Consider the following 72,089-nt stretch of genomic DNA (forward strand, 5'->3'; position numbering starts at 1 on the left):
CAAACAACAACCGAATACCCCAGGATCATCTAAGTCTAAAGAGCTTGGCACCCTAGTGGCTACACAAGAAGAGGGAAATGCACCATCTATGCCACTGGATCCACCCTTCGTATCCCAAAGCAGCACTGGACACACGGATCAGACTATGAAGCTACCCTTAGATACACCACTGTCAAGTCTGCTTCCACTAGAACCATCACTGTCTAGCCCAATTCCACCACAACCACTAGCAGGTCTTAGACCTTCCTACAAGCGACATTCGTTCCTAATGGTCACCAAGGACCTCGCTGAGAATACGGGAGATGACTTGGTGACTTACATCAAGCTCTTGGACAACACTTTCACCACATTCGCTAGGAGCTATGAAAGACTTGACCTCAACTTGCTTGGTGAACCCCTTGCCTCTGATGTACGTTCTTTATCCTGCACTTGGGAAGAATATGAGTTCATAACTGTAAAATTTCCCAAGATCACAAAGGAGTTGATCAATAATGGTGAAATCTCAAAAGAGTACCCGCTCATTAGATGGCTAATAACATCATATCGCAAGTTTCAAAGGCCTATGTCACCCGTTGAGCTTGAGGAACTCACTCGCCTTGCTAACTCTGACTTATCGTTCCTTCAAAAATGGTGTAACCTATGTCTCCAATGGGAGAAATGGGATTGCCAAGTGATGACTAATGCTGAGCAATGATGTGCGATTAAAACAACCAAATATAACCCAATTTACGTAGCACCAACCTCTTTTAGGGTCTTGTCCATCACTCAAAACAAACACCTAAACGACCAGGTCTTGGCCCACCCTTACATTGATTGCATCCTTACGGAAGAGGAGCTACATGTAGCTAGCCGCATTAACTCTGGTGATTTTCTAATTGATGTCCTAACTTACATTACCCAAGTATGTGTTAGCCCTCGTAATCACAATCATCATGCCCACTTGGGTGGAATACAACCTTGATTTCTACAATTGGATTATGCCAAAGTAGATAGCACCATACGACGCTTAAATTCCCTTCCCTCTCCCATGTCTAATCTTAGGAAGGATTCTCATCATTTCCCGAGAGGGATAAGGTGATTAGGTGATTAAGAAAACAAAGGCAAGAAGGAAACAGAAAGACTTAATCAAAGTTAAAAGCAAGAAAGTGTGGGAATGAATAGGCTACTATTCAAAAATTTTGTGTCTCTAATTCAGCTTGTTAATTTTCTTCATGGAAGCAAAATCAATTTCTTGCTCACCGAAAAGCCATCTAAGGAATACTAATGCTCGACTATGGTAAATGACAGGTACCCACAATGGTAGGGAAAGATAAAGGTGGCAAACTCCCCTTCATGGAGGAAGAACAAACGAGATAGGGCCTAAGCATAGAAATAAGGGGCTTTAGTCAATTCACCTTCAAGCACATGCTGAATCTGGACAAAGCCATCCTGGAAGAGCAGGCTATAAAGCAATTGGTGGACAAATGCACCCTCCAAAAGTACGTGGAGAAAGTAGGGCAAGCAATTGACTATAACACATGCGTAGAGTTCTTGAGAAGCTTTGATGATGTAAGAAACTGTGGCACAATAACAATCAGGAGACAGGAGGAGAATAACACCAAGTGGAGGTGCCCCTAAGTGCTACAATGGTGGAGAAGGCCCTAGGTTTGGCCCCCAAGAAAGGAAAAATCCATTGAAGAGACATGTATGCAATGCTGGGTATGAATAAGAATGATGTGCACACGGTGGATGAGATAAGTCTGGCAGACATCCCAAACCCAAAAGTGAGGATGCAAGCAAAGATGGCCCATGCCCTCTTCTCGGGAGACAGAGGTACAACACATTGATGAATAGGATTGATGTGCCACTGCTGGAGAGCATAGCTGCAGGGTCCCATGAAGAGGCAGATTGGAATGGGTTTGTTGTCTTAAAAACCATTAAGTCCTCGGCTGTCGTCCTAGCCACAAGCGCAGCACCAGCAGGAGGGGAGTCCCTAGCCTCAATGGCTAGATCAGCATGTAAGAAGCCTACCTTCAAGGCCTCCATGATCAAATTCGAAGGAGTCTTAACAACTATCATCCAAGAGGCCATAAAGGAGGAAGAAGAAGTTGAGGAGGAGGTAGGAGAGACACCCCAGCAGTTGTTGCACCCTGATGTAGAGCAATCCATCAAGAGAACCATCAACAACCGGGGAGGGCAGGAAGTGCAGGCTACCCAGAAGGAGGCCAAGTCACAAGAGAAAAACAAGGCCACGAAGCCCCATCAACAAAGGAGAGAGGAGATGATGAAGGAAGAATGGGCAAAGCTGAAAAGAGCTAAAAAAGAATCCAAAAGGGTGAAAGAAGAATGAAGGAAAAAAGAGGAGGAAGAAATGAAGAAAGTGAGAGAAGAATCACAAAGAGCTGAGAAGGAGAGGAGAAGGAGAGCGGAAGAAGAGGTGGAGGAGCTAAGGAGAAAGAAGGATGAAGACATGGCGGAGGCCATGCACAGGTCTATAGAGGAGACCCACGGCCCCAGAAAAATGGCCACCTTGAGCCCATGGCACAAAGGCGAACCAAGTAGCAGCGTTGAAGCTGCCCATTTGTTGCAGGAAAGGGCAAAGCCCTGTTGCATCCCCTCCCTTTGACTCTCACACATTAGACTACCACCACCACCTCCACAACACAGAAGCCAGCACCTGCCATGGACACCACTCAACTCATGTCCATGATGTAGTTCCTGGTCATGAAAGTACAAGAGATAGTACCAGGGGCAGGAGCCAAAAGGCCCCAGCTGCAACAAATGCCAAGTTAAGGCAAGACCCAAAGTGGCAAAGGTTGGAAGTATCCACCACCACAACACCACCAACAATGCCCCCAGCTGCTAACTATGATGCATATGTAGCTGAGTGAACTCCTAGCCCAACAACTAGAGAAGGCCAAGGAAGAGAAGAAGACCGCGGTTGTAGAACTAGAGGCCGAAACAGAAGTTGACATGGCTCTAAGGCTAGAGATAACATGGAAAGCCATGAAGCATCAGAAAGAAATTCAAAACTTGAAAGAGCAACTCAATGCCAAAGAAAAGAAGGCACAAGAGAATGAGGATCGCTTGAGCCAAAGGCTAGAGGATGAAGCCCAAGACCCAGTGGCGGAGTAGTGGGGCCACAAGTTGCTCATCCAACAATATGTTTGTTGAGCTCCAACAAACTACAAGAGAGCTAGCGAGAAGGAGACCAGGCATCAAAAGAATGACACCAAGAACAGGAGGATGCCCTAGTATTTAGACTGTGGTCGACAATGGAGGAGCAAGGAAGGCTAGAGAGAGAGAGAGATAGGAGCCATGTCAAAGGATAAGAAAAAAGCCATAGAAGAAGCCACTAGGAGCCTGTATGACAACTTGCAAAATGCCTAGCAAGAGGTGGAGGAACTAATGGCCATGGCCATGACCAAAAGTAAACTATACCTAGTGGAGCTAGAAAGCCACGCACAAACTACTGAAGATCTATCAGAAAGTCTCACAAAGGCCCACCAACAATTCTTTGTGGCTGATCAAGGTAGAAGAATAGCCAAAGAGCAGTTGAACTGCTGGGATAAAGAGAAGACCCAAATGCTGGAATTGTGGGATGAGCAATAGCAAGTGGTAATGACGTTGCCTTAGGAGATGGAAAGGGGCAAGGAAGATCTAGAAGAGAAGGCACAACAGTGGAAGAGGCGCAACTTTAAAAGAGTGTGAGGGTTGACAGAGCACCTGGCAGTGGCGAAGTGTGAGAGCGTGCTTGCAAAATTCAGAGCTGAGGCTACTGAAGCGTGCTCCAACACACAGAGGCAAGTCTTTTTGAGCATTGTGCTTCATGTCACAAACGTTGAAGGCAAGGATTTGGTTGAGAGAATGAAAAGGAAGCTAGAGTTGACAACCAGAGCTTTAAGGTATGGCCTGCAAGAGCACACACTCCCAATCGGCACATGCATAACCAAGGAGCACCAACGCAGCTACTTGCGACAAGCTGGCCTCTCCACCAATGAGCTCAGGGAACTTGGATTCAAGGAATAAGAGCAGCCCCATCCACCCCCAGTCCAACTCACAATGGAACAAGACATTGAGAAAGGTGGGCATTCAAAGACGAATCACAAATCTGAGAGCCCAATTTGCCCTTGCTTGATCTACTTCCAAAAGAGCCACAGGGTGCCCAGGTTCCCTAGCACGTTATTGCTATAAGAAGAAGAAGACATAAACTTATGGAGCAAGCCCAACAAAGAGAGCATGGCCACAAAAGCTTCTTAACGAGCCCATGCCACTATGTGAGGATCACCATCCCGTCAACTGGCCGCATGAGCTGACTATCTGGCAATAGCGGGAGCTCCAATCCCTCGACCCTTCAAGTTCTCCTTCCTCTACCCACAAGCTTTGGACCGAATCTTACCCCTGGAGGTAGTGGAAATGATCATTTGTTTAGTCAATACTCTAGCGAACTGATGGGTCGAGGAGCGGAGCATCATAATCACACAGTGGAGGCGGGAACCATTGGACTACTGGCAGGATAAGGTCTATCAAGTTCCCAAAACCATTCAAGGTTACGAGGCATAGCCAAAGTGGTGGAGGAGGATTTGGGACACCAATTTTGATGCATGGATGGCCTTCTGCAACACGCTACAGGAAGAATGGAATGATCCTATCTACATGCCCTACCCTCACAAACACGGAGTGGATTATGATAGGGGGTGCATGGTAGGTACGACTTCTCGAAGATCTACAATGTCAATGCAGCAACTCCCACGGAATGCATGACCTTTAGAGTAGGGGACTTGCACCCATCCATCAACTGCTTCCTCAAGGATTTCTCTTCCTGCCGGGACCCAGCCTTCATAACTACTTGTAATTACCTTAGGACCATTAGGTTTTTGCTTAAACAAAAGCCAACAGCTGACGAAGCCCACTTTTTACCACTCTTTTTTTACATTAACCTACGAATAGATAGCTACGCTATGGCTAGGCTCATGATGAGGGCAACCCTACTTCCCTCGTTTTGTATGAGGATCCTTGAAGACAAGCGATAGCCACTTTACGAGGTGCAATCATCTTTTCTTGTCAACCACACCTCTTAATGCAAAGGCTAGCATCATCTGTGTAGAGCTGTGCCTTTTTGACTAAGTCCCTAAGACCACCTCGTGAATCATCCGAGGAAGATCAGAGTAGAGCCTAAGAGCACCCCTTGCATCAAAATTTTGGTCATAATTATCTACTCAAAAAAAAAAAAAAAAAAAAGTGGAAACACTGAACCCCCAAAAGCACCTTGAATGCCACCATCACTGCACCTAGGGCTTCCATACCTAGCCCTGTCCCCCACTACACATGCTTAGGGCACATCAAGGGCATAACATTCTCCCAAGCTTGTCTCCCTAAGCAATGCACCACGCATACAATGACACACAAACTGGGTCCTCAAGTGCGGGACACCACTGAGGGCTTGCCCAAGTTAGACCCATCTCCTGGTTCCACAAGCACACACACCACACACCACACAGCAGAGCAAACACCCCTAGGTAGTGCACCTTCTTTTCTTTCCGAGTACAAACAAAGGCCCCAACCATTGGCTTTGATGACCCCATCATCCATGCAATACGCCCCCGGCCCCCACCACCTTAACCGGGTGATCCGTTAGTCCCCCAGCCCGATTCCCCTAGGATCCCATCAACATCGGCTCACATGTCCATGTTTCCTCATCAAACCCTCGCTAGCTCAAAAGGCAAGCATCTTGGAACTAGCACCCACCTGAGAAAGGGGCCATCTTATATGACAATGTCACTAGGCATGCACAATAAAGCAGGGGCAGACTGCAATCGTCTCAGTCAAAAAGTGAATGAAGAAGCTCATTTGGAACAGTGTAAGAGAAGGCAACCGCAGAGGGCCAAGGGAGGGATCCGCCCAACACGATATTCAATTTTAAAGATGGATCCGTCCACCCGCCATCCTCTGGCCAGAAATCCATCCAACATCATATTCAGCTTTAAAGATGGATCCGCCCATCCGCCTCTCTCCACGTAGGGATATGTCCAACTTTATCTTCAATTTCAAAGGACGAATCCTCTCAACACCCGTAGCAAAAAAAGGACCCGCCCCAACTTTATCTTCAATTTCAAGGGTCGATCCGCCCAACACCATCCCCCACAAGGGCTCGTATACAGACTCAAAAACAACCATTTGGCTACACCCATTCCGCCTTCCAACTACGACACATCAGCGCCATGGGACTGACACTAAGCTAGGAGGGGGGAAATGTTAACCTCAACACAAAAATAAAGAGGAAAAAGTAGAAAAGTGCAAGTCGGGACCTAAAAGAGGTGGGCCATAAGGAAATCGAACACAATGAAAAAGGCAAGAAGGAGAATGACTAAAAGCACAAGGGTGGCCTCAAAAATCAAGTCAAAGGCAAAAGCATATTTTTAAATGCAAGACGCCCATGAAACTGTTGTAAAAGAGTGTCAGGCTCCCTGCTGTGCAAATTGTAAAGGTAGATGGGCAGTAGGAAGAAAGTTAGGAAGATAGGAGGACAACGGACAAAAGGGCCTAGGCCAGCCATGTAAAAAGGGGATGACTGGCCGAGGGAAAGAGGGTTTTGTATATAAAGTTCAAAAAGAGAATGAGAGCTCATTCTTGTGTATGGCCAAAAGTAGCTCTCCTCTTCTTCTTCTTCTTCTTCTTCTTCTTCTTCTTCTTCTTCTTCTTCTTCTTCTTCTTCTTATTCTTCTTCTTCTTCTTCTTCTTGTTGCTTGCTTGAGCTTGTGCTTGAGAGAGGGAGTGCGAGAGTGTGAGGGAGTGAGGGTGTGAGGGTGAGGGACCGTGGTGGAGAAGCTCTCCATCTTCTCCTCTCTTATTCTCTTCTCTTCTCTTCTCTTCTCTTGCTCGTGGCAATGGAGCTTGGAGTGTGGAGCTTGAGGATGGAGCTTGCTTGAAGCTTGTACTTGGATTGTGGAGCTACCGGGGTGCTCGAGAGAGGAGACAATTTGATTGAGCATAGAGGTAAGCTTGCTACAATTGTAGAGAGAGATAGCGTGTCGGTTATGTGAGAGGTAGCTATTAGTGCTCAGCTTGAAACGCTTGAAATAATAAGCAGTCCGGGGGTCTTGGCGGTCGAGTGTGAGCTCCCTTCAAGGAGAGTTGGTAAGAATGGGAATGTCATCAACATAGAGGCCTAGGATAATGATGGTGTTGCCCTGAAGAAGAATATAAATGTTATGGTCAGTATCTAGCCACCAAAAGCCATGGTGTATTAAGTGAGAATGAATGCGAGTGTACCATTGTCTTGGTGCCTGTTTCAGGCCATAAAGAGCTTTATGTAGTAAATAGACATGCATAGGAAATTTTGGATCAACAAAGTTTGGGGGTTGAGACATATAGATTTTATCTTCTAAGTGACCATGTAAGAAGGCAGATTTGACATCAACGTGATGAAGAATTAATTTGAAATGAGCAACTATGGAGAGTAATACCCATAAGGAGGTTAAAGATAGTATGGGAGAGAATGTACTTTCGTAATGGAGACCTTCAATTTCTTCGAAACCATGAGCTACAAGTTAGGCTTTATACTTGTCAATAGAGCCATATGGTTTGAGCTTTCTGCAAAGTACCCATTTGTAGAGCTGATTGCAGATTCTCCAAGAGGAAAGGGAACCAATGTCCAGGTGTTGTTGTGAAGAAGAGCCTTGTATTCTTCGAGCATTGCAGCTTGCCATTAAGAGGATTCATGTCTCTGAAGTGCTTGATTAACAGAAGGGTAGTTGGGTGGCTCAGGAATGGTGGTTGGAGGCAAATCTTGAGCTTGTCCAAGGGCAATGTTGGCTTGGAGATGAAGGTCATGTAAACCTTTGTAGCAAGGAGTTGGTCAGGAGTGTACTTCATCAATGTCAGAGTCGGAAGAGTTGAAGAGAGTAATGGGCATTGAAGGGAAAGTTAGAGATGGAGGCCTAAGAGTGGTAACAATGAGGGCAGTAGAGGAAGAATTATATGGAGTGGATGACATTGCTACTATGCGAGCAGACCTTCAAAGTTTGGAGGATGCGGGATTAGTGTGACCTTCAATGTATAATGATGGAGCTAATTTCTGAGAATAGGAATTATTGAGAGGAACTAAATTGAATGTCGGATAGTGGACTTGTGAGAGTGGAAGGACATGAGTTTTTTGTTGCTTAAGTATTTCTTAAGCAGTGGATAGTGAGTTGGAAATTGTAGGGAGAGAGAGAGAGAGTATCATTCACAAAGAGTTGCTGAGCTAGAGTAGCAATAGGGCAGCTTGCTAGAACGATGTTTTTTGCTAACATGGCAGCTAATCAATCAGAGATGGCAACGTGCGATTGCTGTAGGTGTCGTATGGCAAGAGAAGAAGGTGCATTTTTAGCTGATGTGGTCTTCAATGCTGGTGTGATTGACTTTGGAGAATAAGGTGCCAATTTGCCAACGTTTTGTTTAAATGATGAGCTAGATATTAAACCATTAAGGTTAGATTTCACAAGATTTGGAGCTTGTCCATATGTGGCACATTATGTGGGCCGTTCTAAATGGGATAAGGGAAATGACAATGGTGAAGAACATGAATGGAGAGAAACAGGAAGAGAAGATTGTGTAGAAGATATAGTGGCCTCACATTGAGAGCCATGTCAAATGTTGAATTGGATAATGTGCTAGCATATGGAACAATAGGATAAAGTGTCAGAGATTGAGGTTGTGTGGTGGTAGAGCCTGCAAGCAGGAAGAAGATCGATTTCATGAAATATGGCGCTTCTGCCATAAATAAATACCTTGTTGTGTGGATCATGAAATTGATAGGCTTTGTGACCATGGGGCTCACCATATCCCGTAAAAATTAATTGTGTGGCTCTAGGAGAGAAATTGGATTTGTGATCCTTGTTGACAAGAAAGGCAGTGCATCAAAAACCTTTAGATGTAATAGGTCAGGAGGGTGACCAAACCACAATCCTTAAGGAGTGTTATTGTGTAGAGAGTTTCAGTACAACCTATTTTGAAGATATGTTGTTGTAGCAATTGCTTCCTCCCAATATTCTTTTCCAAGACGAGCTAGTGATAGCATAGCTCTCGTGGCATTTATTAGAGTACGAGTCTTGCATTCAGCAACTCCATTTTGATGTGGATGATGTGGTATGGTAAGCTCATGTTGAATGCCAAAGTCGTTGCAATAATCTTTGAACTCATTTGATGTATATTCTCCTCCAGTCTGTACGAAGAGCTTTGAGTCATAACTTGTGCTTATTTTCAATTGCTTCCTTATATTCTTGGAACTTGGAGAAGACTTGTGACTTCCTTGTGAGAAAATATACAACATTATATCTTGAATAATCATCAATAAGTACCATAAAATATTTTGATCCAGTGAAAGATATAGGATTGATAGGGCCACAAAATGTCAGAGTTTACTAATTGAAGAGGTTGAGTCGTAATGGAGTAGGATTTGGGGTAAGGAAGATTTGTGGCTTTACTGAGAGCACAAGTTTGACAAAATGGAAGTTGAGAGAGGGAAGGTGGAATGCCACAGACAAGTTTCTTGTGAACAAGTTGTTGGAGAACATTTTGAGAAGCATGACCAAGTCTAGAGTGCCATAGGAGGGTGTTTTGTGGTGTACTTGTGAGTGAAGTGGAGTTAGCCGAAGCATTTGAAGAAGGTTGTAGAAGTGAATAGCCAAGTGTATAAAGTCAACCTAGTTTGGGGTAGGTGAGTTTGAGAGAAGGTGAGAGTAGCTATAAGATGCAGTGGCCTTTGTAGAAGTGAGTAGTGAGAGAGGATTGAGAAGTGACCTCACTGATACTTAACAGATTTTTTTAAAGATTGGGAACATAATAGACTTTATGTACCTTGATTATGTGATTGGAGGGAAGCTCCACTTGAATGGTGCCGTAGCCCTGAGCTTGTTGAATGTTGTTGTCCCCCATGGCAACACTGAGTGGAGTGGACATCTCTTTGAAGTCAACTAGCTGTTACTTATAAAAAGTCATATGATGAGTACCTCTAGAGTCTAGAAACCATGTATATTCTTCTTTGGAGTTTGAAGAAGGTGCCCAGACACTTGTGGCTAGGCTGATGATAGTTTCTGGTTGCTCTTCCATGTCATAATTGCCGATGTTAACAAAGTGAGCTTGACCTTTTGAGTGATGTTTGTTGAATCTATTTTTTTTATAGACAGTCCTTTTCAATATGACTTTGTCATTTGCAAACATTACATATGAGATGATAATGAGGGTTTCTTGTTAAGGATAGGGATTGAAATGGCTAGTAAGAGTTAGGCTTATGTTGAGGATTACCAAGATTCCTTTGAAGTTAGACCGATGAGAAAACTTAAGCTTTTGATGAAGGTGTTGAGTTCTTTTGTGAGGATGTTTTGGGTTGTGTATGTGGTGATGTGTTGCACTATGTATAGTGTTGTACATGTGCATGTATGATGCATATAGGCATGTGTGTGTGTGTGTGTGTGTGTGTGTGTGTGTGTGTGTGTGTGTGTGTGTGTGTGTGTGTGTGTGTGTGTGTGTGTGTGTGTGTGTGTGTGTGTGTGTGTGTGTGTGTGTGTGTGTGTGTGTGTGTGTGTGTGTGTGTGTGTGTGTGTTTAGGGTATTGTGCATGGACATGTGTATGTGTGTATAGTGGGTAGGGGTGTGTATGTGTATGTGTGGATACTTGTGCCTATGGGGTGGTACATTGTGCACTACACATTACATGTGCCTCTTTTTCTCCCTTCTCCCTCCCCTAAACTCTGTAAGAATAGGGTAGTGCTAGGGGTGAGTTTAAGAGGAAAAGGCCTTCACCTATTTCACGTGTAGTGTGTGCATGTGGCCTAAAATGTTATGCTAAGCATGTGGTGCGAGATGTGAGTTAAGCATACACATGTGTAAGTGTGTGTGTTTAAAGTATGTGCATGTGTTGTGAGGTGTGTGGTGCATGTAGGTTCAATGTCTCTATGTTTAGTGTGTTGTGAACATGGGGTGCATGTGTGTGAGTTGTGTGTATGTATTGTGGGGGGTGAGATTTGTGTGGGGTGCATGTGCAGTGCATGTGTGTGTTAGGTAAGAATAGTGTGATGTGTACATGTGGGTGAGTTAATGTGTGTGGTGTGTATGTGTGGTATGTGTACTTATGCGTGTGTTGGGTGTGTGTAGGTTTTGGTTGGTTGGTGCTAGTGACATTGGTGGGAATGACAGAGATAGCTATATGTGGTGGCAATAATGGTGGTGGTTTGGCAGTGAATGGAACAATATGTTGAGTGACAGTGTGGTGGAGCAAGGACGGCCTAGCAAAAAGGGGCAAAGGGGATGAAGGTAGGAGAGGGAGGAGTTGTTAGACGGCCTAGCAAAAAGGGGCAAAGGGGAAGAAGGCAAGAGAGGGAGGAGCTGTCAGGCGGCCTGGGAGAAGGCCTTAGGGGACGAGAGCTGATCACAAGAAGCAGTGGCCTACATGTGGAGGTTGGCAGGAGTAGGAGATCTAATGGTAGGGTGGGCTCTGTGTAGCGCCAAATGGTGACTAAGGCAGTAGATGCGAGAGAGTAGGGACGATGGCAACTAAGGCTCGATGGGTGAAGGGGCATGGTAGGCAATCTGATTGTGAGGCAGCAAGCATGGGAGGAGAGACACAACGGCTTGCTAGAGTGAAGAGGGAGTGGTGTGGCACCTATAAGTCACAAGCAAGATAAGCATGGAAGATGAGGAGACTGACAGGTGAATCGATTCAGCAATGGGATGTGGGATAAGGCACTGGTGGCCGAAGCATGGGTAAGAGAGGGAGGGACAGGGCAAGGTCAGTAGCCTAGCTGGGCAATGCCAAAAAGTAAGGTGCTTGCAAGAACAATCCTATACAATAGGAGCTGCAATGTGGAGGCGATGGGACAACATGGCCAACAAGAGTAGAGATGGGGAAGAGTGACATCCACATGGTGGGTTAGGAGTGGCGAGGGGAGGTGAACATGCAGTGGTCCATGGTAGCTCTGCATGTGTAAGGGGGTAAAACCCTATTTATTTCCCCATAGTGAGGGGGAGTGCCCCCCCTTTTCTTCCTCCTCTCCTCTCCTTCTCCTTCTTTTCCTTCTCTTTTGCTTATTTTTCTTCTTATTCTTATTCTTTCTTTTCCTCTCCTTCTTCTAATTTTTATTCTCCATCTTCTCTTTTTCTCCTTCTTTTTCTCTTGTTTTTTCTTCAACCACTAAGTAAATTTCAAAGAAATACTATGATTTTCACATCCACAACCATGAGCAACCCAAGATTACCCTAAATTTTTTAAATAAAATCTTTAAACTATAAATAAAAGAAAAACAAAAGGATTAAAAGATATGATCCTTATCAACAAAAAATTGTAATCTTTCTAGCAACAAACTTAATCGTGTTACGAATGCAAAACCCTAACTAAGCACTTGTGTTTTGGAGTTGGTACTTTCATACCCCTCCTATTCCATATGCGCAATAATATACGAGTGACTTCATGGTTAATGTGTCCTTGGTCCCAGCAAAATAGAACCAAAATGTTGTGCTATACAAGCTCAAAGTATTAGGATGTTGGACACACTCTTATTTCTTCAAGAGCTTTGACACATGAGAATCAACAACTACCTCTTACACATAGTTTCTTGCATACAAATGTAATCATTTGTAGTGAGTGGCATGGCCTTCCTTAGATCCCATGAAGGATGCACTTTGTACACTCCACAATCCAAGTGAGTGCTCAATTGACTTTCAACCCTCTATGATCTCCACATGTGAAAGAGAAGCATGGGCATGGCAAGAGAGAGTGCTTAGAGAGAAGATGAGAAGAGCTTCACCCTCTTGGTCCCTCACCCTCGCTCTAAAATGAAGGGAGTGAGCTCTGAAGTGGAAGCATAGAGTGAAAACAAGAGCTATGGTGGAAGGAGCAAGAGCAAGAGAGAGACACACACACAAGATATGGGAACTCCAACAGTCACAATGTGTGATCGGTCCTCTCTTTATTCAAATGTCACTGAAAGAATAAAGAATGAAGTGAAAATGATGGGCATCTACCACCTATAGTATGTAGGTGTGTGGATAACTAATATGCAAATACCCAATATGCCACCTACAATATGCAAGTGTGCAGATAACTAATGTGCAATGTGGATACAATGTAACATACAACTAGATATTGCCACCTTTACCCCCAAAAACCTCCCAATTAAAGGTGAATGTGTCCCTAATGTGGAGAGAACAATAAAAAAGTAACAAAGTACAATAGAACGAGGAAAGGCATCATCTCATTGAATGCCCATTAACTTCCTAAGGAAGGCAAAGCACTCCATTGTGAGAGGCTTATAGTGAGTAGATTTGTAGGATTTAGGTCAATTGAGATCTTGACAAGCCCAATGGACTTGTCCTCAATGACCTCTCTAAAAAAGTGATAACTCACCTCAATGTGCTCCATCTTCACATGGAAGACCAGATTCGTGGCTAATTGAATAGCACTCATAGAATCCAAATGCAATGTAGAGACCACATCAATAATGCCAAGGTCTATCTCCCACCTCAGAGAGCCTCATTGCAAGCCTCAATTGCTGCAATATACTTTGCCTATGTAGTAGATAGGGCCATGCATTTATGCACCCTAGACATCTAAGAAACATCACCTCTAGCAAAGGTGAAGATATATCTAGAGATAGACTTCCTATCGTTTGCATGTCTTGCATAATCAGAGTGAGTTTACCCCATGGCTTCTATATCTTGCCCACCATAATAAATGCACATTAGTGCTATATCCTTCAAGTAACTCATGATACCTTGATGGCATCCCAATGCCATCTACTAGCCATAGCCATATAGCATGCCACAACTCCCATTGCAAATGCTATGTCATGACGAGTAGCTATCTTGGCATATATAACTGTCCATTGTAGTTGCATAAGGGATCTTGGCCATCTCGGCCTTCTGTTGATCAAATTGTGGACAATTGTCCTGAGACTAACCTTCACATGAGAAGGTAAAGGATAGCCAATAGGCTTAACATCCTGGAGATGAAACCACTCAAGGACCTTCTGGATGTAGTACTCCTTCTTTGACAAGTAAAGGATCCCCTTAGAGTGATTACACGTAATGCGCATCTCCCAAGAATATGTGAGGCATGTCCCATGTACTTCATCTCAAAGCTTGTCTTGAGTTGACCTTTTAAGGTATCCAAAAATCATCATAAGCACTCCCAGCAATCTATGTGAGACCTGTCCCATGTACTTCATCTCAAAGCTTGTCTTGAGCTGACCTTTTAATGTATCCAACTCATCATGAGCACTCCCAACAATCTATATATTATCCACATAGAGTATCATCTCAAAGCTTGTCTTGAGCTGACCTTTTAATGTATCCAACTCGTCATGAGCACTCCCAACAATCTATATATTATCCCAACAATCTATATATCATCATAAGCACTCCCAGCAATCTATATGAGACCTGTCCCATGTACTTCATCTCAAAGATTGTCTTGAGCTGACCTTTTAATGTATCCAACTCATCATGAGCACTCCCAACGATCTATATATTATCTACATAGAGTATCAAAATCATAAGGCTTCCATCATGAGCCTTCTTCATGTATAAATATGGATCCATATCACTATGGGAATATCCCTATGAATGCATAAAAGCATCAAGCTGTTGGTACCATTCCCTAGGTGCTTGCTTAAGCCCATAAAGGCTCTCTCTCAATCTACACACTAGTTGGTTTTGCTAGGTTCTACAAAGCTCTTAGGCTGCTCCATGTAAATCTTGTCATGCAAGTCCCCATGAAGAAAAGTCGTCTTGACATCCATTTGATAAAGATCCAAGTCAAGCAGAGGAACCAAAGCCAATACCAAGTATAGAGCAGTCATCTTCACAACAAGAGAAAAGACTTCATCAAAGTCCACACCATACTCTTGCTTGAAAGCCTTAGCAACCATCTGACCTTGTATGCTAACTTGGGATATCCACCAAGGGTACTTTTTTCAACTTGTACATCCACTTGCACGACAAAGCATGCTTCCCATTAGAGGCAAAAGAACCAAATCCCATGTATGATTTTTTTGCAGTGAATCATACTCAAACTGCATGGCCCTCTCCCAAGAGTGACTATCACCTCGACGCATAGCCTCATCAAAAGTAAGAGACTCACTAGTACTCATCACCATAACATAATCCATAAAGGGTGAAAAACACTTAGGCTATCGTCTATCTCTAGTAGGCCACCTCAAAATAAGCTATCGGGCATATACATCCTGTGGAGTATCAAGGACTTAGGCCACGAGAACATCAGCTACTACTAAAGGCTATCGAGTTGATTGTATGGTAACAAAAGGCTCCTTTTGAAATATCATGGAAAATAATATCATAGTTACGAATAACCTTCCAAACAACCTGCAGATCCCATATGTGATAGCCTATATCGCATGCATCCCTATAACCAAGAAAGATGCATTCACAGACTTAGGATCTAGCTTATTGTGCTTGCCCTTGGGAACATGGTAGAAAGCCTCACAACCAAAGACACGCAAATAAGCATATGATGGAGGTTTTCCAAATCATATCTCCTATGCAACTTGATAGTCAAGAGCAATACAGGGGGTCCAATTAATCAAGTATATAGCAGTATTAACTATCATAGCCCAAAAATATTGTGGTAAGCTTTCCTAGCTAAGCATACTATGGACTCGCTCTTGAATTGTCATATTCATGCACTCATCCTGCCATACCATTCTGGGGTGGGGCATATGGGGCGGTCAACTGATGCTTAATACCCCTCTTATCACAAAACTATTCAAAGGCTTTAGAGACATGCTCACTCTCATTATCTGACCTTAGGCATGTTATTATTTATCTAGACTGGTTCTCAAACCAAAGCAATCCAACGTTGAAATGTAGCCAAGACCTCTAATTTCTGCTTAATAGGGAATGCCTAGATCTTATGTATAGTCATTAATGAAGGTAACAAAATACTTCATACCACCTAATGACTTGCAAAGCATGGGACCATGTACATTCAAATAAACAAGAGCCAAAGGCTCACCCATGCATGTCATACTAGACTTTTTATGCGTATTATGTGTTTATTTACCATATAAACAATGATCACAATACTTAAAACGCTTATAGTCAAGGGATGGAAGATACTGCAAATGGGTACGCACTTCATTCATTTCAAGGACATGTACCCAAGGTGATGCTTCCAAAGAGATACATGTGGAATTGCATCCATTGCCAAAACATGGTCGATTGACCCAGATACAAGTGAGGGGTAGAGAGCATTGGACTTAATACCACGTGCAATGACAAGATTCCCATAGGTAATCTTCCACAAGGGATCACCAAAAGAGATAACATAGCCTACATCATCCGAAGTGCCAACAACTGAGATAAGGCTCTTGGTGAGAGTTGGTACATGACATACATCATGAAGAGTGAATGTGCTATTTGAACCAAACTACAGCTAGACATCACCACCAATACCAACTATCTCTAATGCCAGGTCATTACCCAAATGGACAGATCCAGTTAGCCAGACTTTGATAGGAGTAAAACCACTCTCTTTGAGAGTGAATGTACATCATGAAGAGTGAACATGCTACATGAACCAAACTACAGTTGGACATCACTAATACCAACTATCTCTAATGCCAAGTTAGTACCCAAATGGATATATCCAGTTAGACTAACTGCTTGCATAAATAGTGTAATAAACTATAATTATAGAATGTTGAAAAATGAGGTACATCAATAAGAAATCAATGCCAAAGAGGGGCAATCACTAATACAAGACAAACTACAATTGCCAAGGAATTGCTACAACTAGCAACAATGAACGAATATGCGACGTACCGAGAATTGTCAAAGGATCAATGTGTCAAAACTAAGATACATCCCATAGGCATAATTATCATGTATATGTAGGTCTCATAGGTAATAGAAGAGACCAACCAAAGGCACAACTAACTGAGCAATGTAATGGAAGCTCAATACATAGACAACCAAGATGCATACATCACTAACAATAGCGTGATAGGTGCCAGCCCAAAAGCAATGTTAGATCAACCCAGTGTAACATGCTGAGTAGTTGGTAAGCATCAACAAGCAAGAGACATGGAGTTTCCCTAACAAAATAGCATTCAGACCTGCTTAATATAGTAGTAAAAAATCTTTATAAAACTGAGTAAATCAATACTCAAATTAGTCCAATAGCATTCTAATACATTGACATAGCATCCCCAAATGATCCGACATCAACAAATAGACATCCCGGGAAGCATAAGCGACCTCTAGATAATGAGTGAAGGGTTGTCCATAACCATAATATAGCAAACTATCATAAAATATGAGCTAACAGCTAAACCCAGGAGTTCCAAAGGTGTTGAGTACAATGCCAAGTGATTAGAGCAATGCTAGGAGCTAGAGCCCAACATCAAGAGCAATGCTAGGAGCTAGAGATGAGGTAGAATGAAGCAAATCCAAGCAAGAAGGAGAGAAGTCCAGTCAATACAATTTGCATTTGCTATCCTAGGAGCTTTGTTGGCTGGGCTAATAGCAATGGGAATCAAGGGGAGCTCAATGAAGCTCCATAACAACATGACTTGACAAGCTAGGAAGTAAGTGAATAACAATACATACCACTTCAAGCTGAGCCATGGCTACCATGAAAATTGTAAACTTAAGGTATTCTCCACAAGTTGAAGTAATGTCGGGTTGAGCTAGAGCACTAAAGTGAAATCACACAGCAAAATCAAGAGCTATGGTGGAAGGAGCAAGAGCAAGAGAGAGAGAGACGCACAAGATGTGGGAACTCCAAATGTTATAATGTGTGATAGCCTTCCCTTTATTTAAATAACACTGAAAGAATAAAGAATTAAGTGATAGTGATGGGCGCCTGCCACTTGTAGTAGACTGAACATGATCTAATTTGTGGGTTGGGTTGGAATGGGAATTCACTAGCTTCTAGCTTAGGTTTTGAAATCTCAAGTGTGTTGCAATGTTCTACTGTATTGTTGTTAGTAGAAGTTTTATGTACATCACTCTCCTTGGCAAGATGTGACGAAGACCCATTTTGTATGGTAGCAAAAGATTCAATAGCATGTGAGACGGAAGTAATAGTGGGTTGAGAGATAGAAGCTATCGAGTGCGAGGGTTGAGAGAAAGAAGAATACAAGATAGATATGTGGATACAAAATGACCGATACTCTTATTCTTTGCTATCTTCACTTATTCATGTGTGTGCAAACTTTGTGAACTTGCCTTCTTACTTTCATTGTGAAAGAGAGAGTGAGGGTGAGAGTGAGAGATTGAGAGCAAGAGCATTTAATGTTGGGGGTAAAGGCGCTTGCCTAGCCGCCTTGTATTAGTTATACTAATAGTACCCACACCGCATATTAGTTATCAATCCCAAGATGCTCTTGATGAGATTGCCTAGATTCACCTACAAATCAGTCCAACCAACCCTAATCCTCTTGTTGATCTTAAGCTTACCAACCCCAAGATGCTCTTGATGAGGTTGTCAAAACTTGCCTACAAATCAGCCCCACTAGCCACAATCCTCCTGTTGATCTTAAACCTACCCTTGTCTATCGATCTGTTAGTACTGACTTGGCTAAACATGTCAATTTTTAAACAGAGAATTTGTACAACTTGGTTCTCCCTTTTATATATTTGCCAAACTAGATTTTCTATGATATATTTTTTCTTCCTAATGATAACATGGTTCAACTTGTTTCACAATGGCCATCCACTTGGGAGGATAATGAGCATCTCTTCTATAAGACTAGCCTTATCCAAGCAGAGTTTTCAAAAACCTTTTCAAATGAGTAGTTATAGTCATCACAACCAACTCTCACTTTTGCTTCTATTACCAAGAGGAGTGAGATTGGTTAGAAATCAAGAAGCTTAAGCAAAATAGTAAATCCTCTAGCTCATTCTTGTAGAAGTCTATACACATTGACTTGATCTTGCTTGCTTTGATAGTCATCTCATGACAACAACTAAATAGTGACATGTAATTAGTAACATGCAAATAGATCCTACTTATCATGTCTTCACCTCTCTACACTCCATCTTTCTTGCTCATAATCTAGACCTACCATGCCAACTACAATATCACCCATTGATTGATGATCTTATGACTAAAGAGGAACTATATGTAGGTAGTTGCTTTGAAGAACCTTCCTTGCTTTGTGATTTGACTACTTACCTTTGTGGACTAATCAATAAACCAAGTGACTTGGATGCCTTTATTGAATTAGAATAAAAATTGAATTTCTACAATTGGTGGATTCCCAAACCTACCAAACAGTATATCCTGTAAATAGCTAGCCCTAGTTAACTTCTACATTCTTTACTGTTTTGTTCAATGTGTTTCACCGACAAGAGTCTGAATTCCCTCAAACTTTGAGCCAATTCTACATCCAATGCAGGGATAAAATATAATGTACGATCTCTATCCTTTTATTCTAGGTACATGACACCATTGAGTTATAGTCACGCATTTCAATCTTTTTCACTGCATGGTCCTCTCAAAGTTTCACCAATTGAATGTAGGATAAGGTAACAAATGGTGACAAGGAAGAACAATGACTAACTCTAGACAACATCATCAACAATAGAAGATCTCTGAAGATTCAAGGTTGCAACAACATCCAAACAACACACTCATCTTGGAGCCTAGAATGCTTAACAAATACATCAAAGTGCCATCAACCACAAGGTTCCAATTTCATATTCTTTTGAGGAGAAGTTGTTGATTGCTTCACCAATGGGCACATAAGTCTTCCTCACCATACAAGTTCTTCAACAACACCTTCATCAACAATAAGGAAATGGGCTTTCAATCTCCAACCTTTACACTTAATCTTTATTGTGCACACTCGTGTGTCCATCTCTATTCTTTGAGCTAGGTTTACTATTTGCAATTTACCTTTAGATTTATCATGCTTCAAATTTCAAATTTGTGACCAATTTTACTTGACTATTATTATTCAAGAAACGAGAGAAAAAAGGGAGACAAAGAAATAAAGAAAAAAAGCAATTGAGAGAAGAAAAATGCAATCACACGCATTGCATTGTACCTAGGGGTCTTGAAGTTGGATGCGCCCGATGACATCGGCCATCTGGCTTTATCTCTAACCCCCTAGCCCTTTTCCCCATATTCCTCACATTTACCCAATGACATTGGTTGGTTGGCTTATGTATGGTACATCAAGATCAAAACATACTTGGGGAGTCTCGGCTTGCCTTGGTTAGAGACCTGTCTCCCTGAGTTACTTGTACTTTTACCCTTTCCACTTCATTCATTGTAGTGCCAACAAATCAATCCCATAGCAAGATGAAATAGATACTTCAATAAAAGATGATCAAATACATCAACTACTATATATCCTTAATTCAATAGAGAACAATGATTTTAAAAGTTACTTGGATTTGTGAACTTTAGCTTCTGTCCATCCTATGTTTTAGGTGTTCTCCCTAATCTTCTTCAAGAACTGCCTTTTCCCTCCACAATAGCAATTCTTCTCATCCTCATTAGTTCACGCTACCATGCTTCATCAATTACTGTCATCAATAGAAGAACCCATGGAGTAGCCTTCTAACTAAGTAAGAGCCTATGTATGCAAGCACACTCACATAGTATTTGCACCATGACCTCTTTACGATTTTGGGTCCTGGAGTGTGGGATAACACTTTAGCCTTTTTTGATGTTCATCTCATCTCCCAAAACCAACAACATTCCATGTCTTGTGCACAAGGCAAAAGACTAGCCCTCTCCCCTAAGAAGTGAATGCATGTAAGGTTTTACTTTGTAGGTGCAAAAGTTTATGATAATCAAGTGCCATCGCTTCTACATCAATGCCAACTCTCTCAACTTTTGTAATCTCTTATTCATTTTTCATGACTATTCAAGCTCTATCCAACATGAAGGACTACTTTTCAAGAGTACCAATCTTGTAGCAACATCAATTTTTATTGGTTTTTACCAACAACATTGTCATCCTTGCCATCTACCACGATATTTAACAAAACATCCTTTGTATTATTCACATGATATCATCATCATCAACCACAATTATTTATTAGCTAGAATCATTATTCCTTTGTTAAGGCTATTACTCCATCAAACCTACTTCGTGAACCATCCCAACATTTGACATGAGTGCCATGGGATTGGCACTCGGCTCAAAGGGGGATAATGTTACTAGTGAACGTGGAAGGCTACAATCAAAAGTAAAGTCAAGGGAAGTCAAAGTGCAAGTGCTAGAATTAATTTTGGAGCTTCATTGTATTATTTTTTTGAATAGTTATATTATTTTTGTACTTCATGGACATCACATTATCACAATTGTACTATTTTGTGAGAGTCGGGCTCATTATTCATGTGCACATTGTATTTATCACTCACATTTGTATTTGTTACATCCGTACTTGTTGCATGGGTTATGCATATGAATTTGTACTTCCAATATCATAGGCTAGGCATAATTAGGCTAAGGTACAAGCATCCTTCAAGGAATTATTTAGCCTAGAGTCCACAAAGTTTGTAAGACGCCCAAGAGAGGGTGCAAACCCTAATTCACAGTTGTGGAAATCCTAAAATGTAAAAGGGGCACAAACCCTAAAATGTCAATGTGGTGCCAGCCTGGAGAAGTGACCTATAACCCTAACCCTAATCTTGGTCTATATAAGAGTAGGGGGTCTTAGTTATATTTATGTTGCGGAGGCTCTATGAGTGTAACTGTTGAAGCTTTCTATCACTTCTTCTATTCTATCATACATTCTTCTTTGTTGAGAGTGAGTGAGTGAGAGGTATGCTAAGTGAGGGATAGAGGAAAGGTGAAGCTCTACATGTTCTTGATTTTCTTATTCTTTTCTATTAGCTTCTTTATTTGTTGGTGTGCTTGGTGGTGGATGTGAAGGAGTGATTGTATCAGATTGCTTTGTTTGGGTTGTGGAACCATCATCGAGCCTTCAAACTTTTGGGCCACAATGCAAAAAGGTAAGATATGTGAGTTTACTATATTTTGAAGCTGGTCTTGTATTCTTACTTTCTTGGATTGGAGAAGAGGATGCATGGTTAGTTAGAGTAGAGCATCAAGAAAATAAGGCAAGAGATTGTTACAAAAGTGAGTTTTAACTTCTAAAAGAGAATAAGTTTGTCCAATGTCTCGATTGTTGTGTGTTTAGCTCAATAGTTAGCCTTTTTTTCTTTCCATCCAATCTAGCGCATTGTGATCTATTCATTCCTTCTCCTCTTTACTTGGATCAAGTTGATTCAGAGAAGTCTATTGAAGAGAGATCAAGCTATCATCATTTTTTATTTGATGACAACAAGTGGGGAAGATGTGACGATAACATTGAGAAAGCAATGGAGGATATAACAATTAATGAAAGATATTCATATAATAAGCTTTTTAAATCCCAAAAAATTTATAATTAGCATTGTCAGTCCTCCAAGGGTCTCATTAACACACCCAAATGCATGTGTACGTGCGCGCGCGTGCACACACGCACACACACACACACACACACACACACACACACACACACATTTTATATTCTCATATATACTCGCTCTGAGAATTGTCACGATCCAGAAGAAGTGTGTGCATATAATGAAGGGTCCTAACTTATGAATGAGCATCAAAAAATACATAAACTCTATACAATAGTGTTAGTTTCAATCATTAGTGTCTAACTTTTAACCTTGCGACATTATAGATGTGCTAATGATTTGCAAAGTTATTGTATGCAAGCCGAAGTAGCACACAACTCAATGCTCTCTCGAGCACAATGGGTGTTCGAATGGTATCTCCATCACCTTCTTTAGGCCAACGAGGATGTACTTGTATAGAATGTGTTGGAAGGTATTGTAAATTTGAATTTTTTGTGAAAGAGCTTGTCATGTGAATCAAGCTAATGAATCTCTACAGACTGCTAAACATTAAGTTAGAAAGTGTGTTGCTTTGGAAAAAGCCACTAGCTACAAAATAAGGAAATTGAAGAAACTATTGTTTGCACAAGCATTGGAAATAGAAAGAAAAGACATGTAGATATGCTAAGAAAAAGGGCCATGGACAACGAGCTTTTCTGGGCTTCAAATGTCTTGAACAATATGAGAATGCAAAGTGCTTGTAAGGACAATTCACATAGATATTTGGCTAATCTAGAAGGGTATGCACATTTATATTTATAAAGGCGGTGAGAGTGTGGAGAAATAGAAAAGATTTTGAGAAGTTAGGTGATAGGATAGAGGTGAAAGAGGCATTGTGTAAGGAAATATTATAAGAAGTTAGGTGATAGGTAGGGGTAAAAAAGACATTGTTTAAGAAACTGGAAAGGATTAGGGAGAGAGGCATTTTGAAAGAAATAGCTCAGCATCAAGGTGATAGGATAGGGGGATAAAAGGCACCGATGAGGCATGATTGGCAAGAAGTAGCCTAGAGAAGTAGGGGTGGAGAGGAGAACTGGAGAGAAGGTGGCAATGGTTGGAAGGGGTGGGGGGTTGATTGAGTGTTGCATGGTAGTAAAATTGGTGGGCATGTGCACAAGTTCCATTTTATAGGTGAAGCCTTTAACAGGTTCAATTGGTCTTTTGATAGGATGTAGTCGGTCATGTGCATTGTGCGTGGCCTATGGGGCATCTTTCAAAGTTCAAAGAGGGGTTTCACACAGCATATAGTGAACTAGTTAAGTGCAATTTCAGAAAGTGCATATTGTTGTGCTAATTGTACCCAAAAGAGGAATCGTTAGGGAACTGGGGTACAATTTAGAGTGCGAACATAAGAGACCCGCCATGTGCAAGTCCGAAGTTTGCAGTGGCGTAGTGTGCTAGCAAGCAGAACAACATGTGGAAGGGGAACAAAACACACTAGGAGGAGAGAGAAAATGCATTCGAGGTGTGAGGAATAATAATTGCGAATGTGTGCTTTCCATATTAGCATAGGTCCTGCCATGGAGCAAACCTTAGTCCCTTTAATTTTAGTGAATACTCAGTTGACCGGCGAGAGTCCCTATTTTTTAGAAAATCAAGTCAATAATCTCGGCCACACGTCCATAAATTGGACTCTATGGACTCACACAAGTCAGTTTGACTTGTGCTTGGCTCTAAAAATTGAATAGAGTTTGGCATTAAATGTGAGAGAGAGAGAGAGAGAGAGAGAGAGAGAGAAGGGGCGGGCAGAGATGCTGTCTTTTGATCCCGAGGACTCCTAAAACTTTGACGCCAAAATTCGAAATTCAAAATCCTTCACGGCGCACGCCCTCCCCCAAAAACACACACAAACACTCACACACACCAACCAGCAGATCTCTCTCTCTCTCTCTCTCTCTCTCTCTCTCTCTCTGCGACCATGGCTATGGCTTCTCCCTCTTCGCATCCGCTCCCCGGTCCCCCTTATTCCTCCGACCTCCACCTCCATCTTCGCAGGCTTAAACAAGCTCTCACATGCTCCTTATGGTAACATCTTTTCTCCTCTTTCCTTTCCCCTGTTGTCCCAGAGTTTTATTTTGCTCTGTTTCCCGAACCGTGTCACGTGAAAATGCCTGAGACTAATCACATGTTCTGGCGCATAATTTTTAGCTGCAGACACAAGCTCTGATAGGTTTGTATGCTGGATCTGTAATCCCTGTCCAAACTTATGGACTATGCAAAATGCATAGCTTCATCAAAAGGCAGCAATGTTTTTGACTGCAGTTCATGTCACAAGATGTTTTAGACAAATTCCCACTTTGATTCCCACATTGTCAATTATGACAACGTCATGAGCTTTTGCAAGGGAGGGACTGCATATCTAGCTAGGTGTGGGTGGGGGCAGCTGATCGCACCTATTTAGGTATGTGGTGCCTCTTGAGTAGAAGCTTGCGATGCTGAACACTTTAGAGAAAAACAAGGGGAAAGAGCCCCTGCTCCCATGAGTGGACATGTCAAAAACCTATATCCCATCAAGTGCAAGCTTGTTTCTAAAACAGGTGGCAGGTCCTGAACATCGATCTTAGTAGGATTGCAGAGACCTTCCATTCTCCGCCTACATAGTTGCTATCTTGTGGCATTGTTCTCTCTTACTGCTTGTCTCTTTGAAGTGAATTGCAATAAGCTTTTAAGGCTGCCTAAATTAGTGTATATAGTTCTCATTTTGTCCATCTCAATATGTGATTGCAAATTGCTTACTATGTTGTTTTATTCTCATCTTGCAGCGTGCGACTCATGCAGCAGCCTGCATGCCTTGGCTGCAACCATCATTTTTGTGTGTAAGCAGCAAATCAATAGTTCCATAAGCTGGGTTACCTTCCTGTTTGGTGTGCTGGGTTTGTGAACAATAGCATATGTGATGAAACTTTGTTGTTGTTTGTGCTTCTCAGCTCCTGCTTGCTCGACTCATTGACTGCAATGGCTGCTTGTCCAAGGTGCAAGCAGCCTGGAACTACCCGACGTAAGTGAGACCACAATACTAATTTGAAGTGAACAACTCTCCATTCATTGAGACATCAGCATGACATAACTTGTACAATGGACTCAAGCAAGTTCTTACCTGAATAGTTTTTTGGCTGCAGATGTAAAATTATCACCTGATGTTGTTAATATTGTGAGCATCTATCAAAGCCTGAAAATTGCTGCTGGACACAAATCTGGATTGCTGCAGATGCATGACTCTGGTAACACAGGTAGGTACCAAACCATACATTGGTTAAAAACAGTTAATGAGGAGCTGTCGATAGTCCTTTGTGGCTGCTTTGACACATTGATGTCTGTATATTTGTGTGCTGGATGTAGTACATTGATCTCTTCATTACTGCTCAAAATCTCTCAGTTTTCCTGTGTCTATTTCTAGCAACTTTAAAAAAAAGGTGCTTGATTCATTGTTACTGCTGCTTATTTGAGTATGTAGTTTCATGATGAATTGTTAGGAGTGTAAGAAGAATTAAAGAATACTTAGCACACTGATTGGTTGTATGCAAGGCTGCATGTTAATTTCATGCATAACATTGTTGCTTTACATATGTGTGTGTATCTGGTACTCTGGGTTTTGCCATGTCTTTCTGGATATGGAAGTGATTATCATGAGTTTCAATAATCAATGAGTTTGGTTTGGCAGTAAGGTTGTTGTGTCCTACGGCATGCATCCAGAGCCTACTTCTGCATGTTTTTGTGAGGATGTTATAAGTTCTATCTAATGTTACCTTAATATCAAAAATTTGAATATGTTCTTGTTGTGGCTGGAGATGCCCTGTTTACCTTGTTGGTTTGTCTCATTTGCAATCTTAAGCAGGATATATTTTGCCTTCTGAGTGATTCCCTCTCATATACATGCTGAAGTTAGTGATCACTCTTTTGTCACCTCAAACTGATGTACTTGCATTATTATGAACAGACAGTCACTATCAAAAGCCTCTTCTAAAAGAAAAGTTCAGGGCGATGAAGGATCCGGCCTTTGAAGAAGGTGATCTCAGCTCTGAACAGATGATGCATATTAGCAAAGAGAGTGTTTCTTCTATAGTTGTGGATGCCACTGAGGTCCACAAGAAAAGGAAAAGAATGGCTTCTTCTGTTGTAGAACTTCCATGCAGAGGAAATTTAACAACATCCAAACGGGTACAACTGCCCTGTCCTCTCTCTGGGATTGCAGATGAATTGCATAAAGTGAAAGAGGAAGCTCTGGATGGCTCTCCCTCAGAATCAATGCTCAAATGTCCAAAGGTTGATGTAAATGGAGATCAAAATGATGCAGCAAAGGCAAGCCCTGTTTTCCATGAGGTGTCAAGTGTCAAACGTTTTTCAGAAGCACATCAAGAAGCTGTAAGGATTGAACAGACTCCACAGCTTGTTGAAGATAAAAGAAACTTGCAGATGGTGGAGGGTGGGGATGAACCATGCCTGAATCATCTTCATTTCTCTCAATCTCTCCAAGTTTCTGCTCTGTCACCTCCCTGCTCATCTGTTCAGCCGGCAACAGAACTCAAGTCAGCGATCAAACTTGAGAGTATTAAACTCGATGAACACATGCAGGTTAGTTTGTTGCTTGCTGCTCAGTTCAAGATTGCTGGATGAAAACCCATGCTTAAATGGATGGCCACTTGATGCTTCAATTTTGCATCACTATAGTGTTTGTGGTACTGTTCTTTAGTGATCCACTGACCTTGTGGATGAGTTCGTATTTTTCATTAATGATTCATGCTTTTAGAGATCACTATTCCATGTCATATCTTGCAATAGCTATCAAAGACTTTTACTCGTGTAACTTTTCTTTTATATTCTCTTTATGTTTTGCATTGCCGTTTCTGTGACAAGTATGTGATCTCTGTGCAGGTGGGAAAGGAAACCTCTCCTGAGTCAAGCTTTAGGATGCAATGTGATGGAAGCAATTCCTTGGAGATGAAAGGGGTCCCTGCTTTCTATGGTATTAACACGAGTCTCTAATTCCACATCATTTAGGTTGTTCAGGATGTTGGCATTAGTCTTATTACTACTATCTTGTCTATTGCTGGGCATTTATAAAACTGTAGATCCCAATTATGGTGATGCACGAGCACTAAATCATGGTTCAGAGAAGGATATTTGCAAGTCAGAGACTGTTGGCTCTACCCACAGTCAGGTCATTTGTGCTTTCTGTCTAACCTCAGATAATTCCCAGGTAAATTCATTAGCCTGTGCCTGATCCATTGTCACATTAGTTTGTAGTCAACTGTTCCTGCCTCTCCTTAACCTTCTTCATGCAGGTGGCAGGTCCAATGATACATTACAATAAGGGGGTTCCTGTGAAGGGGGGTAGGAGAGGAGCCAATCATGTCAGTGTCCATAAGTTCTGTGCAGAGTGGTGAGCTTTTGCAAAATGTGATGGTGTTTATTTACAACCAAAGTGGCTATTGTCGGGCTGATTTAACTGGCATTATTTAATAATACTGGCAGGGCACCCAATGTTTACTATGAGGATGATGTTGCAAAGAATCTTTCTCAGGAGATTGCCAGAGGACAGAAAATCAAGTGTAGTGGTTGTGGTTTGAAAGGAGCAGTTCTTGGTTGTTGTGTGAAGAGATGCCGTAAGAGCTATCATTACCCATGTGCCCGTGGTTTATTGTGTAGATGGGATGAGGTGGGCTGATGAATTTTGCAGCAGGGTTCATCTGCTAGCTATCCTCACTAATTTTTTGAAACCTAAAGCTTAAATGTCATGTTGCTTGCAGGGCAATTTCTTGGTTTTGTGCCCTGAACATGTAGCTTCCAAATTTCCTTATGAAAGCGCAAAGAGAAGAAAAACTGGCAATGAAGTTGAGCAGGAAGGGCAACCAAGTGAGGTGGGGATGACTTTCAGAGAGGTCGACCTTAAAGCTAATGCTGATTTTTTGGCCCCGTATGTACCATCTTTACCGACAGTTGAGGCCTGTACTGAAATGTCTATGGAGCAGTTGACATTCATTGGAGATTCCAACTGGGTCATATGTGGCTCTGGTTTAGACTCCAAAGCAACTGTACGTATATTCCCTGTTGATGGAGCCCAATCAGTGGGTAGCTTTTAGGATGAACTCAATAGACTTTGTTTTCTGCTGCAGGGCTTGTTAGTTTCATTTTTAAGCTGCACAGGAGCGAGGTTTTACAAGAACTGGAGCCCTTGTGTTACCCATCTGATTATAGGCACAGATGAAAAGGGTGCAGCAAAAAGAACGTTCAAGTATCTGATGGCAACTTTGGATGGGAAATGGATTCTTAAAGCTGATTGTAAGCCTAAGACTATTGAGTTACACGCTCACCTGAAAAACACTGGGTGTTTTCCTGCTTGTTGCTGATGTTGACCAGTTATAAACCTTGCAGGGTTAGCTGCAGTCTTGGCTGCAGGCCAACCTGTTAAAGAGGAGCTGTATGAAGTAGATAAAGATATTCATGGGATGGTCGGTGGACCAAAGCATGGGCGTCTCATGGCGGTATCCAGGGTGAGCTTGGCCAAAAAGACCCATCATGATCATCAGACAGTTCTAGAGACTGAACAGAGTTCTATAAGATGTGATCTTGCATTTCAAATGTTTCGAAAGATCTTGCGCATGCCTAGTTTGACTCTTTTCTAATGTTTGCTGCAGAAGCAACCCCTTTTTGAAGGTCTGAAATTTTATCTCATGGGTGCTTATGCTACAGCTTACAAAGCTGACTTGCAAGCTCTTATAACTGCTGCTGGAGGAGATCTTCTTAATGCAAGGCCAGATGCTCAGATGGAAGATGTGGGATCTAGTTGTATTATAATCTACAATAGGGACTTTTCTTCTGATGGCAAAGTGAGCAACTGGGAAGAGGTTATCAAGGGCAGGCGATTGGAGGCAAAGTGCATGGCATCATCGGTAGCTGCAGGTGCCAGGGTTGCTGGACATACGTGGATCTTGGATTCCATTGCAGCTTATGAACTCCAAGCCTTTGAGTAGAATTGGATGATATGCATTTGACACTTTTTCTCTTTGCAATATGAATGCATCTATGCAAAGACCAAATTCGATATAGCCATATACCCAGCTGAAGGAGGAGGCAATGTAGGATGGTGCCTGGCTCAAGGGAGGAGCCAATGCTGCAGATGGTCATTGTGCGTGCCTTTTGTAAACTCCCAAGGCTAGGAAGAAGAGCTCGTGTCACATGCTGGTGTGGTGTCTGCAAATACCTTGTAATTGGTTAAGGAAATGTTATTCATGGGCCAATTTGAAAGAGCCCCTGAACCTCGCCTGTACAGTCCCCAATTCAATGTAAATCAGGCTAAGATCTGGAACGAAGAGCATTCTTAGCTTGACCAATCGAATTCAAGTAGATCTGTTTTCAACCAGACACAAAACCCAAGTTAATGGAGAAGCTATGAACTTTTGGTACTATTGTATTAGCAAGAGAATTTCTGTATCATTTTGAGAACATCTGATCTGTAGGTTTCTAAAATCAGTGGTCATTGATTCAGTGATGTTTTGATCAAAACTTGTTTAGAGCTAAACTACCTATTTAAAAGTAGGTTTAGAGCCTTTCCAAGCCTTGGAGTAAAAGGGTAGATTTAATGACAATTACTTGCATCAATATCAAAAGCGAAGAGGCTTTATGGCCAAAGCGAAGAGTGCATGTGATGAATAAAGGTTTAGAGCAGAGGCTTTATGGCCAAAGCGAAGAGTGCTAGAGCTAGTGTGCAACCTTGCATGATTGATCTTTGTGAGAACAAATTTTTATAGAGAAAACCATTGATAGAGATCCTTAAGAGGTGTTGGCAAAGAGAGCCTTCATTGCCTTGTAGAAGCTAGCCCCAAATCTGATTGTTACCAAAACATTGGTTTAAGAGCTTTTAGCCTTGTCAAAATCTATTTGCTTGAGTATATATTGCTCGTTGCTTAAACCTTGCAACTTCTAATTCTATCATTGTAACTTTCAGGTATCTTTGTTGTACCATTAGGAAGGGATGATAATAATGATGGTTACTTTGATTCTCTATTAGACTAGGCATTAGGGGAGTTTTGAGGTCTTGAAATTCTCATTTTAATTGCCTAAGGTGTTGAGGGCATGCCTTCACTTGTTTGTGGGCACCTCCTATCTTGTCCACTTCCATTGTCTCCATGACCTTCTTGTCTCTTTGGTCAACATCGGTCTTTGCATCCTTTTTATCTTTCTTTATTACATTTTTCTTGGGAGGTTTCTTGTTGCCTTGAACAATTTGCTCTTGTTGTAGTTGGATACAATTGTGATCATATACTTCCAAAGCTTTGCTCTTGGATAAGAAACATGCTTAGTGTTGTAGCAATCCTTGGAAAACCATATACATTCGAATAAAAAGAGTGTTATTTCACCATTATTTCATAATGGACTATGTTTGTAGAAAAAATCTACCTTAAAGTTAACTTTCTTCCATGTTATCTTTATATATTTGTCATTATTAAAAATAAATAAATTGAATCAATCTTCTAGCATTTGTAATTACTCTCCAGATGCATGAATGAATGGCAATCTTCTTGATGAGGATTCTAAAACCAATAAGATAGAGTGAAATTATTCGAGTTATTTATAGTTATTTGTATAATCAACTATCTTAACATCCTTTGATCAAGAGCTTACCACAACTTTTTTGCACTTCATCTTTGCAAGAAGATCAAAAGACATCCGAGACAATCTTTCAAGCACTTTAGTTAATGTTTTTGCATCTCTATATAAGCAACAATAAAATTTAGGGTACTTATAAGTAACAAAAAATTAGATGATGAGGGAGGCTTGAATTATTTTACTTACATCTTGGCATTTCCATGGGTTTCCTTTAAAGAATTAAGGAAATTACATTGCTTATCAATGCAATCTAAAGCATTAAGCTTCGATGAGCACTAACACTAGTCACATGACAATAATTTAGTTTAGAAAAATGTATTGTTAAAAAATGAGATAGAAGGGTAAGTTCCTTACTCTTCATGGTATGAAATCAATAGAAGCTCCAAAGTTTCAAAGTTAATTGGATTAAGCCAGTATCCAAGTCCACCCATATCAAGCTCATTTCTCCTTATGAAATGGAAGATTAAGGGATTAACCACTTCAAGTTTGTACTATATGTGTAAAGAGAACTCATGTATCATGCACCTTAAGAAAGAAACAAGGTAGTGAAGATTTAAATAAAAAATCAATACCATGAAAGTGTTCTTTTTAAGAGTACAAATTTGAGTATGTTGTACTTTAAGCCAAAAAGAAGAATAGAATCATTTATTTCTCTCCCTTTTATTGCGAAGGATCTCAAGACATTCTGAATCAAATTTAATAGGATCCTCCCTCTTACCTATGTCATTGAGCACAAAATAATGCACTTGACATCCTTGTGGATGGACACTTGCAAGTAGGTTAGAGAGCTCATTTTCTTCTTTTTTTTTTTCTACTTTATTCCTTTTGTGCTCTTTGCTACTTATTCTTTTATAGCATTTTTTGTTTTTCATAATCTTGTATCTCTTTGATGTGTAAAATCCTCAATTTTAGGGTCTTTGTTTGGTGTTTCTTCATGTATGGTGGCATATTCAAAATTTTGTATGTTTTCTCATTTGTTTGCAACATGTCTATCTAAACGGATGAGGATAGTTATGTATTTTAGTAGCACATTAAGAAGTAATCAAGAATATTGCCATTTGAAACTCGTTAGAATGATTGGACATTCATAATCTTGAGGTATCTAAGTCTACCCCATAGGGGAATGTTTGCCTAAACCCCACAATGATTGACTTGAAATAAGAACCTAACTTATATGCTATGGTCTCCTATCAACCATCTAGCGTTGGCTTCTAAGGTGATTGCATTGCTATCTCAAGCCATTCCCACACTTGGTACAAAGAGAGTGAGAAAGGAGGGGGAACCATGTGCATCAACCCCTTTACTTGTAGGGGAAAGTCTCAACTATGGTCCCCTAAAACAACATTGCTTGGGTTCTATTGATGAAACACTAGGATAGTTAATATTTGGCTCTTCCTTAAGACTTGCCTAATCTAATGCTTGAATTGAGATGGAAGCCTCTTGGGGAACCAAGACTACCTTGCCTTTGGTAAAACTTGTAGAGGATCTAGCCACTTGCTTCCCTCTAGGATTTTCTTTAGTTTGCTAATTATTCCCAACATGATTTTATTTGATATATTACAACAAGATTTCATAATCAACCCTTTAAAATAATTTTCCTTGATATGAAATGTTTTTGAAAGAAAAATATTTGCTCAAACTTTTTTTGCCTCTAATTTCAATAATTGTTCTAGTGTATATCTAGGCTCTATCCAAAGGCCAAAATAAATAACCAAGTCCACCAAGTGTAGTCAGCATTGGGGCCTTTTGGGAGATCCACCCAAGCTCACAGAGGGTAGGCTAGTCTTAGAATGCCCAAGGAATTATGGACAGAGCCCCTTGGCTACTTGGCACGTCCTAGCCTACGATGGGTCCGTATGGAGAGACCTCTCTTGTTAGGTGTTAGTATGGTTCTCTTGGTCCACAACCAGTGCAACTATCCTTGGGGGAGAGCCTAGTGCACTCAATCATAGGTTTAACATGTATTTAATTATTCCCTGTTTAGAAAATCACAAGCATTTATTTCAAACATTATTTTGATGCAACAAGCAAATGCTTTTCTGCATGAGTGCTAGTATAGGTCTTGAGTTTATAAACATATGTTTTCTAGTATCAAGTCAAGAATTATGGGCCTCTTAATCAAGTTAGCCACATTTAGGAAATAATGATGCCTTGGTTTGAGTATCATCGTTTTATCCCAAAGAATAAATCCATATTTTTTAAGCCTTGAAAGGTGCTTATCTATCCTACTAACGTTGATTTAATGTCTCAATTACTATTGAAAGTGGTTAGGTTATAAATTAAACATCCTGCAATCCATTGCTAATAAGAAAACAAATGAATTATCTAAACCCATAATTTCTTTTTAGTAAGAAAATATCCGATTTATTTTAAGATTGGATGTGAGGACTAAGGTGCCATCATAAGAGGAGAATTCCAATCAAATTTTCTTCTAAGCACCAAGTGTTTATTCTTCTACTTGGTGTCTGGGGTATTCATAAGAATCATAGACTACCTAAGAGCTTATATTACTTAACAAAATTATTATTCTAACTATATTTTTATTATCCTTGATCCATACACAAGGCCCTAACTTTTCACTTTCTATCTCGCTATCTCTCTTATCTTTGCTCTCTCTCTCTCTCTCTCTCTCTTCTACTATCCTTCTTTTCTTCTTTTCTCTCACTTTTACTATATTTTTGTCAAGAATCGCGTGGTGGGGGACTTGTTTGAGTTGTTGTGCCAAACACACTATACACACAAGAGAAAGCTCGCTCAAGAATAGAGATGGAAGCCAAAATGATCTCGTGCTAGTTTTTCCTTATTCTTCCATACACAATACAATGTACATAAAGTATAGATAAGATACAACATAAAGGAAAGTGTATAACTATTGACTATACTAATCGATTGCCACTATAACTATGCTAGCTGTAGGTAGATGCAATAAACTAAATATAATAAGTGATAAGTTAGTGGCCATGTGAGGATCATAATGACCACAAACGTGCAAAGCGTAGACGTGCAAACCCATATACCTAGGCGGTCCATCATCAATGTTTGCACCCACCTGTTGAGCTTGCCATCTCAACACTCCCCCTCAAGCTCAATTGTATCGATGTAACTCTATCACAAAGCGATAATGCACCTCAATGTGTTTTTTCATAGCATGAAACATTGGGTTCCTAACTATTTGTATGATGCTCATGTTATCATAGTGAATGATAACTAGACCATCTCTATGCACATCCAAATCACCCAATAACTTTTGTAGCCATACCACCTCACATGCTGCCATAGCAACACCTCTATACTCAGCCTCTGTACTCGATAAAGCAACTGTAGGTTGGTTTTTGTTGCTCCATGTAACTGCTGTACTATCAAGAAAAAGCGTGAGTCTGCTAGTAGACCTTTTGTTAGACATGCTACCAGCCCAATCTACATCTGTGTATCCAAACACCTATATATCCTTACTTGCCTCATAAAAAAGTTTATAATACAAAGTGGACTTCACATAACTCAATATGTGTCTAACTACATCCAAGTGAGGCTTTCTAGACATCTGCCTAAACTGATTGACAAGGCCAACAACAGAGCTCAAGTTTGGCCTTGTGATAGTCATGTAAATCAAACTTCCTACTATTCTCCTAAACATAGTAGGGTCTCCTATCTCATCTTCAACATCAGCACTCACCTTCACATTTCGCTCGAATGGTATTAAAAGAAGCTTTAATGTTGTCATACCATACTTGGGTAACATATCCAAGCCATACTGCCTTTGGGACATCCACATACCGTCATCACATCTGATCACCTCAATACCAAGAAAGTATCTTAGCCCACCCAAATCCTTCATCTCAAACTTCTTCTTCAAAAGGTCCTTAACTTTAGGAATCCCATTGTCACTATTACCTGTAATAATCAAGTCATCCATATAGATGACTAAGCTTGCATCTCCCTTTCTCACATAAAGTGAGTGATTAACATCAGAAACATAAAAGCCAATGTTGACAAAAGATACTCTCTGATCTTGTCAAACCATACTCTAGGTGCTTGCTTTAGCCAGCCCATAGAGTGCATTCTTTAACTTGCACATGTATGTGTGATACTCTAAATTCTCATAACTTGATAGCTACTCCATATACACCTCTTCTTGAAATTCACCATGCAAGAAGACATTCTTGACATCCATTTATTGCTACAAACTCCAAACTTTGGATGCTACCTAAGCAATCACACATCTAACAATTGCCATTTTGGCAATTGGCATGAATGTCTCTTCCTAATCTATGCCATATGTTTGTGCATAACCTTTTGCAACTACATGCTAATAGAACCATATGCATTATGCTTAATTTTGTAAATCCACTTACAACCACTTGCTCTTAGGCAATGGAACTAGATCCCATGTGTTATTGGCTTCTAATGTAGCCATCTCCTCATCTCTTGTTGCATCCCAATGAGCATGACCAACAACATTATCAAAACAAGTGGGCTCAACATCCTCAACCATCTTTACCATATAAGCATAATGGTGAGTTGTGTAACCTTCAAAACCAAATCATTTAACAAGGTATCTGACCCTTCTAAACGTGTGTACCACTGGATCACTTAGTGGAGCCTTTGCATTACCATGTGCTCTTTGCACACATGATGCCGTGATTGAAGGAATATGAAGCTCATCATCCAAAATCTTTGAACCATTGGAATCTCCATCAAACCCCAAATGACTAGTAGATGCACCTGAAGATGTGGGGCTACTCCTTGACTAAGGGTTAACTATAGATATAATACCCGATGATGTTTTTGGTCCACTAAGGCTTCGTGATTCTTGCTTTTCTTTCTGTATATAACCATCATGATCATGATCATAATCCAATGCATCACCACTAGATGTATATCAATTGCTCATCTCATAAAAAATAGCATCCCTCTACACTCTAAACTCAAATTGATAGGATTATAATAATGATACCCTTTTTGCTATAAAGAATATACCAATAAAAATACATTTTTTAGCCTTTGGATCAAGCTTCTTTTGCAACTCATTTGTCACATGAACATATGTAATACAACCAAACAATTTTAAGTGTAACATATCGGGCTTTTTGCTTGTAAAGCATTCTTCAAGGGTCATGCCATGAACTACAACTGTGGGAGTTTTGTTCATAATATAGATAACAGTATATGAATAGCTTCATACAAAAAATATTTTGGCATATTTTGTTTAACCATCAATGCTTGTGCAACTTTTGCAATATATTTATTTTTTCTTTTTGCAACCCCATTTTATTGTGGGATATACTTGCAAGTAAATTATCTCTTTATCCCATGAGACCTCAAGAAGTCAATAAACTCATTAGAGAGGTACTCTGCCCCTCCATCTAACCCCAAGCACTTAAGTTTCAAGCTTGTTTCTATTTCAATAGCAATCTTGAAAGTTTTGAAGTGCTCAAAATACATCACCCTTTTCCTTTATGAAATATATCCATAGCTTTCTTGAACAATAATCAATAAACATGACAAAGTATTTGCTACCACCAAGAGATATGTTCTATATAGTCCCCCCAAACATCTGTAGGCACAACATCAAGAGTATTTCTGCTGACATCTCAGTCATGCAAAAAAGGTTGTCTTGCTGGCTTACCAAACTGATATGCTTCACATACTTTATGAAATTCTGCAACTCTAAAAGTAGGCAACCTTGTAACCAATCCTTTGGATTGCATTAATTTCAGCCTTTGCACATTTACATGTCCAATATGTTTGTGCTATATTTCAATGCTTGCAATTGCTCATTTTTCTTTAGCATACATGGCAGCATTTATAGCAAAAATTCAAACATCTAAAGTGAACATGCAGCTAACTCTACTTCTTGTTGCGACCAACCTACACTTATCATTAAAATCTTCTACAAAATGACATTTTTGCATTAAATTGAACCTACAACTCTTGCTCTACCATTTGGCCAATAGACACTAAAATCTTCGTGATTGATGATGGCACATATAGTACATCTAACAGACTCTTTGTCTAGTCATCATGCAAGGCAAGGGAACCTTTATAATGTGTGAAATTGGGTGGTATGAATTATTACTCGTTTGCACATTACCTAGATTTTGTAAATCCTTCATCTCTCCAAACCATTCAACATGATTGGTCATGTGATTAGATGCACTTGAATCGATATACCATATATCATTATGTGTCTCCTTTCTTGTAACAACATTCATCATATATTGTATAACAAATAGACACTCATTTTTATCTTCATTCTATCGTAAACACAATGCATAGTTTCCTTGCTGCAATTTACCATTACAGATATTATCCTTCTCAACATAATAATTGAGTTGCAATATGACTTGTTTCACCATAATAATAACAAACAATACCAGAATTGGGAGAATCTTTGTTCTATCATCTACCTTTTCCTCTAGAGCTCCCCCTAACTCTAAAGTTTACACGGCCTTCTGAAACCTACATTTCATCGAATTGCTAATTTAATATGTTTTGCTGGTTATCTTTCCTTTCTTCAAATTATGCTAATATATATGAAACCAAATCAAAACATACTTATTCAATATCTTTCCTTTCTTCAAATTATGCAACTCTTGCTTGAGTTGAACCTTCCATACCTTTATATTTATTGAAAACATGTTCTCAAAAATTATCAAAGATGCATGTGAAGTTTTTGCATTTCTAATATGCCCCAACATAGTATTATCAATGACTACAGATAGCCAATACATCACCTTTTTGTTATTTGCATTCCATTCTTTCCATGCCTTTAATTCATCTGCAGTTCATAGGGTTACTTAGCTCTGGCTCTTTTTCTTCACCTCAAATGAACTCATAAAGGCATTTTCCAATAATAAAGTTCATCACACGAAACTTTCATGACGGGTAGTTGTACTGGTCTAGCTTCTCAATAATAGGGTTTCCACTATTCTCTGCCATTATCACAAAATTGATACAAAACAACAAGCAAGCCTTCTGTAACCTTTCACAACAAGTGTATGGCTATGTACCAAGCAACCCTTTTTTCACTAACTACACAACCATTCATGTAATTTGCAACTTGTTTGCAGATAAAACTTATGTTTGCTTCTTGGAAAACACCTCAAAACTTATAGATTTGAAATTTGTAAGTTGTGCACCCACTTTTGGTCGACACAATCAAAATTGTAGTATGCTCTATAACTATTGTCTGTAACCTTACGTGTCTAAAACAGTGCCCAAAATGGCCTCAGATGCTCAAAAAAGCAGAGACTAAGCCCCGGGCTTACCTGCAGAATATACAATGCTCTGCATGCATACCAAATCTCGCAGTAATATGAGATTTTCACTTTGCCATGATTTTGGTGTCTCCATATGCACTATGTAAAAGAAACAGTGGAAGAATAGAGAGCTTCTTACCCATTGCTTATTTACTCGAATCCTTGCTTTTGTTGCTTCACTTTAGCCTTCAAAACTAACATCTCTCAGTGGCATTACTCTAATACCGTGTCAAGAATTGTGTGGTGGGGGGGGACTTACTTAAGCTGCTACGCCAAATACACATCATACACACAAGAGGAAGCTCACTCAAGAACTCAAAAAGAGAGATGGAGACCAAAAAAGTCTTCTTGTTGGCTTTTTCTTCTTCTTCCACACACAATACAATATACACACAGTATAGATAAAATACAACATAAAGAAAAGTGGACTACTAAGTCAAATAGTGCATAATTGATTATACTAATTGACTGGCACTATAACTATGCTAGTTGTAGGTAAGTTCAATAAACTAAATATAATAAGTGATAATTTAGTGACCATGTGAATATCATAATGAGCATTAACGTACCAATTGTAGATGTGCGGACCCATCTAGCTAGGTGGTCCACTATCAATGTCTACACGTGTTGAGCTTGCCATCTCAACACTTTTTTTCTTCTATTCTTATTCTATCTCTCTCTCCCTCTCTCTCTCTCTCTCTCTCTCTCTTACACACACACACACACACACACACACACAGAGTCTATTAGTGTATAGGTAAAATAAGATTGACGTTTTGGAAAATGCTAATAAGTCATTACAAGACAAGCTAGCACACTTAAAGAAAACTCTAATAGGATTAAGAGAGAGAAAGAGACCATTAAAAAATATAACTAGCTTGTGTGAGAGAGAGTAAAGAAAAGAAGATTGAATCTTGCAAATAAATATGTCTCTAACATGTCGGGTATTAATATTCGAGAGAGTGAGAAGCGAATTAGTTTTTAAAAGAGACCATGAATAAGAATGCTATTTTGAGGATTCTTAGGTCACCTTAGAATATGGATTTGAGAGGCCCAACTCTCAAAGAATTGGTGAAGGACTTAAAGGACACAATAAAACCAAACGAAATTGTAGAAACATATGATACAGTGGGCATTAGTCGAAAAGGTTATCGGGCTATCTCAAGATTATGGCTTAAAAATCTAAAATGTAATAGAATAACTGCATTTGGGTTACCTCAAGCCCTAAGAGTATCGGTTGCAAGGACTACCATGAATCATAAGATTCCACAAGTTTTTGGGGAATACATTCATATTGAAGCATCTATGCCATATGAAAAGACAAAAAGAAAATCTAGTTTTGAATACAGTGTATTTAACAATATATGGGTTGATCTAAGAAGAGTGCAGATTGCAATGGTTTACATGTATAGAATCACATTAGAGGAATGCAATGGTGTTTTGAAGTTTTCCTTGAAGTTATATGAATCATAGATTCAAAAAGGACAAAAGATGGAAAGAGTCAGCATTTGCATCATGAACACGGTATTGGAATACAACAATGGTGGGGGTCAAGCACCAGTGCATAATTTCTAGTCTGAGATGGAGATTTGGTGGGTTGATGCAGCTCAGGTACCAATTGAGAATCAACAAACATTGAAATGGTTGTTTACTCATACAGGTATTTCAAATATTATTAAGTCTCAGAGTGAAGGAGAAATGTTGATTGTTAATGGGGTTGGCAATTTTAATGTGGAATGGCACATGAGCACTCACTTGAAAACTATTAAATGTATGCTTGGAATATGTAATGGGAAAAATGCAAAATATCATTGTATTTATTGCACGAAAAGTGTTAGGTCTAAAGATTGGAGCAACTTGCGCCCTATAAGAAGATCCCCAACTAGAGACTCTATAGATCCAAGTTAAAAAAAACAAGGAAGATATATGGGATCCAATTCTTTCAATTCCTCTTACAAATGTTCATATATGTACTTTGCATGCAGATATTAGAATTATTGATAAACTTCTTAGGTTGCATCTTGACTATGCATACTCAATTAAGCCTTTGTCTTTATTGGATGAGTGTATTGACAAATGTGAGACATTACTCTCCAAAATGGATTTTCATGGAGGTCAAGTTCACTTTAGAAAAGATCCAACACTTTCAGGGACAATAAGAGATGTCTTGGCTAATATCTCAATGGGAGGCTCAAAAGCTAGACGTTTTTTAGGTAACCATATAGGAAAATAGGTGAGCATTGGAGAGAGATGTGTGGGATAACGACAAACGTTGCAACCACACCACGACTTGCATTTCTAAGGACAAACGTTGCAACCACACCACGACTTGCATTTCTAAGGATGGAGGTTTGGAGACACCTCAATGTCTTCCTAAAGCTCCTCAAGCAACAAACGAAACCTTACACATATCCAGAAGAGTTCAAATGTTCAATTACAAATCTTGTTCAAGCAATAAAGGAGGCATAGGGAGAAAAAGATATCACATTTTATTTGGTAAGAGAGAATATTTAATTCAAGCTTTCTTCAATAAAATTTCCATTGACATAAAATGATCGTTACTCTTATGAATTTGCAGCATATCCTTCATATCCATGGGCTTACTTTGTGGAGGAGCAAGGCCCCCTAGCAACTTGTAGCGGCCAAGTCATCTCACTATCAAGTGCGTACAAGTTTTTTTCGAAGCACAAGACATGGAGGAGGAGTTACAAAAAGCAATGCTCTTGAGGAGCTATTCAATTGGTTTTTTCGAGGACAACTTCAAAGAATGAATACTTCAACTCGAGAATTCATAGTATTTTTCAAGAACGAAAAGTACAAATCTAGCTCTCAGGAGCCTTTACATCATCCTCCCCCTCTGGGATATTTTCTCTATAATGAAAAAATTTTCTTCTCTTGTAGCCAACTATTGATTTTATATCAGTTCGGTTTGCTGCCAAAGCATAAGATGAAAGGGCCGGAAAGTATCCCGCTCTAGAAGTAGAGAAACCAGGGCCATAACCAAAAATTCTAATTGCCGCAGTCTTCTCCAAAAACATCACCTTGTGTGCATTGTACTGTAACCGTACTGTAACCCAGAGAAACCAAGTAGCCTTTTAAGTGCCTTGATACATAGTATAGGACATGTTGCTTCCTATGTGAAGATGTTATGAAATACCAAGAAAACATGTGGATCAATCCTTGCTAAGTAATGGCCAAGTGCAACATCTTTCAGTGAACTAATACCAGCTCTTGTCCCTTTACCCCGTCCCATTGAAATCTTCAATCTCCAACTTTAAAAAAAGATAAATGTCAAATGAATGTTGAAATCAACCATATGAATGTATATCTTAGAGAATTCGAGATAATAGTTCCAATTGATTTTCATCATTCTCTAGCTTAGTTGGATTCCATATGTTAATTGATGGTTGTGCCTCATTGGTATCTTCCAATTCTTTAACATATTGCAACTCTTCTCTTCCAAAATGGGAAATTCCAAGTCGGGACTTGAAGACTGTGGAACTCCTCTTCAATAATCCCATACTCTTTCTCAGCATTCTTTGCCTCACGAAAACAAAGAGAAAGGGCTGTTGAGATATCAAGCTCCACTCGTGATACGCCAGGGTGACCGTTGTGTATTTATGTCACCGACTTGTCAGTTGCAGATGCGGTTGGTACACCGCCCATGAATAATAGCTAGACGACAGCTATCCTTATCTACTCTAGTTCGTGGCTCAGTTAGTATGCCACCTTAGTTAGTTGTCTTTGGTTTGAGACCCATATATAGGGTTCTTCTATTTCTTTGTATTAGAGTTCTTTTTGGCTTACACAACTAAGAAGAGGAAAACAGTTTTCAGCCTCCACCCTTGTGTGTCTTCCCCCATTGTGCAAGCAAGAAAGCTACAAGTGAGACTCCTTCCTTCTCTCCCACAATCTTGACAAGGGCATCCTATGCTTCAATAAAATTGTCATCCGTAAATTTGGTGTCAAGTTTAAGTAACTCTTCTTTCGATTCATTTTCAACGTCAACAATGCCATTTGCAGCATCAAAAGCCTTTGCAATGATGGCTAAATAATAATCCTCCCTAAGATTGAAGAGCCTTTGGATGTATGCTAGCAATATGTATTCCTTGTCCTTGATAGGGAAAGTTGGAAGTGAAGCAACAATATAAAAAGAAGAGTCACATACAAGATCTGCATTTGCATGGTTTTCTTCAATAATGGTCCTAGATTTGAATTGGGCAACATCTATTTTGCCAGCAATATATGCTTCTTGCTCAGGGTCCAAACATTCCTTTGCATCCTTATCATTTGCTACCTCATCCAAAAGGCAAAAGCTGGAACATTTTGGACCCTCTAATTGTTGTTTATCAAATATCTGCCAAGACCATAACCAGCATCATGTGGGCATAACATAGGCATATGACAGTCGATAAGCATGAATCCAACGCCGAAACATGTCATGAAATATCTGCCAGTGAGTAGGCACACCCCTAGTCAACAGAGCAAAGTGTGCCTGCCACTACTAAGACTTGACACAAGTAGGTGTCAACTCACAAGGAAAGGGACCCAAGTCAAAGAGTGAGCTCATAAGCATCAAAAGGAACCAAGACATATGAACCATGCATTATCCCAAAGGGTAAGAATCCCAAATAGTCTCAAAAGCTCAAATAGCATAGACCACCTGCTCAATGTCTATCAAGCATCCAAAGACGCTCCCACTAACACAAAAGCTGTAAATATCAAGCGAAAAAGCTCGAACAAAGCATGTACAAGCACCAGTGACAAGTGTCCAAGATCAAGCATCAATGATACATTCTGAACATGTAGGCGGTAGAGCATCCATATGTAGTATCCATAGACATCAAGTACATCCCAAAATAAACTTTGGCAAGCCAATAAATAGCCCAAGTAAGGTCCACGAATCCAAAGTCAAACCAAGACAAAGCTCCAGTAGCAATAGGCTCCAAACAATTAAACTAGCATGCATAGGTGACATAACCCATAATGGCGGTCAACCATAGACCAAAACATGCCATCTTGCATCAAAGATGGAGCATTCAAATGCTTTCCAAAGCCAAGCTCAAGATCAATCAATAATCTGGAGTGTAAGCCAAGCTCAAAGTCGGTCCCCAAATGTCAATATATCACTATGTATGCCCAAAACATAGCCCGAATAGCATAGGCATAACCAAGCATGAGTTAAATAGCTTCAGCCCATTGTGTTACAACAGTGATTCACTATGCAAAACTGAATATTTCAGCATCAACATCAGCTCCAAAATGGTGGCAAATCAATAGGCATGCATCCCCGAATCAATAGGCATCAAAACCAGACCAAACCGGGCATCAAATAGCAATGCTGAGCAAGCATAAACATCAAATGTCACTGTAGCACTATTATAAACTACCCATGGACTGTTATGATAGTCCCAAAATAGTGCCAAATCAGTCCCGAATCAATGTCAGTGCTCAAACCTTCAATGCCAAGCATCAAAGCATGTTCATATGCCCAAAATGGAGCCTTTGCAAGTGCCCAATGCTTGGAAAGATGGAGATGAGGAAGACCAAACTGCAGCTACTAGAAACATGCTGAAAAAATTGGTAGAACCTGATTTGGGGTTATTGCAATGCCACATGGCCTAAATGGCAAGTGTGGGGGGTAGGGTAGGCACCAATGAAGCCTAGGAAGAGGCCTCAACAAGCCACCATGAAGGGGGAGCAAGAAATGAGCTCCATGAACCTTGGATATGGCTGTCCTGTTGCATGGACCCTGTGGATTGAATAAAACCCAGCAAAGAATGAAGCAATACCTTTGTGTGAATACCTTGAGGGTGCCTCAATAGGCTGAGAAGAAGCTCGGGAAGCCGGGGAGTGACGGGAGCTCAAGGGAGTCGCTATGGCTGCCGGGATGGAGACCCAATGTGAGTAGGGAGTTGATGGGAAGCTGAGAATGCCACGAGCCAAGTTCAAGAGTTGGGAAGCTGAGCTCTGATACCAGTTGAAAGGTGAGAAGGATCGATGCTTGCACGCGAGAGTTATGGCGGGAGAGCAAGAACAAGAAAGAGAGTGACAAGAAATGGGAACTCCAACAACCACAATATGTGGTTGGGCCTTCCTTTATTCAAACTGTCACTAAAAGAATAAAGAATAAGTGACTGTGATGGGCGCTCGCCACCTGCAGTGTGTAGTGGCGGGTACTATCAGTGTAGTAATACACGGGCAGCTAGGTGGAGGCTCCTTTACCCCCAACACCTAGAAGAGCCTTTGGCAACCAACATATGCATGCCGCTATACATCTGAGAAGAATACGAATTCATGTTCATTAAATTCCCCATGGTAGTCGAGAAAATGATCGCCACTGAGATTTCTCAAGAGAAAGCTCGTAAATGGAGGCTAATCACCTCCTATAGCAAGAGCAAAGTCTCTGCCACAAGCCAATTGCTAGAAGAACTTAAAAAGTTAGCTGTCACACTGACTCTTCCTTTCTACATAAATGGTACGCTCTCCGTCTTCAATGGGAACAAGAGGGCTGTCCAATTATGACCATTGCCGAGTAGAGACACACCATCAAAACCTTTGAGTATGATCCCACTTATGTAGCCCCTACCTTCTTTAGAATATTGGCCATCACTCACAATCAACACTTAGAAGATCATGACGTAGCCCACCCCTATTTAGATTGAATCCTTATTGAGGAAGATCTACACATCACTAGTAGGGTCAACTTCGGTGACACCTAATTGATGTCCTGATTTACATTACCCACATAGGCATTTGACCTCACGACATGGACTAACATGCTCATTTAGGATATAACCCTCACTTTTATGCTTTGCTCGTGCAAAAGTGAAGCACTGCAACATGAGTTAATGCCCTTAACCCTTCATCCTCCAATCCTAGGAAGGATTCACATCATTCCTCTTGGGGGGGAGGGGATAAGGTGGAAAAAAGAGGACATGTCTTAAAATCTAAATTGAAATTTAAAAGTTAAAAAGATAGATAAAGGTTGATTTATCATCAATGAAAACTTCAGGAATATTTTTTGGAATGTGTGGATTGCGTGAAGCAAAAGTTTTCATTCTAGACTTAAGCATTTCACCTTTCCATAGCTTGCATTCATTATCTACTTATCTTGTCGCAAAGAGTTGTCTCAAGAAAACTAATGATGAGATGTAATGTCATAATAGGAATCTCACATGGCAGATCAAGACAAAGGTAGCAAGCTTCCATTCATGGAAGAATTACAAGAGAAGTATGACCTAACGGCTAAAATAAGGGCCTTCAACCAATTCAAGTTCAGGAACATCATGAACTTGGAAGGCGTGGTCATGGAAGAACAGGCTGTGAAGTAGATCGTTGACCAATGCAACTTGAGTAAGTACATAGAGAAGGTTGGACAAGCTGTGCATTACAGTAAGTGATAGGAATTCTTATGAACTTTTAATACTGATAGGAACTATGGCACTATAACCATGAGATAAGGAGAAGAAACTTGCACGGTTGAAGTTAAGCCCCAAACTGATGGAAAGAGCATTGGGCTTGGTCAACAAAATTGAGGGGCAGCTTAAAAGGGATATCTACAGCATGTTGGGAATGGACAAGGCCTTAGTCCACACCAATGATGGAGTTAGCCTAGCCGACTGTTGAGATATCGAGCTCCACTCGTGATACGCCAGGGTGACCGTTGTGTATTTATGTCACCGACTTGTCAGTTGCAGATGCGGTTGGTACACCGCCCCTGAATAATAGCTACATGATAGCTATCATTATCTACTCTAGTTCATGGCTCAGTTAGTATGCCACCTTAGTTAGTTGAGTTTGGTTTGAGACCCATATCTAGGGTTCTTCTATTTCTTTGTACTTGAGTTCTTTTGGCTTACACAACTAAGAAGAGGAAAACTGTTTTCAGCCTCCACCCTTGTGTGTCTTCCCCCATTGTGCGACCCTATTTTTTTGATTTGAGGCCATTTTGGGGCCTCTTTTGGAGGCGGAAGTTTTCTGCACGCACTCAAGAAAAGACCCTATTTTATGCTGTGCGACCACTGTTCTACAGGTCGGTGAAAAGTTACCACAGATATTGCATCGTATGCTCGTGTGCAGAGACATTGGGAGTTACAGAATCATCCTTGGTTCCTGTATATGCAAAATCGTCACTAGGAAGTGACTGTGTGGTTAAATACCACTTTCGTCAGTTTTGCAGATTTGCCCTTGTGAGGCTGAAGCTGTGTTCTCTGCAGTGACAGAATTTTTTGCAGGATTCTGTAATGGCGTGTGATTCTCTTTCACAGATTGTAACTGAAAAGCTTGACAAGAACAACTTCCAAGCATGGAAGTTTAGAATTACGAATTTCCTTATGGGAAAAGGATATTGGGAATTTGTTGCAAGAAATGAAGAAGAACCAGTTCTTCCTGATGTTCCCAATCAACAGCAAATGCAGGCATTCAAAGCATGGCATGAGAGAGCCAGGAAAGTTATGTACTGGCTATCTATCAGTATTTTAGACTCTATGATTGTGCATATTCAGGATGCAAGTACGCCAAAGGAGGCATGGGATACTTTGTCAAAAATATATAGCACAAATACTCAAGCCAGGAAAATGCAGCTCAAGCAAGAGTTGCATAATGTGCAAAGCGAAAGTATGAGCATCAACGACTACCACATGAAGGTGAAGAAGATTGCAGATGCACTTGCTTCCATTGGGTTGCCAGTGGAAGATGATGATTTAGTTTCCGTGACCTTGAATGGTCTAGGAAAGGATTATGCACAGTTCCGAACATCCATTTTCATCCATGAAAGATTTCCTGATTTTGAGGAGTTGATTGCTCTTCTAATTTCTGAGGAGCAGAGAAATGGTGGTGCATCTTCTTCAGGAGGAACTTCAAAAGAAGCTGTCTTCTACTCAAATGTTGGAAGAGGTAGAGGCAGAGGTAGAGGAGGCCGATTTGGAGGCCGTGGCAGAAATCAGAATATGCAGCAAACTCAAGAAAACCAGTCCTATGGAGGAGGACGTGGTAACTCTAGAGGCAGTGGGAGCCAAAGAGGTCGTGGTGGATGGCAAAGAGGCCAAAATGCAAACAGTAATGTTGAATGCTATTATTGTGGTAAAATGGGTCATATGGCTAAAGACTGCTATAAAAAGCAGAATGACATCATGAATGGAAAACTGCAACAAGGGAACTATGCATCTTCTAGTAGACAGGGTGATGACAGAAATGAGAATTTGTTTATGGTGCAGCACATGAATAATTCAGCAATGCTACGCGGACAATAGACGCGGACAATATGGAACTTACCAAAATCTTATATTTTCAAGAGTTTTGATTGATGAGGTTATAGATATATCTTACATAACTATAGAGGCAACTTAACCGCCAAGACCCATGGATCGCTTATTCTTTCAAGCATTTCAAGCTAAGCACTAATGGCTACCTCTCACATAGCCAATGCACTATCTCTCTCTATGAGTGTAGTGAGCTTACCTCCATACTCGATCGAGTTGCTTCCTCTCCCGAGCACTTCGGTAGCTCCACGATCCAAGTGCAAGCTCAATCCTCAAGCTCCACGCTCCAAGTTCCAGTGTTGTTGTGAGCAAGAGAAGAGAAGAACAAAGGAGAAGATGGAGAGCTCCACCACGGTTCCTTACCCTTACATGCTCACTCCCTCACACTCTCACACTCCCTCTCTCAAGCTACTTTTGGCCACACATAAGAATGAGTTCCTCATTCACTTTTCAACTTTATATACAAAACCCTAAATCCCTTTTGGGCAGTCATCCCCTTTTTGGTATGGGCTTGGCCCATTCCTCCAACCCTCTCCTCCTCTTTCCCTATTGGCATGGCCTCACCCTATGCCTCTAACCATTTACAATTTGCACGAGTGAGAGCCCGATGCTCTTTTACAAAATAAATCATGGTGCATTTGGCGCTCTTTTACAAAATTATTGACTTGTGTTTTTTCTTTTGCATCTCTCTCCTTGATTTAGGACTTTTTGCACTTCTTGTGTTTCCATATTTTTCTTGGCATGCCTTCGTCTTCTGTTTTACTTTTTCCTTGGCCTTGTCTTCTGCTTTAGATTTTTTGAATTTTTCACCTTGTTTATTTGAGGGTTAACATTACCCCCTTCCCAGATGAGTGCCAGTCCCATGGCACTCTCCGTAGGTAGTAGGCTTTGACATGCACCGAAGAAGATGTGGGTGGAAGGGACTGTTGTGGTTTGCCGTGGAGGAGTTTTGGTGGTGGTGCAGATGAAGGTCGTTGTTGGTGGTACTTTGTTGGCTTGATTGGCTAGTGATAGGGTTGTTATAGTTGGTGATATGGATGTTGAAGGGAGCTCTCTTGCTCAATTCCTGAGACCTAGGGACTACTTATTGGTCAAGCATTTCAAGCCAAGTGGCCATGGATACCTCTCACATAGTCAACACACTCTCCCTACCTATGGGGTGTAGTGAGCTTACCTTGATGCTCGATCGAGTACCCTTCTCTCTCTTGCACATTGATAGCTCCACGATCCTTGAAGTAAGCTCAAGCAACCTCAATTCCTCTCTGTCAAGCTCCATCCTCCATAGCCACGCAAGACAAGAGAAGATAAAAAGATGAGGAGAGGATATGGGGAGGATCTTTTCCTTGATCCCTCACTCACACACACTCACTCCCTCACTCTCTCACACTTCCTCACTCAAGCACATAGAAGAAGGCAAGAAGAAGAGAAGAAGAAGAAGAAGAAGCTCTTTGCCACACACCAAGAATGAGAGTTTACATTAACTTTTTTGGCTTATATACATGCCCTCTTTCCCTTGGGCGGCCATCCCCTTTTTACATGGCCGACCATTGCCTTCTTTGCCCTAACTTCCTAGCTTAGTCCTACAACCCGTTCATGGTTACAAATTGCATAGGAGGGAGCTTGGGGCTCTTTTACAAAGATTTTGGCTACGCCTTTATATTTAAAGGTGCACCTTCTTGCTTTTGGCTTTTTTAGAGCATGCTTGCACCTTGGACTCCTAGTGGTTATTCCCATGCTTTTAGATTCTCTCTCTTGTGAGGCGCCCTTTCCTTTTTTCTGCCTTGTGCTTTTCCTCTTGATGCCTCTTTTTTCACTTCCTCTGCTCTACAGTAAACAGATTTTCTTTGTTGGGAGTTGCACTCATGGTTGGCATAGATGTTTGTTTTTGGGGATTCTGTGCATGACGATTCTTTGGTGGGCTTGCATGATGATAAAATACAAGAGTTTAGAGTTGAGTGTTGATGACGAGTTGATGGTACTTTTGTTGGAGTCTTCAATACTTGAAATTGAAAACCGCTCATATGGTCTATCCCTAGGGGTTAGTGCTAGTTTTCTTATCGTACACAAGAGGTAGTTTGATTAGTTTCGGAGACATGTCAAACTCTAAGCAAGCCAAGAGTATTGTCATGCACTTGAGGACCCAAACAGTGTATAGATTGTGGTGCAGATATTATATGAGTGCATGTGCATACTTAGATATTACGTAGCTAGAAGACTGCTAGTTTAGTTCCTCATAGCAATGTGTGGATGAAGTGAGGGTTCAATGGGGCATAATTGAGCTCATTGACACCTTAGCTCTTCGTAGCTGGTAGCTACTTGTATTGTTTGAAAAGTACGGTGTACTTTCCATGGTCTTTCATGCCTTACTTACTAATATTAATTGCAATGGCACTGAGATGGAGTGCAAAAAAGAAATGTGTAAATGGTTCAGGGTGAGAGGTCTAACCATAGGCGAGACAAGCTCCCTAGGTGTTAACCCTCAAATGAACAAGGTGGAAAAGTAAAAAAATCTAAAGCATAAGACAAGGCCAAGGCAAAAGTGAAACATAAGACGAAGGCGTGCTAAGAAGAATATGGAAATATAAGAAGTACAGAAAAGTCCTAAAGTAAGTAGAAACGTACACGAGAAAAAGTGCAAGTCAATACTTTTGTAAAAAAGGCGTAGGGTGCACCATGATTTATTTTAAGAGTGTCGGGCTCTCACCCATGCAATTTGTAAAGGTGGATGGGTGGTAGGAAAAAGAAGATAGGAAGATAGGAGGATAATGGAAAAAAGGGCCTAGGCCAAGGTCGGCCATGTAAAAAAGGGGATAAGGGGATGACCGCCCAAAAGGGGTTTAGGGTTTTTTATATAAAGTTGAAAAGTGAATGAGAATCTCATTCTTGTGTGTGGCCAAAAGTAGCTCTCTTCTTCTTCTTCTTCTTCTTCATCTTGCTTGCTTGAGCTGGTTCTTGAGAGAGGGAGTGTGAGAGTGTGAGGGAGTGAGTGTGTGAGGGTGAGGGACAGTGGTGGAGAAGCTCTCCTTCTTCTCCTCCCTTCTTTTCTTCTTTTCTCTTCTCTTGCTTGCGGCAATGGAGCTTGGAGCATGGAGCTTGAGGATCGAGCTTGCTTGAAGCTTGCACTTGGGATTGTGGAGCTACCGGAGTGCTTAGGAGAGGAGGCAACTCGATTGGGCATGGAGGTAAGCTCACTACACTCGTAGATAGATAGGGCATCGGCTATGTGAGAAGTAGTCATTAGTGCTCGGCTTGGAATGCTTGAAACAATAAGTGGTACGTGGGTCTTAGGGGTTAAGCGAGAGCTTCCACATTTTGGTTTTGTTGCCAGGACCAATGGATTCAAGCCTTGAGCGCTTGCACGCTTTGAATCGAGTATTGAAGTAGGGTTTTTCCCAAACTGGTGCTTAAGGTAGATAGGTAGGAAGCGAGGAGCTTGAAGAGGCATTCGATGACCTTAGCAAGTAGGTTTTTGGTTTTTGGACTTGGAAATGCATGTTGGAGTAGTGTAGGGTATTTCTTTGTGATTTGTATGCATTAGAATGGGAAAAAACAAAGAAAAAGAACAAAAATAAGCATTAGGGTTTCTGTTGTCATAACAAGGCACGAGGGTTTGATTCGTTTGCCGATTTGCATTTTGGAGTTTATTTACTAATCCAGGTATATACAACTCTTCCCCTCCACCCATAGCTTTGATCTGGAGGTGCGTGCGATAGGCTGTGACCTAAATCGTGTGATTTGAGTGATTTATTGTTGTGACAGCCAAAATCGCGCCATGTTCGGCCCGTCCGAGTGACAGTGATTTTAGGCCAAATCCTAGAATTGGCCCTTAGCCCGCCGACTGAATCAACCATTCAGCTCATCTTGCTTAGACACCCTCCGCTCAGCCCTCCGAATCAAGCATTTGGACCAACTTGATATTCGGCCCTTGGTCCTACCGACTCAGCCCCCAACCCCACACTCGAACAAGCGGACATTCAGCCCAGCCGAATTCACCACTCAGCCCATTTGACTCAGTCCTCCACCAGTGGGCCACTTGGCCCTTGGACAACCACATTCAGATTGGCCGAATTTGACATTCGGCCCTTTCTCATTCGGACGGGCCGAATTAGACATTCCACCCCTGCAATTTTGACATGTTGGGCTGAATTTTGATTTTTTTTAAAATTTTTAACTTGTGGACCTTGAAACTGACCTAGAGATTACATAAAGCCGAAAGCACATCATAGATCTATCATTGGGCTGAAATCTAGAGCAAGTAGTTCAAAACTTGGTTACGAACGGTGCTTCAAATCGCGCATGGCATTTACCATAATGGCCCTGCAGGCCGGGGGGATTCCCCCTCCCCCCCCCCCCCCCCCCCCCCCCCCCCCCCCCCAGACCCACATAGAGTTTGCCCTCTCCGCACCTCCCCTAAGTAGGTTGGAGAGAAAACACACGCCGTGACAGGTCCTCCAAATTAGATCCTAGTGTAGTAGGGGCTCTTCACAAGCATAGATCCTCACTTGTAAAACAACAACCAAAAGTCCATACCCGAATAAAGACAAATAGAGACCCTAGAACCTCAATGGGCCAATCTAGCCAACAAGGGCAAAAAGGCCACAACGCAAAAACATGTATGTGTTGCATTCGGACTACATCTAGTTAAAGTGGAATGGAACAACATCAAGCTACAACTACGAGGATGACTAGACATGATAGTCTTAATGATAGATGCACCTTGAATGACACTGCACAGACAACCCAAGAAATAAATGGAGAATCTACATCTAGTCGTGTAATTGGGGACTCAAGGACATGTATCAAAAGGCTTGAATTTACAAGCCAAGACCTAGAAGACGAAGACATAGTACCATTTGCTTATCTCATGGTCAAACTCACTGCAAAAAGGAAGTACTGTGTCGACGCTCTCATCGACAAAGGAACTGATTTTAATATTTTGACCTATGAATCGTGGACTCTACTAGGCCAACCAGAGCTCACATTGACTAATGCAACTCTTAGTCCTTACGGGGGACACTCCCAAGCACTTATGGAAAAGTGAAAAATCATTGTAACCATTGAAATGGAAAGCTTGCCTATCCTATTCCATGTCCCTCCAAATAGTCCTAATTGTGGAAAGGAAACCCTCCTCGAACGACCTTTCAAAAAGGCGACGAAGTGTGAGGCCAATTGTGTAGCACAGAGGATACACTTGACACTATCGGGTGTGAGGATAATCGCGACCTTTAGTAAGGGTGACCTCATCAAACCTCGAGGGAAAGATAAGGAATGTTCTAACATAGTAGGCAAGCCTAGTAATGAGGGCAAGGACTTGTTGAAAGAGTTGGTACAAGTGCATGTTGAACAAAGAGAACCAGTGAACGAGGCCATGCTTGAAACAAGAAGGTCAGGAGACAATGCCAACGGTAGGCTTTGGACTTACAAATATCATAGAAGACCACAAAAGAATCCCAAGCCTTATAGATAAAGGTATCGATGGAGAGCTAACACAATGGAGCGATGGATATCCAAAGCGTTGCTATGGGCTCAAGGATATTACGCAGCTAACCAATGGATTTGGGTACCAAAACCCCTGGCTAAACCACCTCTGTCAGCTGAAGGCTAGATCATATCAAGAGCAAAGAAGCGCGGGAAGAAATCTAAACAAAAAACCAATTCTCGAGTCAAAAACATTGGTGTGACAAGCCCCTCCTGATCAAAATCAAGAAACCAAATAGGACTATTCAAAGGGTAGATCCTTAGCCTAGCATGCTTGACGAGCAGATATTATATGTAATCGTTGAGGGTAAGAAAAAGTCACTAGTGCCTAAGGAGCCTTTGATTTCCCAAGAGGATAACAGGCATCATAGGCACAACATTGCTCATGGCAAGGTTAAATGCTCAACAAAGCAAATGGCAGAATCACCTAATAGCCACAAGCAAATCTTCTAGCCAGTGTCAAAGCCACTTAGGAGTCCCAAGCCTCCTACATCCTCTTTTCCTAAACGAACACAGGAAGCACAACAACAGTCGTCAAGTGCAGCTACTCAATCCCAATCTCTATCTCCATCTAAGCTTCCAAATGTCCAAGAGGTGGGACATGACACCACCCGTAGCTCTCAGCCTAAGGATATGCTTGTGCAATCCATCATGACTAGCTCAACTAAGGCTCGATCTCCACATGTGAATGTGCAAAGGGCAACAACAGACACGACCACTTCTAATTTGCTTAAGGACTTGACATTGCAACCTACCAATAGTGGCCAGTCCACTAAATTAGCCGTTACTACTTCCAATCAGGAATCACAGTAGTCACAGCCTTTGGCCGTGAGGATGCCCCTTTTGCCGAATGTGTCTTTAGCCATTCACCAGTGGAAGAGATATTGCAACCAACATCCTTGATACCTCCAGCACTACCGAAGCACCTAAAGCCTAGGCTTGAGGAGAAACCTCTCGAAGATATGGCCAAGGAGATGGCGCATCTGACCAATCAACCTAGCAAGGCTGTTTAGCAGGTCGCAGCTAAGTCCCATGAGAGCACACTAGAGAAAGAGAGTGCTAAGGACCAACCAAGCACATCAATGGGGTTGACCTAGCTTAGGGTCCTGAGTCGTTAGGAAAGATATCTTCATTGCCCACAAACAAGAGGAGAACACAATGAACACAACAATAGTTACAAGTGGCTGTGGATGCCAAGAAGATTGAGGCCAAGAGCATGGAAGAACTTTGGAATAAAGCATCGAGTCCACCCACTAAGGAACCCATTGCCATCTCCCCTAACAACGGTGAAACCTCAAAAACATCCATGTGTTCTGATAAGTCAAAGCAACCATCACCGTCAGCGGTTGCTGGCAACACTCACTCCACCGATAACAGAACTTGGATTGACCAATCAAGAGTGGATACAACACTGTCACAACAGGGTGACAAATCTATACTAGTCGCATCCAAGGAGAACCATGATGCAATAACAACAAAGCCTCATGAGAAACATGGAAACCCCAAGGACATAAGTAATCCTAGAGTTGACCAATCTTGCTCATCTAGGTCTAAGTCCCCCAGCTACGCTAAAGCCTAGGGAAACTCCTAGAACCTTGCATGAGATAGCAACTGAGCAAGCCCTCATCAAATATAGAAGTGTCGTAGAATTCTTAACTGAGTTGGATTCCAAGCTCAAAGTGTTCTCACGTGTCTACGTCCTTGCAGACACGGGTGCATTACCTAGGGAGCATCTTGAAGAATACTTGCCATTTCCTTTATCCTGGGAAGAGCGAGAATATCTTCTTGAGCACTTTGACAAGCTCCTACATAACTGCATGCAACTCATCTCTGAACGAGGAAGTCGACGACTTGCGCTTGACTGTGACATTCAATGATGTGCTGTGCCAACCAAATCTTTTAGAGATAGAGCAACTACAACGATAATTAGAGGGTCCAAGTCAATTCGAAAAGCATTGATTTGAAAACTGTGTTACAATGGCCGAACTAGGAGCGAATGGCCAATCGGCGATCTCAAAGAGACCCAACCTATGTGGTTGTTAACCCCAACACGAAGAAAGCAAAAGGAAGTGGAAAAGACGCAGGGCAAAGGCGGAAAAAAGGTAGCCCGACTGAAGAAAGAAAATGTGAAAAGGCCAAAAGCGCAAGGACAACCTTAAAAGTCCAAGGCAAATACAAAAAGGGAAAGTCACATTTTTAAATAAAAAGGCGCACCCTGAAATCTTGTAAAAGAGCGCTGGGCTCTCACCCGTGCAATTTGTAAATGTAGATAGGTAGTGAAAAGGAAGCTAGGAAGATAGAAGGACAATGGAAAAAAGGGCCTAGGCTATGGCCGACCATGTAAAAAGGGGAAAAGGGGATGACCGCCCAAAAGGGATTTAGGGTTTTGTATATAAAGTTGAAAAGTGAATGAGAAGCTCATTCTTTGGTGTGTGGCAAAAGGAGTCTTCTTCTTCCTCTCTTCTTCTTCTTGTTCTTGCTTGCTTGAGCTTGTGCTTGAGAGAGGGAGTGTGAGAGTGTGAGGGAGTGAGTGTGGTGTGTGAGAGTGAGGGATCAAGAGGGTGAAGCTCTTCACCATCTCCTCTCCTCTTCTTCTCTTCTCTTCTCTTCTCTCCTCTTGCGCGCGTGGCTATGGAGGATGGAGCTTGGAGATGGAGGAGGCTTGAGGATGCTTGAGCTAGCATCTAGGATCGTGGAGCTATCGGAGCGCAAGAGGGAGGAGGGTACTCAATCGAGCATCAAGGTAAGCTCACTACACTCATAGGATCGACGGCGCATCGGCTAGGTGAGAGATAGCCATTAGAGCTCGCTTGGAACACTTGAAACGATAAGCGGTCCGTGGGTCTTGGCGGTTGAGTGAAAGCTCCCACATTTTGGTTCCGTTGTCGGGACCAACGGATTCAAGCTTGAGCACTTGCGCGCCTCATATCGAGCATCGAAGTAGGGTATTCATCCCCGAAACGGAGCTTGAGATAGGTAGGAAGTTGGGTGTTTTCGATCTTTAGAACAGGTAAGTATTTTGGGATATTCTGGTTGTTGATGATTGGAAAACATGGAGAAACTAGTTCAGTGTTTTGCTTTCGATTTATGTTGTGTTTAGGGTAGATTAACAGTAGGAAATCACACACGAAGAGGCAGAGGGTTGCTGCTGTGAAACGGGAGAAAATCGCAGAAAACAGGGGGAAAATGAAGTAAATGCGAAGGTAACTGCGTAGGAAACGCCAGAAAAGGGATCTGTAGTGTTCAGGGAAGAACCAACAGGGTATAAATTCTGGGAGGGCAAGAGAACCCCCATTTCCAACCAATGGAGAGTGAGAGAGAGAGAGAGAGAGAGCGAGTTTGGCAACCGTCCGATCGACTAGGGCACGGAGGACATTGCGTTCGGCGATCCCCAGGTAACCGATCTCCCCCTCACCACTCCAACTCCATCGCTGGTGAATTTCGTGGTCAATAGTAATAGACATCTGGAGATATTTGGGCGAATCCATGTGCGCAAGCTCATCAGACCGGCGGACTTGGATGTCCAACCCAGTGTCTGATTCCCAGAATCGGACACTCGGACAACCGTCCGATCGGAACAACCTGTCCGACTACTAGAATCGGACCAACCCTTCAGACTCGGATGCTTTGACTCGGACCCACCCTGTCTGATCGGACGAATTAATACACGTCACCAATCGGACCACCTGCCCGGTCCGATTCCCGGAATCGGACCTGCCCATAATCGGACCACTAGGATCGGACACTCGGACCAGTCTGCCCGACTCTAGAAATCAGACCACCCTATTCGATCGGACCATTCGGATGAATTGGACCACCCAGAATCGGACCAGTCCAGAATCGGACCCCCCTTGTCCGATTCATCGAACACTTGCCTGGCCGATTTTTGAGAATCGGACACTCGGACCTTGAGACTGTCACTCAGCCCTGATACACCTGGTCCGATTCCCAGAATCGAACCACTGGTAAATCGGACGTCCGATTCCCAGAGTCAAACCAAAACAAAAACCTGACCCATCCAGGGACACACTAGGGCACTCCCCAGCGACCCACCCCCGCGTGAACAATAGGAAGCAGCACAAGACTCTAGAACCCGTAGAACGGCCAGGACTGGAGTAGCAAAGCCTATCAGGCCCGAAACAAGCGAGAGTGAGTGAGACGTCGGGGAATTGCTCGCATCACTCATGTTGAATTTCCGCACTTGAAGTACACTTAGGAAAGCTGAAAGCCTGATTAAGCACAAGTGCACGAGAAACAACACACTCACGAGTGACCATAAGTTGAGCACTGCATTCAAAAATCAAAGGAACTCACGCAGATAAATCGCCCAAAAAACCCACCAATAGGAGAAGACCCAAGGTGTAGGCAAACGCGTGAAGCGCAGGGTAGAATCAAGCAAGGAGCGTCAATGACAAGGATCCGTCGCACGAGCGGGCGCAAGAATTCAACCATGACAGAGGGAGGCTCAGACCATCGGTTTACAGGGGAGCTCGATGTGAGCGCATTCCCAGACGCTCTACAGCAGATGGTGAGCAGTTACGATGCGCATGCCCAGTACGAGCACCGTGGCATGATGGTAGATGCAATCATTGCGGACCTAGAGGAGGAGACAAAGGCTAGCCCGTAAGGCATTGCAGGGCATAGCCGAGTATAATAGGGACCAACAAGCCAGGAGCCTAAGGCAAAGCATGGAGCTGCATGAGGTGCAACGAGTGCTGAACTTGGCTGGCCGGAACTGGACAGACCAAGAAAGAGCACTAGAGGAAGACCTGACGCTGGGCGAGCTCCTCATGAAACGGCTGCTCGATAACACCACGGTAGAGCAGAGTGCCACTGCACTAGCAACATCGCTACTTGCAGGGTTGGGGGCAAACCAGGGCTCAAAGAGCCAAGCCAAAATACCTATCGTCGCTAAGCAACTTGACAAGTACCAGCCACCTGACGACCCGTATAGCTTCGTTGAGCAGTTTGAGCAAGTCTGCGAAGCCAATGGCCTCAACGACCAGGCTCAACGTTCGCAAGCATTCGGACTTTGCTTAAGCGATAAGGGTAGGATGTGGTATACAAGCCTGGACGCCATAGAACGAGCCAACTTCAATAACCTCAAGGACCTTTTTGTCAAGAGGTTTGCCGAACCCGGATACTCTGACAACCTGCTAGTACGCCTGATGAACGTTAAGCAAAAGGAGAAGGAGGGCATCTACGACTATGTGACCCACGTGAGAAGCATCCTTAAAAGAATCCCCTTAGGCGAGAGACCAACTGACAGGGCAGTATCGACTGTATTCATCAGCGGAATTCGAGATGAGGAATTGTATAAGGCATTGGCAGGCAACTCAAGCTTGCAACGAGATGTGGTGGCTAGGGTTTTTGAGGAAGCCATCAGGGTCGATGACCAGCTGAAAGAGCGGAGCTCCAGGAGCTCAAACCTAGAAGAAACCAACCCACGGAGTTTAGAGCGAACGTCAACCTCTAGCGACCGATCAAACCCATCATCCCAAGATAAGGGAAAGACCACCAAGATGGACCAGGGCTTGGCCGAGGTCAAGACGGAATTGGCCAAAATACAAGACATGTTGACGAGACCGACGCGTCCGCATGTCCAGTGCGTGTACTGTGGAGGAAACCACCTGCTAGCAGAGTGTCAAGACCCTGCACTAACTGCGGTAGGTCCGGGCACGATGCCGCACACTGTAGACTACCACGAAGACTACCATACGTGCAACCCTACGGCCAGCCTTATTCGGCTAATAGGCCGCAGCCATTCTTCGAACGGGAGCCACGCTAGCCCTACTTGCGCCTAACGATATGAAACCAGCTGTCCCTAGGCTGGACATAAATCCTATCGGCATTCTGAGACTGCCTGGTCCCTATGTGACCCACCCACCGAGCGACGCTCCCATACACTACGTGGAGGAGCCGAGTGATGAAGAGACCTACATATACCTTATGTCTTGCATGACGATGAGGGCAACGCGGTCCTCATGGATTATCGACCCGTGCCGGTGATGGCATTAGGACGAGGAAGGGGTAGAGGCCTAGGAGGGCAGCCACAGGATCCGGTCACTTTTGGACGTGTGGACATCCCGGTCATGTCTCATCGCGCTGCCCCAAAAGAGAGCAGCAAAACAGGGACAAAGCTGACCAAAGGTGCACAGAGTGTGGAATCACCCATCTTTTCATAGACTGCCCAAAACAGAAGTCGCCCTCCAGTTCAGCTAATTTGCCATCCGTCCCATTAGGGTTGTTCGGTGTTGAAAACCCCGATGGGGAGGCCACACCTATTCCCTTGCGAGTTATGACCCGAGCACAAACGAAGCAGGCCGGCATCTCTCTGCCAGGACCTAGCAATCTTGACGCAACCTCAGTAGGATAGAAAATCCGTAGGCAGAAAAAGAAGAGACCGGAGGCTAAGGTCGCACTAAAAATCGACAGTATTACGACCTTACCTCATGGGAAGAAAGTCTCAGACGCGGAGGCAGAGACTTCAGCCCCTAAAATAGCCCAAAAGGGAAGCGCTAAGGTAGGGGAATACCCACACCCCAAGCGGCAATTAGAGACCATAGAAAAGGTGAAGGAATGGGTGAGGGAGGCTCAACAGCACCTCACGGATGCTGAACCCATCACGGAGGACGAGATCGATGATCTCTCCAGCATAAGCATGCCAATATCACTGCCTCAACCTAAGTCGGCCGAGGCTACAATGCCACAAGCAGTGCCATTGAGGCCAAGCCTAGACGCAATAGAGCCGCAGATCAGCCGCGGCCATTGGCCCGGACAGTCTAGGCTAAAGGAAGGACGAGTGTTTAGCAATCTCCTGACCACGCTAATGACCACCCCTGTAACATTTGGCCTGGGAGATCTGCTTAAGCAGCACCCTACCCTATGGCAAGACCTCAAGCAATGGGTCGAGGGACCGCAAGAGCAGGCCCCAGCAGATCCTCAAGACCAAGATGCGGAAACACAATTGCCAAGTTTGACGCTACACTCCGGGCCTAAATCCTTGCACGTCAACGCCTTCTAGGAGGGCTCGGAGATGCATGCAGTCCTATTGGTCCTAGCCCTGGGGGATGCAACGAGGAAGGGAATTGTAGACACAAGAGCTGGGGTTAGTGTGCTTAGCCACGCAATGCTGCAGATATGGGGAAACCCGCCTGTCGAAGCTGCTCGGTTTAATGTCATGCTAGCAAACGGTATGCGAGTGAAGCCATTCGGGGTCTTGAAGAATTGGCCAGTAAAGATTGCAGGAGTCCAGTTCTCTGTCGACTTTATAGTCATGAAGGGAGTGGACTATGATATCCTATTGGGTCGACCCTGGATGCACAATGCTAGAGTTATCGAAGATTGGGGTAACAGCCTGATCTTCCTTGGCAACCGAACTGACGCCGTGAGAATAGAGATGGACACTTGGAAGACCTCGCCAGTCGACCTAGACGCCATCTCCACTATGCTCAAGGGAAATACTCAGGACAAGGAACCCTATCGGTCCTTAACTAAGTATATCCCATGCCCAGAGGACGAGCCGGATTAGATGCACGTTCTCGCTACACTTGACCTGCCGTTCTCAGACCATGAGGCGTACGAGCAGGCTATCAAAACAATTGGCAAGCCAAAATAAACACTCCCTACACCTGTCTACATGATGGCAGCAAGCCTCCATGAAGGGCCTAAGCCTGTCATCTTCCAAGTGCCTACCAACAAGAGGGAACTCTAGGGAATACTGGAGCACTTGACGGACCGACTGGCAGGCAACGCAGCTGCCAACCTCAAGCCACTCCAGGACCTCTTGGAAGAGTCCGAGTGGAAGTGAACCAGGGTACACGAACTAAACCTGAGGTATAACTGGGCTGTGGTTCCCGACAAACAAGATGAGGCAGAGCAAGCCTTGGGAGACGATGAGCAGTCGAGCGATAAAAATTCCTATGATGAATATGAAGATTGCCAATCCTTCGATGATGAAAGTGAGGGTGAGGTAGATACCATAGAATACGACATCGAAGGGCGAGAAATTGAGCAAATCCGGGCAGATGCTAAGCCGCAGAAGAGACAGGCCCTTAGAGTGGACCAAGGAGTTATGTGTACGAAATGTGATCGTGCTTGGTTGGAACGGATGGGAGCAGTAGACCTTGAGCAAGCCGGCCTAGCCCAACCAGGAACGACAGCACTGCTTAGAACCGAATCGCCATCTGAACTGCGGCCACCAGGGGAGACCACCTCCTCTAGTGAAAATGGGGGGTTTAACTCTGAATCGAAAGTTACTTCGGATAGTGACCCAGAAATCCCTAGGCCACACATGACCAGACGCACCAAGGGGGACTTACCTGTCCACCTGAGGCGCAGACGGTTGCGGCAGGATGAGGCAAAGCGTCCCAAGGATGCACGATCAGAGGAACAAAGGAAGTCGTAAGACCTCCCTAAACGCTTTTCTAAATTCAAAAGAGGGGACAAGGTAGTGGTTCTGCTAAGTGCCAAGCGCCAAGGGCAAACCAGCAAACCAATCGAAGGGCTAGCCAAGGTCAAGGAGGTAAACCTAGCCCTGGAAGGGGAAGTACCCCAACCAGTGTTCATTGCCGAGGACTTGACCACGGAAGAAGAATCTAGTCTTGTCACTCTTTTGCGCGAGTACATGGACGTATTTGCTTGGTCCTTAGATGAGCTACGAGGGGTAGATCCGAGTGTTGTGACTCACAACATACCCATGACGACGGATGCAACGCCGGTCAAGCAGCGAGACCGTACCCCATGAATCCAAAGCACGCTCATGCTGTCAAGGAGGAAATCGACAAGCTGATGAGAGCTGGATTCATTTACGAAATTGAGCACACAGACTGGGTGTCACCCATAGTCATTGTGATGAAGAAAAACGGCAAGATTCGAGTGTGCGTCAATTACAAGGAGGTGAATGCTGCTGCAAAGAGAGACAACTACCCCTTACCGTACACCGAGCACATGCTTGAGAGAGTGGCAGGTAAGGAAGCCTATAGTTTCCTGGATGGCTTCTTGGGGTACAATCAGGTGCAAGTGCATCCTGCAAATAGGCACAAGACCGCCTTCGCCACTGAGTGGGGCGTCTTTGCGTACGTAGTCATGCCCTTCGGGTTAACCAATGCCCCCGCCACCTTTCAACGCCTCATGTGCACCATATTCAAGGACATGCTTTGCAAGGAGTTAGAGGTCTTTGTCGATGACCTGTGTGTCCATTCGACCTGGATTGAACATCTAGACAAACTCCGCGCGGTCTTTGAACGGTGTCACTTATACCGTCTCTCCCTGAACCCCTTGAAATGTCAGTTTTGGGTGAAGCACGGATGCATCTTAGGACACGTGGTGTCAAAGAACGGCATTGCCATGGACTTCTCGAAGGTCAAAGTTATCGTTGACCTTCCACCCCCAGGTAATTACAGGGGAGTTCAATGCTTCTTAGGTCACACAAGATACTATCGGCGGTTTGTACTGAACTACGCGCTCCTCGCTAGGCCATTGTACAAGCTGCTAATTGTCTTCGAGTGGACCGAAGCATGCCAACGGGCGTACGAAGAATTGAAAAAGGCTTCAACAACGGCACCTATTCTACGAGCCCCAGACTGGACCATTACTTTCCACATACACATTGACGCCTCTAAGTTTGCTGTGGGGGCAGTGTTGTGCCAACTTGGTGAGCATAACCTAGATTACCCAGTGAGTTTTGCTAGCAGGCAACTCACCGAGACAGAGATGAATTATTCGACAACGGAAAGGGAGGGATTAGCCATGGTGTTCGCCGTGAAGAAGTTCCGGCATTACCTATTGGCCACCCCTTTCACCTTCTTCGTAGACCATCAAGCCCTACTCTATTTAGTGAACAAACCTTGTGCTACAGGACGTATAGCTCGATGGCTTCTCCTGCTCCTAGAGTTCGATTTCTCTATGGTGGTGCGAAAGGGAAAACAACATTACATGGCTGATCATTTGTCCCGTATACCCACAGGAGAAGCCGCTGGACAAGGCATCATGGACGAGTTACCAGACAGCCACTTATTCCACTTGTCCAGCGAAGGAGACCTATTCAGGGCCGATCTAACACCATACTGGGTAGACGACATAGTTCAAGTGCTCGAGCATGGGTTGCCCGAACGACCAATAGAACATGCACAGCTTAGGCGCTTGATCCTGAAAATCCAGCCCTACCAGCTGATTGCAGGCCAGCTCTATAGGCTGGGGCAAGACGGATTGCTACGTAGGTGCGTATGTGAGTATGAGATGCACAATGCGCTCTCAGAGGCACACAACGGTATTGCAGGAGGACGCTTTAGCGGAGACACGATAGCACGGAAGGTGCTGCAGTCCCAGCTATGGTGGCCCACACTTTTCTACGATGCTACACAATTCGTCAAGCATTGTGACGAGTGCCAACGGACAAAAGTCCTGATTTGTAAAGATCAGATGGAGTTAACCCCTGTTATTGCTCGCCAACCCTTCGAAAAATGGGGGATTGACTTATAGGACCCATCAACCCCGCGGCGCAATACTCACAAGCCAGGTACATCGTGGTGGCCACGGATTACCTCACCAAATGGGTGGAGGTGAGAGCCACGTGGAGAAACGATGCTAGGATGACTGCCAAGTTCTTATGGGAGCAAGTAATCTCGCGTTTTGGTTGCCCCATCGAACTGGTTAGCGACTAGGGAATGCACTTCATCAACGAAGTGATAGCCCATCTCCTATCCACCTTTCTCATCATCCATCGCAAATCCTCACCATACTACCCTCAGGCTAATGGCCAGCCGGAATCAACCAACAAAATTCTCATCAATGTCCTGACTAAAGTAGTCTTAGCCTCACAAAGTGACTGGGATAACAAGTTGATGGCAACCTTGTGGGCCTATCGAACAGCTTATAAAACGGCCGTCGGTCAAACACCTTTTAGGCTAACCTATGGGACTGAGGTCATTCTCCCATTAGAGTTCTTCGTCCCTAGCCTGAGGATAGCACTCCAAGAATGATGGGAAGGGAAGGAAGCATGGACACAATGCTTGGTTGAGCTGGAACGCCTGTCAGAGGTTCATCTTCTAGCCACCCACGCACTTATCTGCGAGAAAGCCCGACGCAAACGCTGGTTTGACAAACATGTCAAGCAATGGGAGTTTGAGCAGGGTGACCTAGTGCTCCTCTACTCAGTTAAAGGACATAAGCAAAAGATGAAATTTAGAGGTCTTGGACCCTTCAAGGTCCGGGAAATCAGCCGAACTGGTAATGTCGAGTTGGAAACACTGGATGGTGAAGGGATGGGCTTCTTCAATGGCAGCCGGGTCAAGAAGTACTACCCGCCCACTCATCCCTTGCATGAGCCACCAATGGTAGAACCACCTGTCAAAATACGAGTAGCCACAATTACGGAAATCTGCGAGAATGAGGAGGAGCCTGTAGAGCCCGCCTACCTCCGTGTCACGGTCACTGCCAAGCAGACGTGCTCCTTCGACGCCCTGATTGATGAGGGGGCGGATTTTAACGTTTTAACGCACAAGCATTGGATCAAGCTTGGCACGCCAATACTTCATCCCACAACAGCCAAATTAAGCCCATACGGGGCTCAATCCTACCCGATTCTCGGCACATGCCGAGTCGCCATGCTATTTTACATGTTGCCAAGTACCATGGATGCAAGCACAGAGTCATTGCTCGGGCAAACCTTTAAAAAGAAGACCCACTGTAATGTTGATTATGAGTCGCAACGCATCCACTTAACGATCGGCAACGTGCGTATTGTCACGACTTTCAACAAGGGCCTCGTAACCTTATCACCGCTCACAGGGCCACCGATAGAAACAGTCGTAGCTAGGACTAAGGAGGGGGGCCATGCGTATCTACCGCACCCAGATCCCCATAAACCGCAGCCCGCAGCACCCAAAGCAAAACCCCAACAGCCTCACTTGCAATGGGTACCTAAGCAGCCTCGAGAACCGCCTAGCACTAGATGCGCATGTCTGTAGAAGACCTACAAATCTAAACCTAGGAAACCAAGATGCCATCATCGCAAGTGCCGCATGATTAAACAAATATGGGTCCCTAAAATCCTCTTGCGTGCACAAGGCTACTATGAGGGGAATGCCTCGCTATGGATCCCTAAAATCCCAACTGTCAAATGCACTAGTTCTACGTCGACCTCAAGTCTAATCAGTCCTTGTCCCCTGATGCCTCAAGACCATGAATCGCAGGGCTCACCCCACTCATCCGACCCCTCTACGTGTCAACCCAAGAGTGTCGCACATGCCTATCGGCCCAAACAACGGCCATCACCACAAGTGGCATTATCCAACCAACTCAACCCGCAGCTCCGCAGCCTAGTTGACTGCAGCAGCATAGCCCTTGAGATCAAACCCGACCCACCCATCTTGCCAACACCCAGGTTGCCGACTCAAACGGACCCCCAGCTGCAACTCTGTACTGTCAGAACCTCCAGCTCCAGCAAACCTCAACCACCCGCTGGCCTTAAGCCCTCCTATGAACGAAAGTCATTTCTAACGCTGGCCGCTGACCTTGCAGAGGACACTGGAGCTGATGTGGTGGACTGCATCAAACAGCTCGATGCCACCTTTGTTGCACTGGCCCTCAGCTATGATCGCCTAGACTTGGGACTATTAGCAAAACCCTTTGCAACAGACGTGCGCAATATGCCTTGCTCTTGGGAGACTTTTGAATTCGCCTTTGCACAGGCTTCTCGCTCTACCGCCGAGTTGCTCGCTAGCGAGGTCTCCAAAGAGCAAGCCATTAAGCAATGCCTCATCACATCATTTGACCCACGGACAATGTCTGCCATCACTGACCAAGAGAGCACAAGGTTATCCCACCTAGCGGATACAGGATCACCCTTCTTGAAGCAGTGGTACGCTCTTAGGTTGAAATGGGAAGTCGACAGATGCCGCATAATGACCAACACCGAACAACGCCGAGCCATCAAAACGGCCGAGTATGATCCCACCTATGTCGCGCCTACCTCGTATAGAGTGTTAACCACTCTTCGGGGTTGGTGCATGGACGATCATATCTCAGGGCACCCCTATCTCGACCGCCTCTTAACAGAGGAAGAGCTCCACATCGCAAGTCGAGTCGACTCTGGTGATTTGCTCACAGATGTCCTCACGTACACACACATGTAGGCATTCGACCCTGTGACCTGGACTGCGCTGCACACCTGGAATATAACCCCAACTTCTATGTTTGGCTCCTATACAAATAAACATGAACGCCTTGGCCCCACAACCTCCAATCCTGGGACGGATTCTTCTTTTCCAAAAGGGGGAAGGGGCAGTAAGGGGATAAACGAAGTTAAATCTAAAAAGTAAACCAAGTTTGAAAGGCTCAAAATTGTAAGGGGATAAACGAAGTTAAATCTAAAAAGTAAACCAAGTGTGAAAGGCTCAAAATTGAAATGCCATATAAAAGGAGGTAATAGAAGTCTGAAAGGAAAAGTTAGGGCTATGGGTAATAAAATCTGCTATGCTTTTGGTCGTCCAGCAAATTAGTTGCCAAAAAATACTAAAAAGGGAATTGGCTAAATGTGCAGGTGGCGACCATGGCAAGCCAAGACAAAGCAGGAAAGCTCCCCTTCTCGGAGGAAGAACAAGTGAAGTACGGCCTCACGGTGGAAACAAGAGCGTTCAACCAGTTGAAGTTCCGCCACATATTCAACCTAGAAGACGTAGTCATCAAAGAACCGGCGGTACGTCAAATTATAGAGCAATGCCACCTACAGAGGTACCTAGACGCAGTGGGCCAGAGGATAAACTACACCCTATGCGCGGAGTTCTTGCGTACCTTCAACAGAAATAGGGGCACCGTCAAGGTGCGGGATAGGGAAGCTACCAGATAGGTGCGGGTCGGCTAACCCCCGAGCTGGTGGAAAGGGCACTAGGGCTGCCAAACAAGGTGGAAAGGAAACCAAAAAGAGACGTCTATGCCATGTTGGGGATGGATAAAGTTAAGGTTCACACCAATGACGAAATTAGCCTGGCAGACATCCCCAACCAAGAGATTCAGCTGCAGGCAAAGATGATGCATGCCATGTTCTCAAGCCAGCGGTACAACAGCATTATGTCCAGAATCAATGTACCTCTGCTCGAAAGCATCGCGGCGCAATCGCTGGACGAGGTGAACCTCAATGGGTTCGTAAGAAAGACAATTGAGGCTTCGGCGAAGGCCCTGGCGAATCCCCTTCACCCCAAGCGATCGACCCGCAAAGCCTCATCCTCCAAGGCCTCCACCATAGGGTTTGGAGGTGTCCTTACCACAATCATTCAAGAAGCAATAGGGCAGGGACAAGCAGGAGAATACAAACAGGGAGGTGACGAGAAAAGTGGCAAATCATCATCGCAGTCTCAGCCTCACGCAGAAGAGCAGTCTGATGAAACGGAAACGGACACCGACGAGGAGGGAGAACCCCAGGCTACACCAAAAAGGAAGGCGGAACAACGAACTAAGGCCCTACATGGAAAAAGAGAGGAGGAGCGAAAGAAGAAAGAGAAGGAAGAGCTCGAATGGGCCCAAAGGGAGTCGATAAGGGATGAGGAGGAAAGAAAAAAAAGGGCCGAGGAGGAGCTGAGAAGGAAGGAAGAGGAAGATTTGGAGCTCGCAACCCGTCGCTCCATCGAGGAGCAGCAAAGAAGAGACGTGGAAGGAGTAGGGGGTTCGCACCAACCTGAGGCACCCGGTCCCAGTACTGGTGTGTTGGAAATTGTGCACGTGCCCCTTGGAGAAGGAAAAGGAAAGGACCTAATCAGGCCAGCTTCCCCTCTCCTCATGCCACCCATGCAAGCCACCCCTATCATGGTGACACCCCCTGCCACCGCCACCCAGGGGCACACCCCAAAAGTCGACGAGAGCAACGTGGTCACCTGGCTGCAATTTTTGGTGGAAAGGGAGCGGGCAAGGGAAGCGGCCATGGCCACCCCAGCTTCAGGAGCCAAAAGGGCAGCCACGGCCGAACTGGAGCCAAGGTCGGAATTGAAAAGACAAAAATTAGAAGAGGTTGCCACCACTACAACCATGCCCCACCCCCCACCTCCAGCAGGCCACTACGACGAGTACGTGAAGGAGCTGCTCGCACAGTTGCAAAGAGCCAGACAGGAAAGGAGGATAGCCGTGGAGGAGCTGGCAGCGGAACGAGAATCACAAGCCGCCCTCCAGCTGGACAGAGTGAAGCAGATAACAGAATATCAAAGGGAAATCGTTGTGCTCAGGGAGGAAGCCAGCACTAAGGAGGCAGAAGAACTAAGAGCCCTGAAGGAACACGACGCTGCCTGGGAGGGAAGAAGGAAAATCCTGATGAAGCGTCTCAACGGGGAGACGGAAACGAATGCCCACCTTCGGCGCAAGAATGATCAATTATCTGCAGCCAACCTGGAAGCGCAAAGCCAGCTTGACAAAATCAGACAGGAGGCTGCAGAGCTAGATCAATTAAGGGCAGAATAGGTGCGAAGGATGTAGGTGAAGCTGGACCAGCTCAATGCGCAAATCGCAGAGGAACGCCATGATCAGTCCCGCCTGCACCGTGAGCTTGAGGCCCAGCAGCAACAACTCATAGCAATGACCCTCCATCAGGGGGAGAGCCTGGAAGATATGGAAAGAAGGGCAAAAGAATGGTCCGATCATAACGAGCATAGAGTACGGGACTTAGCACGCCGGCTAGCCAAGGCCGGAGGAGACAGGGTGCTGGCTGAGAATCAGGCAGAAGCAGCCCAGCTCTCCATGATAGCCCAGCAGCACACCTTTCTCAATACGCTGCTCCACGCCACCAGACCAGAAGGAGATGAAGCCAATGATCAGCTGCAAAGGAAACTAACCATTGCGCACAGAGCTCTCATAGCAGGCCTGCACGTGCCGCTGCAACTAGGAGGCCCGCCGTAGAGCCGAGAAGAGCTGAGAAGATATCTTGCACAGGTAGGCTTGACGGCGTAGGAGATAGATGACCTCAGTTTCACAGAGGAAAAAACACAAGAAGACGAGCAAGCAGAAGGGGGTGAACCGGAGCTCGATCTGGGACCTCAGGAGGAGGAATACGTCCCACCACCCCCTCAACCAATACAAGCCGAAGTACAGCCCCCTGATACATCTACCGAGAGAAGAGCAGCCCAAACCAACCGTAGGAAAGAGATGGTGGAGAAGGCAAGAAGAAAGCTGAATGCCAGACCTGTCCCGAGACAGCTTGCCCCTCTCCTACTGCGCACCCAAGACTCCCCTGCCGAATTCCGTGCCGAATTGATTATCTGGGAACAACAGGAGTATAACCGCGACCCCTTCGACTTGCGCTTTGAGTTTCCCGCTGCCTTGAATAGGGTGCTGCCCATTCAACTAGTGGAGGATGTCATTACCATGGGGGCAAGGCTCAAAGCCAAATGGTTAGCGGAGCGTGAGGCTCACCCAACTGCTTGGGGAGCCGAGGACCGCGAGTTTTAGCAAGATAAAGTCCTCCAGGTGCCTAGATCAGTGAAGGCTATAATTGCCAACCCACCTGGAGGAGACACATTTTTTACGTCAACCTGGAAGCGTGGATGGCATTTTGCAACACCCTCCCTTCAGAAAGAAACGACCCCACTTTCATGCCGTATCCTCGAAGGGTAGGAGTGGACTTCAATCCGTCCATCCACGGCAGGTTCGATTTCCCCATCATCTATAATACCAATAGCACCTCCCATAGAAACGCCCTCCTCTTCACCCTCCCCGACTTGTATAGCTCTATAGATAAATTTCTTAGCGAATTCACCTCTTGCCCCGACCCCGCATTCATCACCACTTGTAATTATCTTAGGTTAATTAGGATCCTAGTCCACCAAGAGCCCGCACCCCAAGAATGCCACCTCCCACCCCTCTATTTTGACCCCAACGCCATAGACAGCAACACCATGACTCACCTCATGATGCGTGCTTCTCTTTTGCCATCTTTCTATGGAGCACTACTCGAAGACATGAACGACATCAAATTCACCCAGTGCAACCACCCCTTTCTTTCTACCACCACCCTCAAAACCCACCTCCACATCAAAGGCTACTTGTTGAGTCGAAAATTCCTTAACAAGGCCCCCCGCCCTCCACCAACCCCTACCCACTATTCAGATGACGAGGAGTAAACTCCTGTCATGCCCTTGTACCGTTGCCTCCATGTATATGCCTCCTCGTGCTATTTATTATTATTATTTTTTAAAGAAAGAAAGAAAGAAAGAAAGAAAAAGCACACACGATCATAGCACCGCACCTAGGGTTCCTCAAATTAGGTATGTCTAGTGACCTTGGTCGGCTGGCTCCATCCCTAATCCCCTAGCCCTTTCATACATCCCCCACAATTGTCGAGGGCACATTAAGGGCAGGACATACCTAGGGAGCTCACCTCGCCCATGATATTCTTTTGCACTCATCTCAATGCCATTACAACCCACCGTGGTAAGCAAGGCTTGAAAGACAATGGAAAGACCATAATGACGTCTCCAGCAATCTTCAAGTGTACTCCCCGTCTTCATTGACCCATTTTTCCATCAACTTCGCCCCTTGGATCACCAACCCCTCGCTATACAAGGAACCAGGCCGACAGTCTTCTAACTAAGTGATATCTAAGTATGCACAAGCACTCACATAATGCCTGCACTGAAGTATATTCACAGTTTGGGTCATCAAGTGCGGGACAATACTCTTAGCTTGCTTAGAGTTCGACCTGTCTCCCAAACTAATCAAATATGTCTTGTGCACAATAGAGAAGACTAGCACTACCCTTAGGGAGAGACCACCTGAGAGGTTTTCAATTGCAGGTGTTGAAGATCACAACGGAAGTGTCATTTGTTCTTCATCGACACCCAACTCTGACTGCTTACCCCTCACCATCCGACAAGCCCGGAAAGAATAGTCCTGTGCAGAATCCCCAACAAACCAACACGTGTGTCGGCCACCAATGCAAACCCCACGAAAACCACAGGCGTCCTTGTCACCCACGTCTTCGGTGCATGCTACCACCTGCTACCTACGACAATGAGTGCCATGGGACTGGCACTCATCTAGGAGGGGGGTAATGTTAACCCCAACATGAAGAAAGCAAAAGGAAGTGGAAAAGACGCAGGGCAAAGGCGGAAAAAAGGTAGCTCGACTGAAGAAAGAAAAGGAGAAAAGGCCAAAAGCGCAAGGGCAACCTTAAAAGTCCAAGGAAAATACAAAAAGGGAAAGGCACATTTTTAAATAAAAAGGTGCACCCTGAAATCTTGTAAAAGAGCGCCAGGCTCTCACCCGTGCAATTTGTAAATGTAGATGGGTGGTGAAAAGGAAGCTAGGAAGATAGAAGGACAATGGAAAAAGGGCCTAGGCTATGGCCGGCCATGTAAAAAGGGGAAAAGGGGATGACCGCCCAAAAGGGATTTAGGGTTTTGTATATAAAGTTGAAAAGTGAATGAGAAGCTCATTCTTTGGTGTGTGGCAAAAGGAGTCTTCTTCTTCCTCTCTTCTTCTTCTTGTTCTTGCTTACTTAAGCTTGTGCTTGAGAGAGGGAGTGTGAGAGTGTGAGGGAGTGAGTGTGGTGTGTGAGAGTGAGGGATCAAGAGGGTGAAGCTCTTCACCATCTCCTCTCCTCTTCTTCTCTTCTCTTCTCTTCTCTCCTCTTGCGTGCATGGCTATGGAGGATGGAGCTTGGAGATGGAGGAGGCTTGAGGATGCTTGAGCTAGCATCTAGGATCGTGGAGCTACCGGAGTGCAAGAGGGAGGAGGTTACTCGATCGAGCATCAAGGTAAGCTCACTACACTCGTAGGATCGACGGCACGTCGGCTAGGTGAGAGATAGCCATTAAAGCTCGCTTGGAACGCTTGAAACAATAAGCGGTCCGTGGGTCTTGGCGGTTGAGTGAAAGCTCCCACAATGGCGCCAACTTCCTTTTGAGTACTGATTGCCATTCGTGGTATGGACTTAGCTGAAACTAGCTAAGAGAATTCTCTTGCTAATAAGGTTCTCACTGAGAAGGAGCTACCTGTTGCCAGTAGACTCGGACAAGATACCATGCTCCTTGATGTTGCAAAATATCTATTGTTATTGAGTAAGCTGCCACAAGTACTGGATGCGTGTGCCACACTCTAGTACAATCCTGAGTTCTA

At 43.4% G+C, this 72,089-nt stretch overlaps 1 protein-coding gene across 3 annotated transcripts; it reads left to right on the forward strand.

The window, feature by feature from the left end:
• The first annotated feature begins 24,199 nt into the window (after positions 1-24,199).
• Positions 24,200-29,881, forward strand: LOC148031461 (BRCA1-associated RING domain protein 1-like). Of its 3 annotated transcripts, XM_087685001.1 has the most exons (14): positions 24,203-24,409; positions 25,147-25,200; positions 25,312-25,382; positions 25,504-25,614; positions 26,322-26,390; positions 26,577-26,956; positions 27,257-27,347; positions 27,454-27,581; positions 27,667-27,764; positions 27,857-28,040; positions 28,132-28,416; positions 28,498-28,663; positions 28,757-28,875; positions 29,020-29,881. In XM_087685001.1, the coding sequence occupies exons 1-14, from the start codon at positions 24,303-24,305 to the stop codon at positions 29,353-29,355; spliced, it is 2,199 nt and encodes a 732-aa protein (XP_087541127.1). In that variant the 5' UTR covers positions 24,203-24,302; the 3' UTR covers positions 29,356-29,881. The 3 variants fall into 3 exon arrangements, with proteins under 3 accessions (XP_087541128.1, XP_087541127.1, XP_087541126.1); XM_087685002.1 differs by having other exon boundaries at positions 24,200-24,409; positions 26,322-26,956; positions 29,075-29,253; XM_087685000.1 differs by having other exon boundaries at positions 26,322-26,956.
• Positions 29,882-72,089: the final 42,208 nt, after the last annotated feature.

The sequence above is a fragment of the Lygodium microphyllum genome, chromosome 9, assembly GCF_053477565.2.
Source record: "Lygodium microphyllum isolate KBCC chromosome 9, Lygodium_microphyllum_v1.1.10, whole genome shotgun sequence".
NCBI classification, from domain to species: domain Eukaryota; kingdom Viridiplantae; phylum Streptophyta; class Polypodiopsida; order Schizaeales; family Lygodiaceae; genus Lygodium; species Lygodium microphyllum.

What these genes read in the sequence shown, in the direction of transcription:
- LOC148031461 (XM_087685000.1), top strand. Translation starts at nt 24,303, where the DNA reads ATGGCTATGGCTTCTCCCTCTTCGCATCCGCTCCCCGGTCCCCCTTAT. An exon ending in TAACCTCAGATAATTCCCAG is followed by an intron (nt 27,582 to 27,666) that starts GTAAATTCATTA and finishes TTCTTCATGCAG; the next exon opens with GTGGCAGGTCCAATGATACA. An exon ending in ATGGATTCTTAAAGCTGATT is followed by an intron (nt 28,664 to 28,756) that starts GTAAGCCTAAGA and finishes TAAACCTTGCAG; the next exon opens with GGTTAGCTGCAGTCTTGGCT.